The sequence below is a fragment of the Cetorhinus maximus genome, chromosome 27 (assembly GCF_964194155.1).
Source record: "Cetorhinus maximus chromosome 27, sCetMax3.hap1.1, whole genome shotgun sequence".
Taxonomy (NCBI): domain Eukaryota; kingdom Metazoa; phylum Chordata; class Chondrichthyes; order Lamniformes; family Cetorhinidae; genus Cetorhinus; species Cetorhinus maximus.
Genome location: NC_135905.1, coordinates 15,037,547 through 15,109,635, shown reverse-complemented (window position 1 = coordinate 15,109,635; position 72,089 = coordinate 15,037,547). Strand labels below are relative to the sequence as shown.

Here is a 72,089-nt window from a genome sequence, read left to right as displayed (position 1 = left end):
AAATTCAGGCCAGTGGACGTTCAGTGGCAGAACACTAAAGATATGGCAGGACATTGGGAGAACTTTCCTGCTCTTCTTCAAATTGTGCCAAGGGACATGGGATCTTTTGCATCCATCTGAACAGGCAGATGAGCCTCAGTTTAACATCTTCCCTGAAAGATGGTACCTCTGACACTGCCATTCATGGTGTTAATCTTGAGACACAGTGATTATTTTTGTACTCTTCCTCCTCCTCCTTGCTAGGGTTCACTCTGCTTTCCCTCCTACATTGTCCTCTGCCCTTTGACCCTGTTGTGACCCACTTTCTGGCCCAGAATGAGACTATGTGTAAACATCACAATTTCTCTACATAAGAAATGATCTAGTGTGTGCTTTATGACAGGAGCAATAAAACACTCAAGTATGTAACCTGAGTGCTCCCTTAAGTCCACAAGATATAATTGCTGTCCCTTCCTGAAATCCGTTAGATTTTGATTGGGCTAAATTTTATGAGGTGCTGTGTTCCCTGTAACCCCCACACTGCATAAAAAGTCAGTTGTGAGCCCGTCCACAAGAAAGCCAGCTACCCCACAGCCAGTTTATGCTTGGCAGGGTGTTAACTGGACCAGGGCATCTAGGGAGCAAGCCCCACCTTAGAGAGCTGCTTCTGATTGGCCGGCAGCTCTGTAGTCCCAGCAACCTCAGGTCCGAGTGGTGATCACCGCTGGGACTAAGCCAGTCCCTGAAGAAGAGTAGGTTATGGAGGCCGGTTTGAAGATAAGTCTGGTATATTGATGGGTCCTGGCTGGAAGGTCCCAGCGATGGGCGTGAGGTGGGAGGTGGGTAGGTTTGAGAGACTGGCGCAGGGAGAGTTAAAGAGGGGTATGACTTGGGGGAGTGTGGTGGGGTGACTGATGGGCACAAGGGACCCCCAAAGGAGTTGTTTTCGCCCCCTTGCCTGACACCAGCCTGCCCAGTAAAAGCTGCTGGCTTACCTACTTGGTGTGGGCCTCCCTCTGCCGCGGCTAAGATAAGATAGCGGGTGGGGGGGAGGTGGGGGGGTGGGGTGAGACAATTAAATGGCCATTAATTGTCTCCATTGCCCCCATAAAATGAGAGACAAGTCGAGGGTGGGCGGGAGGTCAGACGCTGCATTTTACACAGCTCCCTGCCTTCAAACCTGCTGACAGGGGAGTGTAAAATCCAGCCTTGTCCTTAACCAGGTCCTTAAGTCCAGTGGTCAGGTTGGCTTTTGGATTTAATTTGGTTTTAAATATGATTGCTGGAATCAATTTGATGCTGTGGCCTTTTGGTGAGGAACTTTCTATATAGAGCGGTAATAATTGGGTTTATTCCCTTTGTTAATACTAATTTTTAAAAATGTGACACAGAAACAGGTAATAGCGTAACACCTGTAGTGAGATGGAGACATTCCAAAACCTTTGTAAGTACCGTAAATGAACAAAGTGTAATGTGTACACGCAAATCAATATCACAGCTTCCAAGAACAAAGTTTACACCATGACACTAAAATTGACTCTTGTCTCTGTAGAATCGCACTGTGGGAGGCTCCTTAGTCAAGCAAAACAAACTTTATTGACACGAGCGCTTCCATGGCTGCTTGTATCCAGCCAGCCCCTCTCACAGCCATTTTTGTTCCCTAGGAAACCCCGCCCTAGAATTTATTTCCCTGCGCTAGCCACACGTTGGTTGAACAAATCAAATGATCCTCTATTCAGTTGAACTGGTCTTAAAGTGGCAGTCATCACAGCCTCAAATTGCAGTAATCCTTTGAAGAAATTGCTAACTTGATTTTTAATTGTGGTATGTAGAAATACGCGCCTTTAATTAATTACTTTGTGTGTGTGTGTGTGTGTGTGTGTGTTTCATGTACTTGACCTTTTGTGAGGTTTATATGTTTCCTTTCTTCTGATTGAATCAAAAAAGCTTCTGCTGAGATAACAAAACTCCTATTAAGATTAAAGTACATTTGTTAATATTAGTTTACGGAGCAATACCTGACATAAAAATATTTCTAAAACCAATCACAAATACATGAGACAGCTTCCTTGTTCAACACCAAATGTGCCTCTCATTCCCTCTACAGGCACTTTCGTGAACAATATTCATTGTTTTTTAAAAAATCTATCAAACAGGCAAATGTCAAGCTTCAATGAGGAACTCTTCCACCTCTGCTGATTTGCATGTAATTGCATCAAAATATGCCACCCCCAAGGTATCCATGGAAACCTGTTGCCATGGAGATGCCCAGATTTCTGGTGGGCAGGAGGGAACAGAGATTGGAACTTGAGTTTGGGATTCAAGAGGTGTAGCTCAGCTTAACTTTGAGAGAAGAAACATTTTCAACCAAGGCTGGACACAATGCCTGGTTGGCGTTAACCCTGCTTTGCGTGAGATACACACAAAAACAGAGCTCAGTGTGATATTTCTTAGTGCCACCTGACTCAGCGCAGAAAATTGGCTAGCAGAGAGAGACCAGTGTGTCAAATTGTCTTTAATGTATTCATGCACCGTCTCCTTCGCTAAGCTCATGTGGATGACATAACTGCAGTAGGAGCTTTGTTTTTCAAATATCTCTCTCAAACACAAAGAAGAAGAATTGAACAAAGTGAGTTATTCACGAGGGAATTAACTCATCAACAATCTGAATAATCCTGTTTCTCAATACGGCACAAAAAAAAATCAATTTTGCATAAATTTTGTACATTTTGGGGAATTGTCCCATCCATGTTTGGTGTTTTCACACTTTGACTGCTAGGTTTTAAATTAACATTTCAGTATTGAGTCTCCTTGCCTGTTCTTACAGCTGAGCCATATTTTGCATTGCAAATTAATCATGAGCTCTAAGCTTCACCAACCAAGGGGCAGGTTGTCAATTAGTCTTTTCTTATAGCATAATTCAGGTACATTTGGGTTTGAGCTGAATTTTGCCACCCTACACGAGAAGTGCTTAGTCATAAATCCACCCATATCTTTTCTGTTATATTTGAATGTTCCATGATTAATGAAATATGAATGTATTGATAGCGCCTGCAGTATCAATACTCTGCTGTTTGTATCCTAACTCGTATCAAGTCCCATCTCTTCATCGCCCCTACATGGGCTCCCGGTCCAGCAACTCCTCAGTTTTAAAATTTTCATCCTTGTTTTCAAATCCTTGGCCTCACCCCTCTCCATCTCTGTCATCTCCTCCAGTCCTACAACCCCCTGAGATATCTGCACCCCTCCAATTCTGGTCTCTTGAGAATCCCCAATTTCCTTCACTCACCTTTGATGGCCGTGCCTCCAGCTGCTCTGTGCTCTGGGATTCCCTCCCTAAACCTCTCCACCTCCAGAACTCTCTCCTTCTTTAAGATACTTGTTAAAATTTATCTTTTTGACCAAGCTTTTGATCACCTGCCCTAATATCTCATAATATCACTCAAATTCTGTTTGATAATGCTCCTGTCAAGCGCCTAGGATGTCTTACTTTGTTAAAGATGCTGTAAAAATGCAAGTTGTTGTTACTAGACAATTTTTAAAAAAATGGGTTTAGTATGTTTTGCTTTGGCCCAGATAAAATGCAAACAAACATATGAATTAGGAGCAGGAGGAGGCCATTCAGCCCCTCGAGCTGGCTCCACCCTTCAATAAGATCATGGCTGATCTGATTGTGGCCTCAACTACATGTTCACACCTACCTGCAATAACCTTTGACTCCCTTGTTAGTCAAGAATTTATCTACCTCTGCCTTGGATATATTCAATGACCCAGCCTCCACTGCTCTCTGGTGTAGAGAATTCCAAAGACTACCGACCCTCTGAGAGAAGGAATTCCTCCTCATCTCCATCTTAAACGCGAGACTCCTTATTTCTAAATTGCGTCTCTATAGTTATAGGGCAGAATTTTTAGATCGGTGGGTTCGGGTTCGGGTTCGGGTTCAGTTGGGGAACAGACCACCGATTGCGATCGGCCCCCAACTGTGATTTCACACTGGCTGGCCAATTAACGGCCGGCCAGCGTGAAGCGCGCGCTGAAATGCTCAGCGCTGCCGGAGTGGGGGTGGGAGGAGGGTGGGCGCTGACGTAAATGCGGGGGTGAGCGAGCGCTGAATGAAAGCTCCCCGAAGGCAGAGAGCTGCCTCGGGGAACTGAAGACCTGAAAACAATTAAATAAAGTTTTTAAAATCAGGAGAAAACTGTCCAAGCATCACAATCCGTCACCTGAACATATATATGATAAAAATTCTGTCTTTAGATTTTTATTCTTTTTAGTTTAATAACGGAAACTTCATCCTGCCCTTGGATGAGGTTTCACGAAAAATGCAAAGTCCGCCTGGCCGATTTGCCCGTCCGCCTACCGTAAGGGTTGGAGGGACCACGAAAAATCGGGGACAATTGCAACTTTAATTATACTAACTGGCCTTTTAATTGTCGGCAGGCGTGCTTCCGACTTCTGCGCGTGCCGGCTGACCGAAATATCGCGCAAGCGCTGGGTGATGCCGGGACACTCACCCGATGTCATCTCGTGTGATTTTGCGTTTGATTGGGTTCAGCACACGCCCGCACACCAACCTAAAAATTCTGCCCCTAGACTCTCCCACATGGGGAAACATTCTTTCAGCATCCACCCTATCAAGTCCCCTCAGGATCTTATATGTTTCAATAAGGTCACCTCTCGTTCTTCTAAACCCCAGTGGATACAGGCCCAACCTCTCCAACCTTTCCTAATAAGATAACCCCTTCTTCCCAGGAATCAGTCAAGTGAACCTTCTCTGAGCTGCTTCTAAGTTAAAATATTAAACTTCCTGTGAATTAAAAATGTTTAAATTATTCCGTTCTCATGTTCAGTATTGTGTTGAAAAGTTTCACTGAATAACAACGGTTCAGCATTTTCATAGGATCAGCGTATAGCCCAGAACGAGGGCATTCGGCCCATTGAGCCTACACTGGCTCTTTCAAAGAACAATCCAGTTAGTCCCACTGTCCCAATCTTTCCCTCATATCCCTGCAAGTATTTCTCTTTCAGATATTTATCCAATTCCCTTTTGAAGATAAATATTGTATCTGTACTCACCGCCCTATCAGGCAATCCAAATCCTAACTACTCATTACATAAAACAGTTTTCCCCATATCACCTCAGGTTCTTTTGGAAATTGCCTTAAATCTGTGCCCTCTGGTCAAGCAATATTTCAGACGTTGGAAACCGTTCCTCATTATTCCCTCTTCGAAACCCTTCACGATTTTAAGCGTCCTATTTGTCCCCAGTTGTCAGTCAGTCTAATTCTTGTGATTACTCTGAATGCATTTTTAGATATCTTGAATTACTGCAGCGGTAAATTAAACCTTGATACATTGCTGATGAATTTATTCTTCTGAGTGCTCTGTGTCTCCAGAGGTCATTGTTCAGAAGAAGCCCTTCTGTTTGATATATTTGCACACATCAGAGATCAGTCTTCATTATTTGAGCTTTCAATTCACTAAATAACAGCAAGCCTTCATTTGAGACAATGGAAGTCGATTTTTTAAAAGTCTGTTCTGATGAAGAGTCATACGGACTCGAAACGTTAACTCTGTCTTCCTCTCCACAGATGCTGTCAGACCTGCTGAAGTTTTCCAGCTATTTTTGTTTCTGTTCCATTTTTTAAAAGGTTGACACCACTAACCTGCCATCCCACCTCACACCCACCACCTCCAAATGGGATTTAATGGGGTTTTTTTTTGGGAAAAGAGATGAGGTGAAACAAACAGAGGCACAGGTTGTGAAACATGTTGGATTTTAAGCTCTGGAATTCAGATTTAAGTGCAGGCAGTCGGTGAATTGATGGTCTCTTTTTATTTTTAATGAAACCCAGCTTCAATGCCCGTTTTTGTTTTTCAACCAATTATAAGACCAAAGTCTGAAACTTGACATTGTTGTGTCACCGACATGGCCAGGTCAATCCTTGATACATAAAGATTGGTTAAACTTGAAAGGTTCTTGAACTCCCTAACATGCAGTTCCAAAAGTAATTACTGAATATTCATCAGGAGATGGAGTCCTGATTGATTTCCCTGTCCTAACCAAGGGTGGTAAAGCCAAGTAGAGAGCCTCTGATAGATGTACAAACTCAGGAGTGACTAATTAAGGCAGTTAATGGGGAGGCAATGGCATTGTGGTATTGTTGCTGGACTAGTAACTGAGAGACCCAGGGTAATGTTCCTGGGACTGGGGTTCGAATCCCACCACGGCAGATGGTGGAATTTGAATTCAATAAAATCTGGAATTAAAAGTCTAATGAGATGACCATGAACTGATTGTTGTAAAAACCCATCTGGTTCGCGAATGCCCTTTAGGGAAGGAAATCTGGCCTACATGTGACTCCAGACTCACAACAAATTGGTTGACTTTTAAATGCCCTTTGAAATGGCCTCACAAGCCACTCAGTTCTATCAAACTGCTACAGTCTCAAAAAAGGAATGGAACCGGACGGACCACCTGGCATTGACCTAGGCACTAGAAACAACAATGGCAGCCTCAGCCCTGTCGACCCTGCAAAGCCCTCCTTACTAACATCTAGTGTCAAAATTGGAACAACTATCTCACAGACTAGTCAAGCAACAGCCTGACATAGTCATCCTCACGGAATCATATCTTATAGGTAATGTCCCAGACTCCACCACCATCATTCCTGGGTATGTCTTGTCCCACTGGCAGGACAGACGCAGCAGAGGTGGTGATACAGTGGTATTCATCAGAAGGGAGTTGCTCTTGGAGTCTTCAACATCGAGTCTGGACCCCATGAAGTCCCATGGCATCAGGTCAAACATGGGCAAGGAAGCCTCCTGCTCATTACCACATACCGCCCTCCCTCAGCTGATGAATCAGTGCTTCTCCATGTTGAACATCACTTGGAGGAAGCACTGAGGGTGGCAAGGATGCAGAATGTACTCTGGGTGGGGGCCTTCAATGTCCATCACCAAGAGTAGCTCGGTAGCACCTCTACTGACTGAGCTGGCCGAGTCCTAAAGGACATAGCTGCTAGACTGCGGCAGGTGGTGAGGGAACCAACAAGAGAGAAAAACATACTTGACCTCATCCTCATCAACCTGCCTGCCACAGATGCATCTGTCCATGACATTATCGATAGGAGTGACCATTGCACAGTCATTGTAGAGACGAAGTCCCACCTTCATATCGAGGGTACCCTCCATCGTGCTAAATGGGATAGAGTTTGAATAGATCTAGCAACTCAAGACTGAACATCCATGAGGCATTGTGGGCCATTAGCAGCAGCAGAATTGCACTTGAGCATAATCTGTAACCTCATGGGCTGGCATATCCCCCAATCTACCATTACCATCAAGCTAGGGGATCAACCCTGGTTCAATGAAGAGTGCAGGAGGGCATGCCAGGAGCAGCACCAGGTATATCTAAAAATGAGGTGTCAACCTGGTCAAACTATCACACAGGACTATTTGTGTGCCAAACAGCATAAGCAGCAAGTGATAACAGAGCTAAGCGATCCCACAATCAATGGATCAGATCTAAGCTCTGCAGTCCTGCAACATCCAGCCATGAATGATGGTGGACAATTAAACAACTCACTGGAGGAGGAGGCTCCACAAATATCCCCATTCTCACATCCTCAATGGTGGAGAAGCCCAGTACATCAGTGCAAAAGATAAGGCTGAAGCATTTGTTACAATCTCCAGCCAAATGTGCCGAGTGGATGATCCATCTCGGCCTCCTCCGGATGCCAGTCTTCAGCCAATTCAATTCACTCCACGTGATATCAAGAAATGGCTGAAGCCATTGGATACTGCAAAGGCTAAGGGCCCTGACAATATTCCGGCAATAGTACTGAAGAATTGAGCTCCAGAACTTGCTGTGTCCCTAGCCAAGCTGTTCCAGTACAGCTACAACACTGGCATCAACCTGGTGATGTGGAAAATTGCCCAGGTATGTCCTGTACACAAAAAGCAGGACAAATCCAACCTGGCCAATTACCGCCCCATCAGTCTACTCTCGATCATCAGTAAAGTAATGGAAGGGGTCATCAATAGTGGTATCAAGCAGCATTTGCTTAGCAATAACCTGCTCACTGATGCTCAGTTTGGGTTCTGCCAGGGCCACCCAGCTACTGACCTCATTACAGCCTTGGTTCAAACATGGGCAAAAGAGCTGCACTCCCAACGTGAGGTGAGAGTAACTGCCCTTGACATCAAGGCCACATTTGACCGAGTGTGGCATCAAGGGGCCCTAGCAAAATTGGAGTCAATGGGAATTAAAGGGAAACCTCTCTGCTGGTTGGAGTCATACCAGCACAAAGGAAGATGGTTGTGGTTGTTGGAGATCAATCATCTCAGCTCCAGGACACCACTGCAGTAGTTCCTCAGGGTAGTGTCCTCAGCCCAACCATCTTCAGCTGCTTCATCAATGACCTTCCTTCCATCATAAGGTCAGAAGTGGGGATGTTCGCTGATGATTGCATAATGTTCAGCACCATTCACACTTCCTCAAATACAGAAGCAGTCCATGTTCAAATACAACAAAACCTGGAAAATATCCAGGCTTGGGCTGACAAGGTTGCGCCACACAAGTGTCAGGCAATGACCATCTCCAACAAGAGAGAATCTAAGCATCGCTGCTTGATGTTCAATGGCATTACCATCACTGAATCCCCCACTATCAACATCCTGGGGGTTACCATTGACCAGAAACTGAACAGGACTAGTCACATAAATACTGTGGCTACAAGAGCAGGTCAGAGGCTTGGAATATCTGTGATGAGTAACTCACCTCCTGACTCCCCAAAGGCTGTCCACCATCTACAAGTCAGGAGTGTAATGGAATACTCCCCACTTGCCTGGATGAGTGCAGCTCCCACAACATTCCAGAAGCTTGACAACACCCAAGACAAAGTAGTCTGCTTGATTGGCACCACATCCACAAACATTCATTCCCTCCACCACCGACGCACAGTAGCAGCAGTGTGTACCACCTACAAGATGCCCTGCAGGAATTCACCAAGGCTTCTTAGACAGCACCTTCCAAGTCCACGACCACTACCATCTAGAAGGACAAGGGCAGCAGATAGATGGGAACACCACCACCTGGAAGTTCCCCTCCAAGTCATTCGTCATCCTGACTTGGAAATATATCCTTCACTTTGCTGGGTCAAAATCCTGGAACTCCCTCCCTAACAGCACTGTGGGTGTACCTACACCACATGGACTGCAGCACTTCAAGAAGGCAGCTCACCACCACCTTCTCAAAGGCAACTAGGGATGGGCAATAAATACTGGCCCAGCCAGCGAAGTCCACATCCCCTGAACGAATAAAAAAAAGTTAATATCAGAACTATATAGATTGAGGATTAAACCTAGGACTGCTCCAGTTTATATAGTTCAATTAATAATTACCTTAATCAGCTGAGTTACTGGGAGAACATTATGCACATCATTTTTTCCCTTTTATAATGCAATCAAGAATCAAGACAGTTTATAAGATTATTTGAAATGTTAGAATGGTTTCTTACCTCCCAATATATCAAGTGCCTGATGTATATAGTCGCTTGCAGAATAGAAATATGAAGTAATGTCAAAATTTGGTAAGTCACAAGCTGCTATACCATAATAATCCACACTGGTACCATAGAAATCTTGGCATCCACTGGACGCAACCTGTTTGTGTGCAGCATTTAACACATGAGTGATACCCAACTTCCACAGGCGGAATCTGTCAGGGGCTATTGTCCTAATGAGGCAAGATACATCAGAAAATATTTTATGAATGTACAAACATGTTTACAATGCAATTTGAGTACTGTTTCTTGTACAGTGGGTGAAGTGCTTCTCAAGGTGAAGGGAGCCTGGTTATGAAAATAGCTCACTTTCCCAATTTGGACGCAATAGTGTCAGTGTTAAATTCTCCCTTATCAGGTACAGCACACCCAGAAGTAAATTAATGTTCCCTTTACTCTCACCAGCCCAAAATACCTCTCATTGCACCCAGTGAGGATTTTTGCGGGTGCAGAGGAGCTTTACCAGAATGGATGCAGAGAGGAGGGATTTTAGCTACAAGGTTAGATTGGAGAAGGTGGAGCAAAAGAGATTGAGGAGAGATTTGATAGGCATGCACAAGATTATGACAAATTTGGATAAGGTAGTCAAGCAAAGACTGTCCCCATCAGCTGATGATGCAAGGACTAGGGGACACAGGTTTAAGATTTTGGGCAAAAGATAGAGGGGGAGGGGTGTGAGGAAGAACTTTTACTTAGTGTGTGCAGTGGCCTGGAATTTGCTGCCCACGAGCAGAGGCGATGGATGGAATTTTCCATTTTGCAGAATGATTTCAAAAGAAAATTGGATGGACACTTGAAAGAGATAAACTTGTAGAGCACTACAAGGGTGGGGGAATGAGACTGCTGGCTCTCCATAGAGCAATCCAGTCGTCGACTCTATGGCCTCCTTCTGTGCTGTAAATGACTCCATGATTCTATATCATCATATTTAGCAGCCTCTCTGAAAGGATTGTCAATTTGTACTAAATTCTCCAATAGTTTCATGCCCACAGTGATAGGGAACTGTTTCAGAAATGTCAAATCATCACCACACCCTCTGGCTTGAATCAAGTCAGCCCTTGGAGGTAAAACAACTGTTCTAGCTTATTCTGCCACCTGACACATGAATCAAAGTGTTTAGTGTAATGTTTCCGATCTCTATAACCCATGACACTGCTACTTTGTTGAAACATAAGTTTGCAGGTTGTGGTTCATTGGGTAAGCAGCAAGCCAGGCAATTTACATCTGTTGTTTTATTTATTGTTACTTTAGCATCCTGGTGTTCCCTTACTCACTTTGACATACATTGATTGCACTAGAAATTACTTAAGGGAACCTCTGGGAATTGTTCATCTGCTTATCTCTCAAACTCTGAGTTAAGAACTCCTGGCCAGAATTTTCGGCTCGGTGAGCAAGGGCGGGGCCCACTCGCCAAGGCGTAAAATGATGCGCAGTGACATCGAGCGGGCGTCCCGACATCACCGCACGTGATTTAGATTTTCAGTTCGGCGGGTGCCCAATGAACTGTCAAAGGCCTATTAAGGCCGTTCAAATATCAATTAAAGTAATAAACTGAGCTGACCGTCCAACCTTAAGGTTGGCGATGGGCAGGCGAAGAGCCCAGGTGGCCCTCGCATTTTTCATGGAACCTCATCCACAGGCGGGATGTAATCCTCCTTGTGGCTAATTGTCAAGTTTCACACTGACCTTCATCTTTCCCACAACATGCTAACCTGGTTCGGCTTGGTGAGATAGCCACAGGGGCTTCCCCACTTGGGTCCCGGTCACAATGCAATCATGAACGATTGAGAGTGACAGCATTGACTCAACTTTCTGACTATCCGTTTTCTTTGATAAAAAAGGTCTGGTCTAGGCTCAACTTCTCATAGGACTTCCTGGCTACACTTGGGGCAACTCGCCACATGAGGAATGCTGGAGCAGAACCCAAGCTTCAAAGTTCTGAAGAAGGGTCATATTTGACTCAAAACGTTAACTCTGTTTCTCTCTCCACTGCCAGACTTGCAGAGTTTTCCAGAACTTTCTATTTTTTATTTCAGATTTCCAGCATCTGCAGTGTTTTGCTTTTATTTTATTCATGCCTCAATGTCCAGTGTCATCTGTACTAGGCATTGATCTTAGGTTTATTGCTCTTTGGCTGAAGATCGTTCAAAGTTGTTTTCTGTCTCACTGTTGAATTATTTGGATCATAGCAATCTTCTCATCATTTTATAAAGCAGTGAAGCTTTCTAGCAATGAGTTTCCAGAGATATTTTTTGAACACCGATCCAGGCAATTATGAAAAACACAATTGCAGTCTTTGCCTCGAGCTGCATATGGCCAAACTGCTGCTGGAAAGCCGGTTGACCATATGTTTGTGGAGACCAATCGCATGGATCCCCAAACTGAGAAATCCTTATCCACAAAGTCAAAGGCTGGAGAGGGTAGGGAGAATTAACCCCCCCTCTCGGTTACCTCACCAAGCCTATTGCCCCTCTAACTTTACCTACAGTTTTGCAAATTACTTTTATTCCTCTTCTTCAGGAATCCCTTTACTAATCATCAGCTTTCTACTCGTTGTATGACTGGCATGGATTGCCTTGTTATTTTTTCTACCCTTTTTTTTTTACCTCTACATAAAAGAATAGTGAGAATCCCCCTGATTTTGTGAAATAGTCCATATTTGGCACAGAAACAGAGCTTAAAGCCCTTTGTTTCCATTCTTCTTTCCCCCACAATACAGCTGCTAAACTTTTATAAGAAGCACATACCAGAACTGGGCAGTTTACAAAAAGATTAAGCCAGCCTTTAAGTGAGAGTTTGGAAGGCTCCACCAGCCTCACACTGAACACAATTTAAAATATGATGATTTAGACACTCTGAAGAGATCTTAGCTTCTTTCTCCTGCCCAACACCTGCACCACGCACCCCCCCCCCGCCCACCTGCCCACTCACAGGTTTCACCTAATCAGTGTTTCTCAAAACAGTGACCTTGCCAGCACTATTTCTGCTGTTTGGTACTTACATGTCTCCTATGTATAGGTTAGGCCAGACCTCGTCAATGCGGCTGAGTGGAACTCTGTTGTTAAGTAAGATTTCCTCCAGTTCTGTGACTGTGGGAGTGTTGACATTTGGGCCAGAGTTCTTGGAAAAAGTGAGATTGCCGCTGGCCTGAGTTACGTCTTTTGATGTCATTATAAGCTGGGTTTGTTTTGATATTTCTGTGGTTCAGGAGGACTGTTCAGTGTTGACTGTGTTGGAGTCCTTCCCTGCCAGCCTTGGATCATATCCAAACTTTGTGATCTTTATGAACAGATGCAAATACAGATTCTGCTAAGTCACACAATATTTTAATTCAGTATCTAAATTCAGATCTTACAGGTACCAAAGTAAAATGCTATTCAGGAAACAATGGAAGTTAAAATAAATGAACAATTTCTGACAAGAACTTTGTCATTTCAGTTTATTATTGGTTAAAAAAAAATATTGGGACAAAGTACTCTCAAAAAGATTCTGTCTACCCTCTGGGAATGACATTTAATGTTAAAGTATGTTCCTCGTACAGGCACAAGCTAGGTTACAGCTTCATAAGAATAATCATATTGTTAATTAGTCAACTGGCTTCTCTGAGATCAATCAATAACAGCAAAACTCACACGCCACGTTCATTTATTCAAAGTAGAATGCCTTAAAGTATTTACCACCAAGCAAGCTTAGTTAGGAAACAATGTGTTTAACAATGAGTTAATTTTAACACCCAAATATGGATGGGCTAGGATATAAAAACATTTAAAATCTCAAACCTGACCTCAATTTGTCTCCAGTCAGACACTTTTGGATTTAATGGAGGCGGGACAAGGGGGTGAGCAGCCAAATGGCTCTTAAGAAGCATGTTCGTTATTTAATAATTTAGTATTGCAGAGATCCAGGGTAATGCTCTGGGGACCTGGGTTCGAATCCTGCCATGGCAGATGGTGGAATTTGAATTCAATAAAAACCTGGAATTAAAAGTCTAATGATGACCATGAAACCATTATCGATTGTTGTAAAAAACCCATCTGGTTCACTAATGTCCTTTAGGGAATGAAATCTGCCGTCCTTACTTGGTCTGGCCTACATGTGACTCCAGACCCACAGCAATGTGGTTGACTCTTAAATGCCCTCTAGACAAGGGCAATTAGGGATGGGTGATAAATAAGTCACATGCTGTGTAGTCAAAACCATGCAGCATGTGAGGAATTCCCAGTGTCTGGACTGAAACTCTACCCACAACCTCCCTGGGATCGGAAAATCTGTTCCTGTCAATCTGAGCACCCATGTCTCTTGAGTAACCTTCCTGCATTACAGGATTACATCTTGTTCACATTTATGTACATTTCTAAGATAGAGTGTACATGATTCAATTGTCCTATTGATAAGAATGAAGCTGACTCAACATTCAGTCAGCCAGTTATCCATTATCTTAATTCCACCAAAGTGAGTGAGTTCCTCTTATCTGTCCTGCCCCAAGATATCCACACCATTCTTCTAATGAAGGTTTAACAAGGTTATTAACAGGCTGCTCCAGACATGGTATCTTCCTGAGGTTCCAGGAATGATATAAGGGTGCCAGGTGGATTCTGCCTCTCCAAATGATGATTGAGACGGAGAATTGAATGATCATTTACATTTGTGTGCCTTGTCTTTATTAAACTGGAGTGGGAATTTTATATTTTAATCCTTTACTCCTATGCAATCTAACAGTTTTATAAAGTAATGATCCAGTCCCAACATCTTGTATCACAGTATCACAGTATCTTTTACAGTGCAGAAGGAGGCCATTTGGCCCATTGAGTCTGCACTGGCTCTCTGAAAGAGCATTCCACCTAGTCCCATTCCCCTGCCTTATCCTTGTAACCTTGCACATCTCTCTTTTCAGATAGCAATCCAATTCCCTTTGAATACCTCGATCGAACCTGTCTCCACCACCCTTTTCAGGAAGTTTGTTCCAAACTCCAACCACCCTCTGGGTGAAATTTTTTTTCCTCACATCACATTTACTCCTTTTGCTAATTATTTTGAATCTGTGCCCTCTAGTTCTAGATGTTTTCCTGAGTGAGAAAATTTTCTCACTATTTACCCTGTCCGTACCCCTTGAATACATCTATCAAGTCTCCTCTCAGCCTTATTTTCTCCAAGGAAAGCAGTCCCAACCTCTCCAATCTATCCTCATAGCTACAGCTCTTCATCTCAGGAATCATTCTTGTGAATCTCCTCTGTACTCTCTTCAGTACTTTCACATCCTTCCTCAAGTATGGCACCCAGAACTGGACACAGCACTCCAGATGAGACCTAACTACATGACCTCCTTACCCTTGTACTCAATGCCCCTATTAATAAAGCCTAAGATATTATATGGTTTATTAACTGCTCTCTCAACATGCCCTGCCATCTTCAATGACCTATGTACGTATACACCAAGGTCCCTCTGTTCCTGCACCTCCTTTAGAAGCTCTCCCTTTATTTTATACTGCCTCACCATATCTTTCCTGCCAAAACGAATCACCCCACACTTCGCTGCAGTGAACTTCATCTGCCACTTGTCTGCCCAATCCACCAACATGTCTATGTCCTTTTGAAGTTCAAGACTATCCCCATCACAGTTGCCAATATTTCCTTTCTTCATATCATCTGCAAATTTTGAAATCATTCCCTGCACACCACAGTCTAGGTCATTAATACATGTCAGGACGAGCAAGGGTCCTAACACTGACCCCTGAGGAACTCCACTACAAACCTTCCTCCAATCTGAAAAACAACCATTTATCACTATTTTCTTTCCTGTCACTCAGCCAATTTCTTATCCAAGTGCCTACTTTCCCTTTTATTCCATGACCTAGAATTTTGCTCACAAGTCTGTTGTGTGGCACTGTATCAAATGTCTTTTGAAAATCCATATGCACCACATCAACAGTGTTTCCTTTATCAACCTTCTCTGTTGCCTCCTCAAAAAACTCCAGCAAGTTAGTTAAACATGATTTTTCCTTGATGAACCCATGCTGGCTTTCCTTAATTATCCTGCAGTTGTCTAAGGGATTATTGATTTTATTCCATACTGTAGATTCCAGAAGTTTCCCTAGCACTGAGGTCAAACTGACTGACCTGTAGTTGTCAGCTTTATCCTTGCATCCTTTTTTGAACAAGGGTGTAACATTTGCAGTTCTCCAGTCCTCTGGCACCTCCCCTATGTCTAAGGAAGACTGGAAGATTATCACTAGTGCCTCTCCAATTTCCACTCTCACTTCCCTCAGGGCCCTTGGATGCATCTCATCCGGTCCTGGTACCTTATCCATTTTAAGAAAAGATAGCCTTTCCAACACCTCCTTCCTCCTGATTGTAAGTTCTTCTAGTGTACCAGTTACCTCCTCACTCACCTCAGCCTGGGTAGCAAGACAGATGCAAAGTACTCGTTCAACACCTCCGCTATTTCTCTAGCCTCCACATGCAAGTCCCCTTTTTGTCCCTAATCGGCCCTACCCTTTCTTTCACCACCCTTTTATTATTTACATGCTTATAGAAGACCTTGGGATGCCCTTTTATGTTCACTGCCAGCCTGTTTTCATCCTCTCTCCTTGCTTTTCTTATTAGTTTCTTCACTTCCTCTCTGGTCCTTCTATATTCAGCCTGATTCTCCATTGTATTTTCTACCTGACATCTGTCGTACGGGCACTTCTTCCTTTTCATCTTTACCTCTACCTCTCTTGTCCCTCAGGGCGCTCTGGATTTATTTGTCCTACCTTTCCCCTTCAGGGGAATATACCTTGACATCACCTCCAATATTGTTCAGCCACCGTCTCTTCTGCCAACATTTGATTCCAACTCACTCGACTCAGATGCATTCTCATCCCATCGAAGTTGGCTTTCCCCCATTTAATTATCCCTGCTCTGGATTGTTCTCTGTCCTTTTCCATGATTAACCTAAACCTTATGATACAATGGTCACTGTCGCTATAGGCTCTCCCATTGATATCTGATCCACTTTGGCCAAAAGTGCATGTCCTATCGTTGGACTGGAAACATACTGCTGTAGAAAATTATCTTGAACGCATTCCAGGAACTCTCGTCCCTCTTGTCCTTTTGTACTATTCCTATCCCAGTCTATATTTGGATAATTAAAAGACCCCATTATGATTACTCTATAACTCTTGCACCTCTCTGTAATTTCTTTGCAAATTTATTTCTCCACATCCCTTCCACTAGTTGGTGGTCTATATACTACACCAATCAATATTATTGTACACTTTCCCATTCTTTACCTCTAGCCAGGGAGATTCTGACCTTGACCCCTCTGGGACATCCTCCCTCTCCAGTATGATAATTCCATCTTTAACCAATATTGCCCACCCCCCTCCACAACTTTTCTTCCTTTCCTGTCTCTCCTAAACACCTTATACCAAGGAATATTTAATGCCCAGTCCTGTCCTTCTTTGAGCCAGGTCTCTGTTATAGCAATAATATCATAATTCCATTTGCCAACCTGTGCCTGCAGTTTACCAATCTTATTAACCATACTCCGTGCATTCTCATACATGCACATTAGCCCTGATTTAGGCGTTTTTACTTTCCCACTTATTCTGACCCCATCTAATGACTTAATGTTACCAACTCTAATTCTATCAAACTGTCCAAGTATTCTATCTACTTTGATGCAACTCTCTGATATATCCTTGTTATCAGTTGTTACTTCACTACTTCCCACTGCCCGTTTTTCTCCTCTGCAATCTGAATTTCCCCCCAGGTTCCCATCCCCCTGTCAATCTAGTTTAAACCCTCCCCAACAGCATTAGCAAGCCTCCCTGTGAGGACACTTGTCCCAGACGTGTTAAGGTGTAACCCGTCCTTCTTGTACAGATCCCATCTGCCCTGAACTGATCCCAATGCCTCAAAAGTATAAAGCCTTCCCTCCTACTCCATTTCTCCAACGTATTGAACTGCTCACTCTTCCTATTCTTATGTTCACCAACACGCGGCACTGGAATTAATCCTCAAATTATTGCTCTTGAGGTCCTGCTTTTTAATTTCCATCCTAACTCACTAAAATCTGCTTTCAGGACCTCATCCCTTTTCCTATCTATGTCATTGGTCCCAATATGAGAAACGGCCTCTGGCTGTTCACCCTCCCCCAAAAGAATGTCCTGCAGCCGCTCTGTGACATCCTTGACCCTGGCACCGGGGGGGGGGAACATACCGCAGAAACACGTGTCTGTTCCCCAAACTATGGAATCCCTACCACTATCCTCCTGCCCTCCTGTGCAGCTGTCACGGAATTAGCTCTTGCCACAGTCCCCTGAGGAACCCTCTCGCTCACCCATATCCAAAATGGAAAAGCGGTTAGAGAGGAAGATAGCCTCAGGGGATTCCTGCACTACCTGCCTGTTTCTCTTAAATTCTCTGGGGTTCACCCGTTCCCTCTCTGCCTGTGTACTTTTTAGCTGCGGTGTGACTACTCTCTACATGTGCTATCTACATAATCCTCAGCCTTGTGGATGCACCACAGTGACCCCAGCTGCCGCTCAAGCTCTGCAACTTGGAGCTCAAGTTTCTGCAGTTGGTGACATTCACTGCAGATCATTGAGGGCACTTTGTGCCTGCACGACTTCCCACATCCCACAGGATGCACATTCCACGTGGCTGAGCTGCACTGGCATACCTTATATATAAAGTGTTTACTACAGTATTTACTAATTTATTTTAATTATTATCTTCATTTAGAATAATTCGATTTACTGTGTTTATCTTAGTCGCGCCTGATCTTGCACTCATTTAACTCTCCGACTCTGCTTTCAATCTCGCTCCTTCTTGCGCTCTTTTAACTCCACTCTCAGTCTCACCCCTTCTTGTGCTCCTTTAACTCTCCAGCTCCGCTCCTGTGGAGGCAGATTATCATCTCCCTAGGACCTATGAGGGATGAAGACCTCACTGTGTATCTTTTTTTGTAAAATATATAGAGATATGCTCATTGCTCTCGCTAAAAAATTCAAACTGGACAAAGACCTAAGATGGCTGAATTTACATCTGTCTGTGATCCTGAATGAAAGAAGCTACCTTGCAGTATCGGGGAAACTCACGCATCATTATCCCTGAAGAGCCACTAATGACCCCTTGTGGGCTGCACAGACCAAGTTCAAAGAGAGCTATACAAAGGCCATCTGCATTTCATAACCCAGGCTGGCTCCAGGAGTCTGCTCGACTGCTAAGACAAAGGGCCCCCCAACCTTCCTTTCAATTCTTAATAGTTGCAACATTTAAAAATCTCGGGGACCCAGACAAGGGATGCATATCCTTTGTTAAAGACAGTTGGAGTCATGTCTTGTGTAACCAGTAATATTGCCTTGCTGAACTGCAAAGTCTCAGTCTGCTTTTTTATCATCTGACTAGCAGCCTCACAGACAAAGAGCTCTGGCCCAGGTTGGACACCTAACCCCATTTACACCGCTTCTGCTGGAAATTCTATACCATCGCTCGTAAGACGGATTCATCTCTGCATGGCTTTCTCATTGTGTGAAGTCAACACCAATGGAAAAGTGAATTATACAGCATTGGCTTTCAACCCGCTGACCTTTGTGAAGGAATACCTCATTGGACTGTGATTCTGGACCCTGGAACCCTTGTAAAACAATATTTCTTTTCTCTGTGGTCTCTGCATTGTAAGTCTTTCTTCTCTCTATCCCTCTTTTACTGTATGAATGCAAAAGAGGCAATTTTGTAAACCCCCCTTCCCCCCCCGTGTTTTTAGTGTGTGCACATAAACTAACCCCTTGAGTTCATCCTTTCTTGAGTTTGCTATTGGGTTATTAATAGAAATAACTGAGGGGTTGGGAAATATGCCACAGCTTATAAAGGGGAAATCAAATCAAAAACACCTTTCTGTTAGTGCTGTTTAAATTAACACCCCTCCTGTCTTCAAAGATTATTTATGTATTTTCTAAATGTTCATCAATTTGATCTTGGATTATTTATCCTAAGGGCCTGATTTTAACTCACTGAAAACTCATACAATTAGACAGAGTTAAACTTGGGCTTTGAGTGTCTGCCCACAACTGACTGTCTATGGTTAGCCAGTTTCCTGTCTCCTATTTGGAACAGTAGTGTAACATTGCCTGCCCTCAATTCCCACTGCAACTTGTATATCTAATGTATGGGGAACCTTGCCTTCTAAGAGCACATGAGCTAAGCTCCCAATGCAGTGTAGTACTGAAGGGATGCTGCACTGCCAGATATGCTGTCCTTCAGATGAAACCTTAAATTGAGGCTTTGTCTGCTGTCTGAGGTGAATGGATGTAAATGATCTCATGACATGATTCAAAGAAGAGGAGGGGAACTTTCCTGGTGGTCTGGCCAGTATTTATCTCTCAATTAACATCACTAAATAAAACTGATCTGTTTATTTCATTACTGTCTGTGAGACATTGTCAAAGGCTGCAGCTAGATTGAGGAGGATGAGGAGAGATGGTGCACTCTAGTCACTGTAACGGAGGATGTAATTTGTGACTTGGATGAGGGTTGTGTCAGTGCAGTGACGTGGGTGGAAACTCAATGAGGAAGATTCAAACATGTATTTGTAGGAAATGTGTGCATGGCTTTGGGAGGGCGATGCTCAAGAAACTTGGAGAGAAAAGAGAAACTGATGATGGATCGGTAGTTTGCAAAGACAGAGGGGGGAAAGGATGGGTTTAATTGAGAAGTGGAACAATGTTGATGGCTTTGATAGGGAAGGGTAGAGTACCTGAGGCGAGGGAACTATTTACAATGTCAGCTAGCACAGCGGCCAGGAAGGAAAGTTGCATGGTCAGCAGTATAGTGGAAGTGGAGTCAAAGGAGCAGAATGTGGGTCTGCTGGACAACAGGCAGGAGTGGCGATAGGAGAGAAACTAGAGAAAGAAGTATCAGGCAATGACCATCTCCTACAAGAGAGAATCTAACCATCGCTCCTTTACATTCAATGGCATTACCATCACTGAATCCCCCACTATCAACATCCGGGGTGGGGGGAGTTACCACTGACCAGAAACGAACTGGACTAGCCATATAAATACTGTGGCTACAAGAGCAGGTCAGAGGCTAGGAATCATGCGACGAATAATTCACCTCCTGACTCTCCAAAGCCTGTCCACAAGGCACAAGTCAGGAGTGTGATGGAATACTCCCCACTTGCCTGAATGAATGCAGCGCCTAGAATACTGAAGAAGTTGTACACCATCCAGGACAAAGCAGTCCACTTGATTGGCGCCACATCCACAAACATTCACTCCCTCCACCACCGATGCACAGTAGCAGCAGTGTGTGTACCATCTACAAGATGCACTGCAGGAATTCACCAAGGCTCCTTAGACAGCATCTTCCAAACCCACAACCACTACCACCTAGAAGGACAAGGGCAGCAGATAGATGGGAACACTGCCACCTGGAAGTTTTCCTCCAAGCCACTCACCATCCTGACTTGGAAATATATTGCCGTTCCTTCACTGTCGCTGGGTCAAAATCCTGGAACTCCCTTCCTAACAGCACTGTGGGTGTACCTACATCACAGGGATTGCAGCGGTTCAAGAAGGCAGCTCACCACCACCTTCTCAAATGCAACTAGGGATGGGCAATAAATGCTGGCCCAGCCAGCGAAGCCCACATCCTTAAAAAGGGGAAACAAAAAATCAAAGAGCTATAGGGAAAGGGCAAAGAAATTGAAAGATCCGTGCAATTAATCCAAAGAGCCAGGAAGGCATGATGGCCTTCCTGGGAAGCATAGCCTCTTTGTGATTCAAAGTGTCTCCAAAACAGCATTAGAAATTGGAGTTACTCTGCATTGCTGCCAGTTTTTCTGGAGTTTCCTGTTCCTTATTAAAAAGAAACTCAAACATTGTAGGGGGCAAGAGTCCCTTGCAGAGTCTCACTTAGGCTTGGAGCCGTACTCTAGACATAACAGGAATGAGTGACTAAATACCAATTAATGTGTGAAAACAATAATTTTATTAAACAATTATTAATGATAAAAGGAAAGAAAGGTAACTTTATTCAAAACAAAGGAAGAAAAAATTAAAAAGGAAGGAAGACAACTTTATTATAGCACAAATGGCACCCCAATTAGTCTGTTCAAGATGGTTCTCTAAAATAGTAAAACAGCAGGCGGATAGTTCCCCTTGTTACATACATCACCAAGTCTATGAACAACATTGCACAGGGATAGACTCTCCAGTCTGTCACTCCATCGATGTCCTTTCCTCCATTGTCTTCAGTGGTTGACTAATCCACTCCGGCTACATCCCTGAACACTGGACGCTGTACGCCTATAAGTCCAATTTCTGGCTCCATTCCAGCTTTCCGAGGCCACTATCCAAACTTTCTCAGAACAAGAGTCTGCCAACCATGAGTCCTTATCAAATTCTTTTCACAGGCACTGAGAGGTTTAAAGACTCTGCAGGACTAAGGCAGTTTGCACCTCTTTTTGATGGTGTCTTCCACCTGCCATTAACCAGGTTATATAGTTCATCAATCAAACTCCATCACCTTATTCCACACCATTGTTGACCAGCCCATGTGCAAGGCTATCCGTTGTCCTGGCATGTAGTTCACGGGTCATTGAATGCCGTAAGAACTGACTCCTGTTAGACAATAGAAAACAAATCGCAGGAAGAGAAATAAAACTAGTAGCTTAGACAAAACAACAACTGTGAACATGACCTGCTTTGACCAGAATGATAACAGAGCAAAGGAGTCCTTGGTGGGGGGAGGGGGAGGAAACAAATCCACAGTTATTATTGATTACATAATTCAATAATTACTTGACTTAGTCAATGCACAATCACACTTACTTTGTGGATCTCGATTTAAAACTAATTGAAGAGTCATCCGGACTCGAAACGTTAGCTGTGCTCCTCTCCGCAGATGCTGTCAGACCGGCTGAGATTTTCCAGGTATTTTTATTTTTGCTTTTGTTTTAAAAATTCAAGCTGGGTCCAGATGGAAACAATCTCCTGAAACTCAGATTCTCTCTCCACAGGATGCTGGCTGACCTGCTGAGTACTTCCAGCATTTTATAGCGGGTGGGAAAAGAGCTATTTGTGCAATTAGCCTTGTGCTAATGAAGATTAAAAGCAGGAATATTGAAAATACAGATTAGGTCAGTCGGCTTTACCTGGCCTGGCCTACAGGTGACTCCAGGCCCACAGCAATCTGGTTAACTCTTTAAAACAATGTCCTCTGAACAAGGGCAATTAGGGATGGGCAATAAATGCTGGCTTAGTCAGCGACGCCCAAACCCCATGAACAAATAAAAAAAGCACCTGTAAAGATAAAAGACAGGTTCATATTTTGGGCAGGACCTTTCTTCTGCACTTGAACATCCACTGCTGCAGGTGGCGGTGTACCTGGAGTCCGTGTGTCCGTGCTCGGCCGGGCTGGCTGTACCTCCCTTGCTGCAGGTGGCGCTGTGTCTGGAGTCCGGTGTCCGTGTTGTGCGGGGCTGGGCTGTACTTCCCTTGCTGCAGGTGGCGCTGTGCCTGGAGTCCTGTGTCCGTGTTGTGTGGGGCTGGCTGTACCTCCATTGCCGCAGGGGGCGCTGAGTCTGGAGTCCGGCTCCCCGCTGTATGGGGCTGACTGTGCCTCCATTGTTGCAGGGGGCGCTGTGCCTGGAGTCCGGTGTCCGTGTCGTGCGGGGCTGGCTGTACCTCCACCGCTCCAGGTGGCGCTGTTTCTGGAGCCGAACTTTGTGTTGTGCGGGGCTGCAGGGGGCGCTGTGCCTGGAGTCCGGTGTCCATGTCGTGCGGGGGGGGGGGCTGGCTGTACCTCCACCGCTGCAGGTGGCGCTGTGTCTGGAGCCGAGCTCTGTGTTGTGCGGGGCTGCAGGGGACGCTGTGTTATGCTGCCGTGTGCAGGAGCTGACGATGAAGCGCAGTTGGGCTTCCCCGGGCGTACATCTGACATAGGGGCTGGGCTTCGGCTTTGGCTTTAGCAGAAGAAGCGGAATCTGCTTCCTGACAGGGGAGCGGGTCTGTGGGGTAAGTAACAGCCGCCAAGAGTTTTTGAAGTAAGCAGCAGCGGGGCTGCTGTGATAGGCCCAGCTGTGGCGGGTATGAGCAGGGTTGCTGCCAGACCCAGACCTCCATCGCTGACTGGACTGATGAGCGCCTGAGCAACGCTTGTCTGTTAATTCACAAGCCGTGTTGTGGGAAACAGGTCAGTAAGAATATCTGCCCAATTAATTAAATTTCATATATCTGGCTGAAGGTCAATGAAACCTGACGCAGATAAATACTACACTGACTGGCAAACAAGTTTCAGGATCTGCTCCCATCTGATCTGGCTCCAGTCAGTAGATTGTTTTCTGGATCTGAATTGCTTCGTCCATCCAGCTATCTGATTGCTTGTGTACTTCAATTGTGTATTCTGTGAAGTGGCAGTTTTGTTCGTTATTGCTCCAAATGGAAAAATATAAATGATATGGAAGTTGTTGATGCAGCAAACTTGGATCAGACAGTTATGAATGATGATAGATGTAAATTAGTTTTTGGAAAGCTTGTTTTTTTTCTCCATTTGGATTGGATGGGCAGCGTCATTCACAAATATACTAAATTACATTATTTTATGTTTAAAAGTTTGTGTGTGGGGCTGTTAATGGGTTTAATTTGAGAGGGCAATTTCTCAAAATTAAAGATCAGTAATAGATCTGTAAGCATAGTGCGGAGAAGTGTAACATTGGCAAATTAGAGTGTGTAAGCTAACATTTTCCAGTGAAAGATGACACATTGTAGTGAAACTTTGTGACAAACATTTCATTGACTGAGTCTTCGTGACAGTTTAAAATTCATGTCCTAACAGATGACATAACTTGAAATTGGTAAACTCCCACATGGTCAAATCGAGGTACTATATTCTCTGTTCTTCCTGAGACTAAGGTTTACACTCAGCTGGAAGGATTCTGATATAGTTTACATCAAAATGTACAGGACAACTGCAGCCCATCTTGCTAATCCTGTAATTAGGAAATACTGATAGGTATCATGCCCATTTCAGATACTCATCCAGTTCTCTTGAATTATGCAGCCCGTCCTGTTGAAGCTTGCAGTGTTACGCTGTGAGGCTGATTGTAGCCAATCTCTGCCCCACTCTGGGCAGACCCACTTGTTCAAATAATGTAAGTGACCTGAAATCAGAAAGTGAGCTGCAGTCAGGGGTACATCTGTGGAAGGTGAAGCCACACTGCACTGACATTTACTCAATTTCTGCAAAGATTGAATATGTAAGCCATAATGCTCCATGGTTTGCATCTAAGTGGCCTACAGGGACAAAAAGCTTGAATGCTTTATAGAATGATTAGCTTTATGGTTGAAGGAACATTATTTCATTTCGCATTTAGAATTGCATTTTGTGTTACTAATCTCTCATTGAAAAAAAGGATTCAACAGCAGAGTTTAGCTTATGATTTTCCCAAGAGAACTGGTTTCATGATTCCTATCCATCTGCACACTGGCCATGATTCTTGGGCATTGGTGGGCTAACATCCTGATGAATATTTAGCAATGGTGTGGTTTTTTTTCCATTGCTTAAGTGATAATGACCTCATTGTGAGCTTCCTTATTCTGACTCATGGTTTTAAATCTTGTGATTTGTAAATGACATGCTGACTTCAGTCTCTTAATCATCACTCTCAGTGTGCTGTACTGGAATAGATTTGCCCTGTTGTCAGAACTAAAAGCAGCTCTTTACCCACACTAACCAGTGTTTACAAAAATGTTGTGAAGAACTTTTACGGCTTTGAAAAATAATATTTAGCATTTCCAGTTGTGTAGCAACCAACCAATCCTGTGTTGCTGGCAGCAGCCACTGATCTTAGTCACCATCAACAGTTGCTTCTGGAGGCATGCAGTGAAAGCCCTTTGCTTGTTGACTAGCTGTAGCTCTGGAGTAGTATAGGCAGTACCATATTAATAGTGAGTCAGCATGGACGCCTTCAGATGTGGCTGATCAGTTAAGAAATTAGTCCATTCCCACCCCGCCCCACACTAACCAGAGCTTTCTCCCTGTTGTCTTGCCTGAAATTGCGTCCAGAGATGTGCGTGTGATGTCACATGGAGTATGCAGAAAATAAATGGAGACTGCACAACATGTACTCCATATAATCAATTTAAACTCTGCAACCAAAGTAATCAGCTGGTGTAAATGAATGAACCATAAGACCATAAGACATAGGAGCAGAAATTAGACCATTCGGCCCATCGAGTCTGCTGCGCCATTCAACCATGGCTGATAAGTTTCTCAACCCCATTCTCCCGCCTTCTCCCCGTAACATGTGAAGTTTTCCTCATAATAATTCTAGTGCTATTACTGGGCATTACTAAAAGCAACAGCATCCTTCTAGGCTTCTAAAATAGTGAGCGCTGGTAAATGGAATGGCTACAACAGATGCATATTTTGCTTTATGCAAAACATGTATTAGAGCAAGAGAAGTCTTTTATATAACACTTATAGATATAAAAACAAATTGTTGTTTGGTAGTACAGAACTTGAGTATTGCTGAAAAAAGAGACGTGTCTAAGCTTAGACAAGTCTCTTTTTGCAGCAAAATAGAAACACCAGTACCTATAATTGCATTTTGTGCTTTTTTTTCTCATGTCATCGTTTGTCTGTAAATAGCCAATTGGAGGCAGATCCATATAGCAACTAATCAACTTGGATACTAATAACAGGGAACAGTAAAATAAGGAAAATGGGGGAATTAATGATTATGGGACCGATTCTGGATGCATGGTAATGTAAGAACTTAAAGAACAATGGTAGATCGTACCTATTCCACTGTTCAATATGATCATGGCTGATCCTCTGCCTCAACTCCATTTCCCTGCCTGCTCCCCATATCTCTTGATTCTCTGAAAGACCAAAATCTGCCTATAACAGCCTTAAATATATTCAACGATGGAGCATCCACAACCATCTGGGGTGGGGAATTCCAAAGGTTCACCACACTTGGAGTGCAGAAATTTCTCCTCATCCAATCCCTTATCCTGAGACTGTACCCTTGCATTCTAGATTCCCCAGCCAAGGAAGCAACCTCTCAGCATCTGCCTGATCAAGCTCCTTCAGAACCTTGGATGTTTCAATGAGATCACCTCTCATTCGACTAAACTCCAGAGATATAGACCTAATTTACTCGGTGTCTCATCACAGGACAACCCTCTCATTCCAGTGAACCTTCACTGTACCGTCTGCAGCTTTCTCAGACCTTGACTTTTTGCAGCACCTATATCAAATTTGTTACAAGTTACTATTTAATTTAACTGTGCCTTACGTTTTACTTTGTTGTGGTCTTGAGTTTTACTGACGTCCCAATTGATAGTGATTGTTTGATTGAAAGTAGCTGGATCAAATCGCTTTTGCTGTCCCCTCCCTCATACCCGCTCCACCTTAATTTCTTCCTATTTTCTTAGTGTTAAAAATGGGATGTATCTCGAATATAAATAGGATATTAGACATTTTTTACTTAATTCATGAGGGCTGATGCCCAGCCTTGGGGGAATTTGCTTGCAGCAATTAGAATGTAACCTTTAATGGGGACAAAATTATCATTTACTCCAGTGCACTTTTGTCCTTGTCTCCTCCTTAGATAAAACATTACCTTCCTTCTATTCCTTTAAGCCAGTTCTCATACTTTAATATTTTGATTTGAATAGTCACTCTTAGAAAATTACACTGTTTAGCCATAAAATAATTTTTATAATAAGTGGAAATGCAAGCATGCCTTGTAAGCTATCCTACAGAATTATCGGAGGCTAAGGTATAAATATTGAGGTTGTGTGTCGTATTATTTCCAAAGATCTGCCACAATTATGTGACAGTTCAGCTGTTCCAGTAGCTATTGGGCAGACAGTGTCCTATTCAGCTCCCTGAGTTAGCATCTTTGAGACATTTTCTGGGAAGTTCAGACATTACCTGTAACATCCTGTGGATATTTTGGGAGCTTGATGCAAGCAGGAGAAATACATGTTTGTTTGCTAGGTGAACTTAAAACAATTAGAAAGTATGAGTCGCATTGGTTTGACCCAATTCACCAGTTACTTAGAGCTATCAGAGACAAGGTCTAAACTTAGCAAGGCCCTCTCCCCTCACATAAAATAAGAGTCAAGTTTTTCATTAATGTTTTAGTGCAGTAGATGTGATTGATTTTCTATATTCCAAGATGCAGGAGCTGGACCCTGTGTATCTGGTTGCCCTTTGCTACTGTTTACTTATCTAATTACTATAAATAACATTAATATGTTAATCTGTTTGGTAGTTTAATAGCCTTGGCTGCAAGTTAATTTGGTCACTTTTTCGAAGACCAGAGATTCACGTAAACCAAAATACAGTGCGTTTTAAAAAAATTCCCAAATGTACTCTGACCCAGATATTGAGCATGTAAAGCTTACTTTCTGGGTATGTAGTGAGTGAGGGCTCACACACAGATATGGCCTCTGCTCCTGATCATGAGGAAGCAACAAAGGTAAAAGGCCAATAAACTCTTGTACGAATGACTACTTACAGTACTCCTTACTCAGTCTGTTAATAAGACTTTGTCATGCACATTGTTTACATCTTTAGAATGTCCCCCCTGCCCTGTCAGCTGAACAAGCTTTCCCAGCTGGTCTTCAAGGCAAGAGTCTGATAGATTTCACTGACTCTAATAGCTTCACGGGATAAATGATATTCTAGAATGTTTATTAAGGCCAAAGGTGCTGAGAAATTCCGCTTGTGCAATTTGTTTTGTGGAATAGAAAAAATGTTATTTCTTGCTTTTGTTTAGTTGAATTTATGGAGGTAGAAGTTAGCTTTTAGGAGAGATTAGAATATTACGTGTTCCAGGGACTTGGGAGCAGATTGCTAATTGTTGTTGAGATTTGTTGGCATATGCTTTAACAATGCCTTGAATGTCCTGGGCAGTGCAATGATTGTACTGTATTCCACTTTCAGCTGTAGTTGAGAGTGGGATTGCAGCATACAGCACTGTAGGCTGCAGTGTAACATGAATAAGTGACGTGGTGTCCAATTACTCTTTTATTACGTTCCTGTGAAGCACCTTGGGCGTCAAAGGTGCTATAAAATACAGGTGGTTGTTCTGTGGAATTTTAAAATGTTTTTTGAAAATCTAAATACGCTGGTTCCTCTTTACCTATCCTGCTCGGTACAACCCGAAAAACCCTCTAACAGATGTGTCAAACATGATTTTCCTTTCATAAATCAATGTTGAGTCTGCCTAAACGTGTGATTTTGTAAGTGCCCTGTTACCCTAATAATAGATTCTAGCATTTTCCCTACTACTGATGTCAGACAAACTGCCTATAGTTAGTTCCCTATTTGCGCTCTCCCCACTTTCTTATGCCTGCCACCTTCAAATCCACGGGGTCCGTTATAAAATCTAGGGAATTCATGAAGAATGTATCCACCTTCTCTGAAGCCACCTCTTTTAAAACTCTAGGATGTAGGCCATCAGGTCCAGTGGATTTGTTGGGTTTTAGTTCCATTAATTTCTCCAGCACTATTCTTGCACTAGTACTAATTTCTTTAAATTCCTCATTCTCACACAACCCTTGGCCCCACTTTTCCTAGAATGTTTAAATGTTTGAGGGATTTGATGTTGTAACCAGCAGGATAAAGGGGAATTAATGGCTGTACAATAAGTATTTGGATTTTCACTGTGAAGACAGATACAAAGTATTAGTTTAATGTCTCAGCCATTATTCCCATTATAAATTATTTTGTTTCTCCCTATAAGGGACATGTTTACTTCTGCTGATCTGTTACTTTTTACTTACCATAGAAGCTATTACAATCTTTTTTGTGTCTCTTGCTAGTTTACTTTCACCTATTTCATTCCTGTCTATCGATTTCTTGGTCATGCTTTGTTAAATTCCCAAATTCCCTGAATCCTCAAGCTTACTACTCTTTAACTTCCCTTGGCTATAGTTTGACAGCTTTTTTCAATGAGGGTTTTTATTCTTTAATGGAATGTAGGTTCATTGAATTATTTCTTTAAATATTTGCCATTGCTTATCTATCATTGTATCTTTTAATCTAGCTTCCCAATCTACCATAACTAACTCCTGCCCCATACCTACATAGTTTACCTTCGTTTCGGACTTGGTTAAATCCATCTCTGTCTTGATATACATTTCTATCATGTTATGATCACTCTTCTTCAGAGGTTTCTTTATTTCTAGGTTATAAATGTAATTAATCCCCTCCAGTAATGCACAATACTAGATCTAAAATACCCTTTTCTCTAGTTGGTTCCCTGATGTACTCATCTAGAAAATTATTTTGAATTCATTTCATAATTGTAATTCACGCTATTGCTGAAAATTTGGTTTGCCCAGTTGATACGAAGATTAAAGTCCTCCATGTTTACTGTATTACACTTGATGTATGTATCTCTAATTTTCTGATTTATAAGTTGCCTGACACTAAAGTTACTTTTGGGATCCTATAGACTACTTCCACGAGTGCTTTCAGCCCCTCGTTTTTTAACTTCACCCAAATTGATTCTACATCTTGATTTACCACGGTAAGATGCCTTCTCTACTGTTTTTAACCCATCCTTTATTATCAGGGCTACCCTCCCCACTCCTATCTCTTCTAAAAATCAAGCATCTTGGAATATTTAGCTCCGAGCCATAGTCGTTCTGCAGTGATATCTCCAGAATGACTTTTAGAACAAACATATTTATTTTTATTGTGCTCTTAATTTATCTATTTTGTTGAGTGCATCTTGCATTCATGTATAGTTGTTTTAGCTTTAACTTTTTTCTAATTTCCTTCGATGTCACCTTAGACACTAATGCTCTATTACCTTTGTTACGCTTCCTGACCCACTCTGCTTATTTTTACCAAAGTTGTTAGTGTGTTCTGTAGCCTTGACATTTCTCTCACCAACTTTGAATTTCTCCTTTCCTGATTTCCTTGCCCCTACCCCTTCATTAGTTTATCTAGTTATTTGATTCACCAGGACATTGTTCCCATCCTGGTTTAAGTGGAGCCCATCCCAGCAGAACAGTCCTACCCCAAGACTGCGCTCAGTGCACCAGGAATTGAAACCTCTGCCTCCCACACAACTCTTTCAGCCACATTAATCTTTAACCCTAGGTCACTTTGCACGTGGTTTGGGCAACAATCCAGAGATGATTACCTGTGAGGTTATTTATTTTAATTTCAACCCTAGCTGCTCAAATTCTCAGCAAAACCCCAAGCCAAGTCCTACCCATGTCATTGGTTTCTACATAGGACATGAGAACTGCCTCCATCCCCTCCCACTCCAAATTTTTCTCCAACCGTGAGGTAACGTTCTTGATGCTGGCACCGGGCAGGCAACACCACCTTCGAAACTCCTAGTTGTGGCTGCAGAGCACCGTATCTATTCCCCTGACTGTGATGTGCCTCACCATATCAAATTCCTTTTCACTGCTTCCACTTATATGGCCTCTAGTTCTCCGTGGCCAGTTTTCTCATGCACCATGCAGACTTTGCCCTAATCCACGAAGGCGGCAAGAACCTTGTACCTGTTGAATAAGGGCAAATGCCAAGGCTATCCAACAGTTTCCTGAGGTTCCCTTAGTTACACCTAATGTCCCCGATCACTAACCTGACCTCCACCAGCATGTAACCCAAGGGGTGTGGCTGGCTGGCTCCTGACTCAATGTAACCAGGTAACTGTCCCCTTCTTTGCTGCCCTGCACACTGCACCTTGGAGTTTAGCTTGACAGATCTGAGCTGAAGTTCCTTGGGATACAGATCCTTACTGCGGATGTAGTTCTCTGGGATCATGCTGCTGTTTACAAACTCACTCATGCTGCATTTGTGGCACATCGCCTGCACTGCCATCCCTATCTAACCTTGTTTTATTTATTTAGTTAATTAAATTTCATGTATTTGATCAACTAGGCTTAAATTTTTAGATTTTTAAATAACTACTCAATGTAGTTTAAGTCATCGGTGGATTTACTATAAATATTTACCTGTAACTTACCGCCATGTTGTCACTTTGTGAATTTTCTTCCATGCCACTCATACATCTTTTTACCGCTTGGCCTCATCCTTTTCTCTAAATAGTCATAGATATTGAAATAAACTTTTCCCTCTTCCACTGCGCTTCCTTTTTATCGATATTGTGACTAAGCTGTGCACACTTTCACCAAGTCATCGAGGATCCACAAATAGAGAGGGAAATACCTTGCCTCTATTAATGCCAGAGCAAATAAAATGTGTTGCCACATAGTTCAGGCTTTTAGTATGTGGAGTGAAACAATGCTAGTGCAAATTTGCAGTATTCATACTCCTGATGTTTGTTCCGAGGTGGTTAGCTAATTTATCTCAAGCAAATTCTAACTCCTGCAGGAATGTGCTTGTTTCTCAAAATCTTGATGAATGTGGACATTGCACTTTTGGAATAGCAAAATTTTACTAACTGAACTTGAGGACACCTTCCAGAAATTTAAAAGCTGGATGCATTTATCTAGTTGAAGATTTTTTTATGGCTTTGGAACTACACTAACATCAAGCAGATGTTTGGAGTTAATTAAGTTGCAGTGAGCTCCTTCTTGGATTGATTGCATCCATTTTTCCCTAAGATAATTGTGACGAGAGACTGATATTCTTATCTGTTTTCAAGGTCCATCCATAATTGTTACAGAATTAGTGGAGCAGAAGGTGTGAGCTCAGTCACGGGGTTGGAGGAAGTTGCGGATGGTTCTGCTGGAAAAGCCGATATAGCCTTGGGTGTTCTGTGTATGAGACGAGAGATGTGAAGCTGAGTCCATCTGGTTTTTGCTGAAGAATGAGTCCTGCATTCTGAATATTTCCCAGTGCTTGCAGTAAATGTTTGGTTAAAGTGACTTGTGTTCATTGACCTTAATCAACATTGTACAGTTGTATTTTATCACTCTATTCAATGAAAATTGTTACAATCCAGTAGGTCGATCTGGGCCCTCTGCTGAAAGAACAAACACTGCTCTGACCTAGAGTTTAAATCTTGCCTGAACTGACATCCAGAGGTTGAGTTTTTGAGACCATTGGCCAAATATTGCTGCAGATTACTTGAGCTGTCATGAAATGCTTCACATTTTGAGAGTGAAAGAGAGGAGAAAAGTCCTGTACAGTATACTTTTTGTTTGCTAATTGTAGTGGTGGAGCAGTATGTATCCTGAACTCTGTCGGAACCTACTGGTCGTAGTATGAGACAGTGTAGGTGAGAAGAGATTGGAAATGGCAAAACATCAAGGTAACGTTTTTAAAAGGCATGTCCTTTAAAACAATGAAACACAGCTGTTTTATCCATAGATGGGCGTCCTAGTTTTGTTATTTGGCATATTAATAATATGCCATTACTCTCTGAATCACAAAAAAAAATCATACAGATACAATAAATAATTGGGAAGGAAAATGGAATGTCAGCCTTTATTGCAAGGGGGATGGGGTAAAAATAAGAAAGCCTTGCTACAACTGTACAGGACATTGGTGAAATCACACCTAGAGTACTTTTTGGTCTCCTTACTTATGGAGGGATATACATGCATAGGAAGCAGTTCAGAGAAGGTTCACTAGGCTAATTCCTGGGATTAAGAGGTTGTCTTATGAGGAAAGGTTGAGTAGGTTGGGCCTATACTTACTGGAGTTTAGAAGAATGAGAGATGATCTTATTGAAATATATAAGATTCTGAGAGGGCTTGACAGGGTAGACGCTGAGAGGATGTTTCTGGGAATCTAGAACTAGGGGTCATCTAATTGAGATTGAGATAAGGAGGAATTTCTTCTCGCAGAGGGCCATTAGTCTTTGGAACGCTCTTCCCCAGAGAGTAGTGGAGTTCGGGGTCATCGAATATATTAGTTGGACAGATTTTTCATCTACAGGGAGTGGAGGGTTATGGTTTGCAGGAAAGTGGAGTTAAGACCACAATCAGATCAGTCATGACCTTATTGTATGGTGGAGCAGGCTCAAAGGGCTGGCAAACCTACAGTTGCTCCTATTTCTGATGATCTGTTATTATCACTCAATTGCAGCCATTAAATATTTGTAGGGGTTAAAGTTCTTACTGTGCACAAAGTGTGAGAGACTTATATATGGTTTGGAAAGTTACGATAACTCTGTAATTAGAAAATATTTACTGATAAAGCCTGAAATATTCACCAGTTATGGGTCATTGTACAAATTTAACCCAACTTTGTATTGTGAAATCCTGAATACAAGGTCCGGGTTCGAAGTAGGCAGACTTTGGATAACAGTGCCAACATGGTAGATGTTGAGCTACAGGTTCAGAAATCACAAAGAATGGAGCTAATTAGGAGTGTTTTTATTGTAACTTTTAAAAATTATAGTCAATAGCAAGGGCTGCTGCCAGATTGCTGGTTCAGCTTTTTAAAAGTGATTTATAGTGATAAGAATCCTGCACATCTTGTGCCAACAGTATGTTATCAGTGAAACCTGACAAGTTCAGGTAAGTGACTTTTACCTCATGTATGCCTTTGTTGTACTGGCCCTACCAAGTTCTTCCTAATTACTGGGGGAATTCTGAGGGTTTCTCATAATGATAACAGTGCTTGTAGGTCATGGGTATTGATTTTGGCCACATCAAGCAAGTTCTAGCATTGCTGTTCCCTGCCAAATTCAGTCACTACTCCAGGATCATCCTGGAGAGTAAGGATAGCCCCTGACCTCTTTTCTCCATACATCTACCAAACATATGCTTGTCCCACCACCTTTGCATGCAAAGAGCTTGTGGACTTTTTTTTTGGTCACCAAGATTGAGACCATCTGTTCATTGCCTCTGCTGCAACTCTGCCACCCTTGTTCACTAAGGATGGTATATATCTCCTCGCTAACCTTAAGCCTTTGACTTTCTCTAGTTTCCTTCGTCCTCTTTCCTGGTGAGGGACCTCAGTTATGTAGATAGATTGGAGAAGCAGGAGTTGTTCTCCAGTCTAAGAGAAGGTTGAGAGGAGATTTGATAGAGGTATTCAAACCATGAAGGATCTGGTCAGAGTAGATAGGTAGAAATTGTTCCCATTGGTGGAAGGATTGAGAACCAGAGTAAGCTGCACAAAGGTGGCAGTGGAGACTGAGTGCTTAAATCCGGGAATTTGATAAGTTTTAAGGGTTGATCTCTTTTAAAATCTGGTCAAAATACTAGATTTGCATTTCGCATTCAGTAAATTGTAGGTTTTTTTTGGTGTTAAACAAGGTCATTGCTAGAGACAGCTGTGGTCCGTTAATTAGGTACCTAGTTTGCACTGGTTTCCTAGCCAGCAGTGGCTAACTCAGCTCACTGGAATTGGAACTAATATAAATACAGGAGGTTTCGCAGATGCACAAAGTAAGTTGCATGAAGGTGGCAGTGGAGACCAGGTGCTTAGCTGGGAAGTTGGTAAGTGAGGGAATTTAGCGCAGTGAGAAAGGAGGTGCTGATCTAGCCTTCACAAAAAGGAGTAGCCCAAGAGGGGCAGCCAGAGACAGCGAGAGCTGCGGCCCGGAGGCATTAATTAGTTGTATAGGTAGGCGAATGATGAGTTTTAAGTTTTGGGAGGTGTCAGCTGTGGCTCAGTTCATAGCACCCTCGCCTTTGAATCAGAGGGTTGTGGGTTCATGTCCCACTCCCGGAAACCAAGAAACTGTGATTGTACTCGAAAGAAGTTGCAATCTGTGACTGTTGATGAGTTTTAAGTTTTTCCCCCTCTAAAAAAGGGCAGTACTTTAAACTGGTACTGGGGAAATATAAGTATTATACTAAATTTATAGCATTACTCTGCATAATAACTCTGCATAATCATTCTCCTAAAATTGAAACCTAATTAGTTCAATAAAAACAAATTAAAGATGGAGGGGAGGTAATGTGTTGCAGCTGTAGCATATCAGAGGTGATGGACACCTGTCTGATCCATGGCAAGCACTTCTGCAGTAAGTCAGGCAGCCATTCAAGTGGGGGGAGCAAAAAGGAATGTACCTGTAGTCAGAGACAGTATAGTTAGGGGGAAAGATGCTTTTTTCTGTAACCAGGAGTGTGAGTCCTGAAGGCGGCATTGCCTGCCTGGTGCCAGGGTTAAGGACATCTCCTCAGGAGAACCTAGAGTGGGAGGGGAAGGATCCAGTTGTCATGGCCCATGTAAAACGATAAAGATAGGGCTAAGAAAGGTTCTGCTGAGAGAGTATGACCAGCTAGGGACAAAATTAAAAAGCAGAACCACAAAGATGATAATCTCGGGATTATTATATGAGCCACAAGCAAATTGGCCTAGGGGAAATAAGATCAGAGAGTTGAAGGCATGACTCAGATTGTTGTTGGAGAAATGGGTTTCGATTCATGGAGCACCATTACTGGGGAAAATGGAAGCTTTTACCTGACCCACGTTGGGGCAAGTGTATAAATCACAAATTAATCTCTGTGACCAGATTTGTGCCCCTGCTACAGCTCTGAAAAATCCTGAATCAAAGCTTTAAATGACATCCTCTGTAACCTTTGATGCAGTTGACCACACCATTCCCTTCCAATACCTACCCTCCATTGTGCAGCTGTGTAGGAGTGGCCTTGCTTCATTCCAAACTTGCCTATCCAATCATTGCCAGAGCATCTCTAGTGATGAGTCTCTTCTTGCCCCTGCACTGTTACCTCCAGAGTCCCTTAAGGATCTGTGTTTTGAGCCCACTTATTTCTCATCTCTACGTTAACCCTCCTAAAAGACCACCTCTTGGTCCAAGAATTTAGTCACCACCTCCTTTGGCTTGATATCCAGTTTTGCCTGATTACGCTTTATGAAGTGCCTTGGGATGTGTTTCTTCTACATTAAAGAACTTGTGTTTAGACAATACTTTTGGTTTCTCAGCATCAGTTTAGAAGTGCATTTTTTTTTGCGTTTGTCAATGTTTTTGGCTTTATCCACTCCTGTTATTTCAGCTGTTTGGTATACGTTATTCAGCACCAAACTGTACAAGGTATTTCGAATCCTGTATCCATATGCGCACACAAATCTCTGTTCTATGTATGATGTTTTGCTCTGGAGTGATGCAATCTGGAACTCCTGGTGTTTAGCCAGGTCTTATCATACCTAATTCAGTTCCCTGTCTTTTCAGAGCTATTGATGGCATGCTGAAACCACCCATGGCACTGTCAAGAATAGCAGATGTTCTGGTTTTCTGTTCATTATTCCTCTTACGACAAATATCACCAAACGCAAACAGACTGACAGGTCATTCATCTCCGTGCCTTTGCCTAATAACAGTCACTACATTATAAAAATAAATCGCTGTGGGAAGCAGTTTGACTAGAAAAGATGCAGTACTCTGCTTTGGTAAGTATTGCCATCAGCAGCAAGTCGGCAGGAATCATTTTGGTTAGAATTCTGAAGTTGCCACTTGTTATACTTAAATTTCTGTAATGGTCTGTAATGCCTCCGTTGTCTTTTATTAATCTTTGTGTTTCTCATCTTTATTTTCATTAGAAAATGCCCATTTCCTTATCAATTCTGCACTCCTTGTTCACATTTTACAATTGCAGCATGTATTAAATTAGGAATGTCAGGATATTACTGTAGTTTTTAGGGTTATCACAGATTCCAATTTTCATCTGATTAATGCAACGTAGAAATCTTGTTCCTTCACGATTCCTTCAAAAGTGTCAGTTAAACCAATTGTCTTCCACTTTGAGTTGTGGCATAGAGGGGAAAGTAAACTGACTGAAGGAGGAGTAACAGAGATAGAAGTGAAGGGAGTAGAAGAGAAAAACAAAAGCTGTGGAGGAGTAACTTGTGCCACAATTGACTGAAACATTCAGTCAAGAGTAGACTGTATAGAAATTAGTTCGATAATGCAATGAGATAGAACTGAAGAAGTGTCAGTTGCCTGTTGAGTGGATCCTAATGAGGTCAAAACATTCAGGAGGAAATATCAAAGTTTTTATTAAACGGTAGACGAGTACTTTCTAAAACCAAGGTAGCAAATGTTATATAATTTCACTGAGGACAATTAGCGCTACGAGGAGAACAGCATTACAGCACCTATGTAATGTAGGATGTCAGGATGTAGGAGTCACATGTGCTGTGGATAAAGGGGAACTGGTGGATGTACTGTACTTAGATTTCCAGGAGGCATTTGATAAAGTGCTATATCAAAGGTTATTGCAGAAAAGAAAAGCTCATGTTGTGGGGGGTAACACATTGGCATGGATAGAAGATTGGCTAGCTAACAGGAAGCAGAGAGTTGGCATAACTGGGTCTTTTTCTGCTTGGCAGGATGTGACGAGTGGTGTGCCACAGGGATCAGTGCTGAGGCCTCAACTTTTTACAATTCAGATAAATGACTTGGATGAAGGGACTGAGGGAACGGTGGCTAAATTTGCTGATGACACAAATATAGGTAGGAAAGTAAATTGTGAAGAGGATGTGAGGGGGCTACAAAGTGACATAGATAGGTTAAGTGATTGGGCAAAGATCTGGCAAATTGAGTATAATGTGAGCAAATGTGAAATTGTTCATTTTGGCAGGAAGAATAAAAAAGAAGCCTATTATATAAGTGGTCAGAGATTGCAGAGCTCTGTGATACAGAGGGATCTGGGTGTCCTCGTGCATGAATCGCAAAAAGTTAGTATGCAGGTACAGCAAGTAATTAGGAAAGCTAATAGAATGTTATCATTTATTGTGAGGGGAATCAATTACAAAAGTAGGGAGGTTATGCTTCAGTTGCACAGGGCATTGGTGAGACTACATCTGGAGTATTGTGTACAGTACTGGTCTCCTTATTTAAAGAAAGATGTAAATGCATTAGAAGCAGTTCAGAGAAGGTTTACTAGACTAATACCAGGAATGGGCAGGTTGTCTTATGAGAAAAGGCTGGACAGGTTAGGCTTGTATCCACTGGAATTTCAAAGAGTAAAGCGACTTAATTGAAACCTTTAAGATCTTGAGGGGCCTTGACAGGGTGGATGTGGAGAAGATGTTTCCTCTTGTGGGAGAATCTAGAACTAGGGCTCACAGTTTAAAAATAAGGGGTCGCTTATTTAAGACAAATGAGGAGAAATTTTTTCTCTCACAGGGCTGAGAGTCTTTTGACCTCTCTTCCTCAAAAGGCAGAGGAAGCAGAGTCTTTGAATATTTGTAAGGCAGAGCTAGATAGATTCTTGATTAACAGGGGGGTTGAAAGGTTATCGGGCTGGCAGGAATGTGGGATTGAAGTTACGTTCAGATCAGCCATGATCTTATTGAATGGCAGAGCATGCTCGAGGGGCTGAGTGGCCTACTCCTCCTAATTTGTATGTTCGTATGTCGATGCAACTTAGTTGTAAAAATAAAAGTTTTTTTTTGCATTGAAAATTCTGTGGAGTGCCTTAACAGCTTTACAATTTAATCCATGCTCAGCCCTTAGTTATTGAATGCCAGTAAGTAGTTTGGGCATTCAAGCAATGAAATTAAAGACTTGCCTCATCTGCTACAAATAAGTAGAAGGCCCTGACTGAGTTGTTGAACCAGGAAGCTGCTTTCATATTGCCCTTGTGTTGCAGACTAATGATTTGATTGTCTTGTGCAACCAGCAGGAATCTAAACTGGGCAGGTTTAAGACTGGACTGAAAGGCTCTTTTTATTTTTAAACTGGAACTTCCCCATTGTTGCAGCTCTGCCATTTCTTAGCAAATGAACTCAACAACCACCTAATTCTCTGCAGTTATATCAACATGCAGTACCTTCAAATCAGCAACAAATGTGTGTGCTGCTGGTTTGAAAATGGTGTGAACAGTCAGTTTGCCCTTACACTACATGCCTTGTAGCTGGTTTACACAGAATGCCTCTACTCTATTTGAGCAGATGCAGGGGAGAGCAGTGTACTTGCATTGCTTTCCTGAGACTCGGCTAACGTTACAAAAGAAAGCATTGTATATCAAGCATGAGAATGGATCATAATCACAATAAATTCACTGCTGTGGCAGATTTTACACTTCTGGGTGAGTTATTTTCTTGCCCAAAGATATCAGCCATGGATTACATGTTGCCACAACTATTGTGGAAAGAGCTACCCTAAATTTTTGGGTTTTGTTTGAAGATTCAGTTGATGTTAGTTCAGAAAAACTTTGAAGACAGATCTCTACAGAACAGTTAGACTGTGCTCATGACTAAGTTCACAGACTGTGTTTAATGATTATGATAGCTATTAGAAATGTGTCTTTAAGTAGATGCAGGGTGCTAGCTGAATCAGATAAAGATTCCAGATGGCATGTTGAAGGCATAAATCAGATCCCAGGAACAACACATCACAAAAACAGAAAAGCTAACTCAGTATATTGCAGCAAAAGTTGAATCTGTTCTGATATGACAGTTGAATTATTTGGTAGATACAAACTTAAATTGATGAGGATAATTGGTGTTTTTTAACTTGCGATGTGTAAGCCAAAAAATACTAACCTCCCTTGTTCTATATTTTGTGCATCCCACTAAGATTGTAATACTGTAACTTATACCATGTCACATTGAACACTACTATTGTATTGTTGTTATTGTCAAATCTGTTCTGTTTGTGTTGGCTAAATTAATGGTTGCTTTATCCTTAATAACAGCAATAATTTGTATTTACAGCTATATAGCCCCTATAATATTGAAAAATGTTTTAAGGTGCTTCAGATGCCTAGTCTGAAGTAAATGGATGCTGGGTTAATGCAGGCATGGTTGCCAAACGCTTGAGAGGTGTAGCTTTTAAGAAATGTTTTGAAGGAGAGAGTAGAGGATGAGTTTAGTCAGGTAGTTCCAAAATACAGATTCTAGATGGCTAAAGGCATGACTGCAAATGTTGGGGCAAAAGGCAGGGGGTGGAGGGTTGCACATGCATTCAGAGTAGAACAGGGCTAGAAGAAGTTGGAGATTGAGAGAGGCAAAGCCATAAAAGGATTTAAGCATGAAGATCAGAATTTTAAATTGGTTCCTGGTTCTCCAACATCTCCAATCAGCAAGGATGGGGGTGATGGCTGAGTGAGACTTGGTGCTAGCTGAGTGAGACTTGGTGCTAGATGGGATGGGGTATGGGCAGCAAAATTTTGGATGAGCTGATGTTTATGGAGGGTGGAGGTTGGGAGTCTGGTCAAGAGAGCATTGGAACAATTGAGTTTGAATGTGATAAATGCATGGCTGAGTGTTTAGGCTGCAGGTGGGTTGAGGTAAGGGTAGAGGTTGGTGGGTGGTGGAAGTGGGCAGTCTTTTTGCTGAGCAGGAAAAGGGGTCAGAACCTCAGCTTGTGCTTGAACAGGACTATGAAGTTGCAAACATTTTGCTTCACTGGAAGTGTTAATTGGAAGGGGGCAAGGGTACTGTGGGCGGTGAAAAATACAAAAGTAGCCAAATATGGCCTTTTCTATAATAGGTACAGTGGGAGCAGAGATGCCACAGAAGATGACAAGGTTAGGGGGTGATGGTGAATATGGGTAGGAGAGTTTATATAGGAGAGATTTAGGGAAGAAAAGGAGGTAGTGAGTTCAGTGGGTAGATTGCAAAAAGATCTGAGATGGAGATTAAAATTGCCAAGAAATAGAAGTCACTCAGTGTCGAGGCTGAGGGGGAGGGTGATAAATTGAGGACAAGTTTTGGGAGAGTTTCATAATTATATTGTCTGACCATTAAATGGTGTATCTTTTTTCACTCTTGAAAAGTGGAGAGTAAATTAGTCTCTTTGAGTTGGATATGTAGGATGGGAACAAAGGTAAATAATTAGTTTTTCCAGCAGCATTACTGTAAATGTTGTATGGCTGTGTTCGTAGCTTGACTTGTATTGGTGATCTCAGCATCTTCTGTTTTTCAGGAAGAACATTAGTTACAGTTTGATGTTACTGATTTGGCTCTGCTTTCTTCCCTGGTGTAGATTATCTCCTTAATGTTCTGGAACACATTTAATGGTCTGAGGAGAACTACTCATTCTCTTTTACATCCCCAATGGTCACAGGATAACACTGAGTTCTTAATGAAATTCTTGATCAAGATATTTATTTGACATTGGTAACAATATTTCAGATGCTTGTGTTTGCTAGGTTTTATTGTACGTTTTATATTTGAGGAGCAGCTTGCTCATTGTGCAGGGTTGGGTTGAAGGCATGAGTCACAAAGGGCAGAGAAAGCAAGAGGTTGACATCAGAGTTTTTTTTTCTTGTGCAATGTATTGAGGGGCAGGGTTTCATCATTTACCTTCAACATGATTACCCACTTGGTCAATTGGGATATTTTTGTGCGAATAAACCACTTGCAGCTCAATTGTGTTTCTTGCAAAATGATTAAGTCTAAAGGTGACTTCCAAAAAAATATCAAATTTTCAGTGAAGTACAGTCACATCTCGTTAAATTCATCTTTTTTGTGTAATGGGAGTGGTTGTACCAATTCTAATGAAACCATGGTCTTGGATTCAAAACATTTCAGAAAGGTAATGAATCTATTTACCTATGGACTCAGCTTTATGAGGGATATCTGCATCAATAACTTTGAAGCCTGCATTAAAATTTGAGCAAGAAAAGACAGAATTCTTTCATTCTGAGACTGCAGTGCAGGCCATTATTATTAGCCTGTGTTTCATGAACTAAAGATTGGTATCTGGAGTTATTTCCATTTATATTAAAGGGCATTCTCACTTCAAATGGTGTAGAAGGCCTCCTGGGGCAGACAATATCTTGCGTTGAATTGCCCAAGTAAAGTGAGGAATCTTTATTCTTAGAAACATTCCCTAATACATAGTAAAAATTATTTTCACACTATCAGATATTCTGCCAAATAATGAAATATGTATTTCCACCCAGTTATTCGACATTTTGTGTTTTTTATTTTGCAGCTGAAACATGACGGGGAGCCAGTTTAATATCAGACGTTGGACCAGCAAGCACGTCGCCAAGTGGCTAAAGGAAGAAGGCTTCAGTGAATATGTTGATCTTCTATGTAATAAGCACAGACTGGATGGTATTGCCTTGTTAACTTTGACTGAATATGATTTACGTTGCCCACCTTTAGAACTGAAAGTGTTGGGTGATATTAAAAGGCTTATGGTGTCCATTCGGAAGCTACAAAAGCAGCATAAGGATATCTTGGTGGAGATGGGCTATGCCAGTGACGAATTCCTTGCTGGTACTTTTGCACATGCTGGTAATTCATCACAAAGCAAAGACTGTCAGTGTAATGGTGTGGATCATTCCAGGGACAGTGGTGGCTCTAGTGGAGACTTGAGAACTGAACAATATCAGAATGGTAAACACTACAAATATCAAACACGAAGGCTTGACCCAGAGTTTTGGAAGACAGCTCTGAGCTCTGTTTATGTATTTGTAGTCTTTGGGTTTACATCGATTGTCATGGTAGTAGTTCATGAACGTGTGCCTGACATGCAAACTTATCCACCCCTACCAGATATATTCCTGGATAGGTAAGTATTCAGTTAATATGATTTTATTTTATACTTTTAAAGTACTTCACTACTAATGAGTAGAGTATATACATATAGACACTGGGATACAGCTACCTCTTCAAACCAGAGGAACTATTTCTGTAGCCCAAATATGTGTTGATCTGCTCCTCTGAAGCTTTTCGGGCAATTTTCTGGAAATACTCAGCAGGTCAGGCAGCATCTGTGGAGCGAGAAACAGATTTAACTTTCCAGATCTGTGACCATTCTTCATGTTTCTCTCTCCACACATGCTGCCAGACCTGCTGAGTGTTTCCAGCAGGTTTTTATTTCAGATTTCCAGCATCCATAGTACTTTGCCTTTTCTGTTCAATTATCATTCCCATAATGCTTTTAATATTCGATTTTGTTTTTTTCTGCTATTGTCTTCACTTACTATTTGCTATTAAAGAGGTATAGAAATTGAATTAATGTAATAATCATTCCTCTGTTGTTTTACTCCTCTTTTAAAAATTTATTTGGGCAAAAAGCGTGATTCTAATATGTAAGCTTCAATTTCTTTTAACATTTTGGGTAATCTCCCTCTTATTCCTCTCTAGCTGTGTTAGAGAGGGCTGAGGCAGAATTTGTTCACAGTACACAAGTGCTGCTCTGCACATTGCATGCTGAGAACCCATGTTAGACTCTCCTGGTAATTTCTCTCCATTTTTATGGTGATCCACTTAGCCTCGGCTTGTTACCATTCTATCAAAGCATATTGGAGATTTTCAAGTGTGGTGGAAGTCAAACTGCTTTCATCTACTCTACAGCATCTCACTTTGTAAAATTACAAAGGTGCAAAGTCGTGATGCACCCCAAATGAGAACGGGCAAATTAAAAAATCCCTTTAGGTTTGAGTCTCCTTACTCTATACTGCAGGAGCCATCGTATACTGATTCATGTTTGAAGATCCCAAAGATGTGCTGGAGGACACCATGGAAGTTCCCAGGTAAGGATTGCATAGCAATTGCCTGGGAAGTTCAATTCCCGTGCACCGGGAACCATCCGACCTCCAATTTAAATCGCAAACTTTAAACTTCAAATGCTTCTGACTGTCTTACAATGATACTTACCCAGAAAAATATAGAATTAAAACCACTTCTAACTCCTGGGTAACCATAGTACTGACCCAACTGGAACCCCTGTTATCATAAATAGGGGCTGTGGCATCCTTACCTCCGACTCAGCTGCCCTTGACACAAGGCTGTGGGAACCTGCTGCACTCCACCTTTCTCACCCGGCCCGAGTCAGAAGGACAGTGAGAAGGATGTGGCTGCATTTCAGGGTAAGTAACTAGGAGCAGAGTGGCAACCCGACTGTGATTGCCGTTCCATGGAAGTTACAGCCCATTCTCTTAAGTCATATAACTGTTTTGAATCATCATAAATCAACATTTTCTATGACTAGGATACAACTGGCAGATGACAATGCCAAAGAACACACTGAATTGTGACATGGAGACAGCTTCAAAATTTTCTTTAAATAGTTGCTGATTTCTTGTGAGTTTGGGTATCAAGTTCAATTACCGCCACCACAATTGGTTTACTGTTGGACTATTTCTAAAAGATTAGTATATTGATCAGAGTTCAGGTAGAAGTAGGGGTGATCACATGGCATTTTGCAAAGAAGATCAGGAGGATTCTTTTAGTATCCTGGCCAATATTTATCCCGCAATGAGCATCATAAAACTGGAATAGCTGGTCACTTTTATCTCATTCCTGTTTGCTGGGCATAAATTGGCTGTTGTGTTTGCAAACATTCTAACAGTATTTTTTAAGAGGAATTAATTGGCTGCAAGCCAAAACAGTAACACCTTATTCATGCAGAGCACCTATCCTTTTCTTTGTCACTTCTGCCACTTCTCTTCATCCTCTGCTTTACTGTCTGATAGGAGAACACATCCCGGACCATCTAAATTCCTGTGTAGCTTTAATATGTGTGTATGCATATCAGTATATTTAGAGCTGCATCTCCTTTTTAAAATTAATTTAAAAAAAATTAATTTAAAAAAAAATTCCTACTCTGTCGCTGGGAGCAATCTGCCATTCAGTAGTGTTATAAAGCACCTTTTCAAAGAAGAACAAGTGGATTTAAGTAAATTTCATAAGTTTTAAGCTTGACACAATTGATTTCAGTAGAGTGCAAACAGACCTCTGAGACTAAGAGCAAGAAATATTACAACTTCAGATTTCCACTGTAATTATAAGTTAAACTGCTTCTACCAATGTAAGCAGAAAGGGAACGATGACCAGGCCTACATGCATTAATGACAGACTAGATGAAAAGGGCTTCAAGATATCTCTATAACTTCCGATCAATGGTCTATAGCCCAATTGATTGCGAAGATGCCTTCTCTTTAAATTTCAGTTGACACTGCAGTTAGAAACAAAAATTTCAGCCAGCACAAAGACTTCAGTAAGGCATAGCGTGACATTCTGAAACCAATTTCAAATTCTCACGTCATGTGTAGTGTAATTTGCTGATTTGGCACAGACTCGAGTCTGTGAAAACAGCTGCATCAGAGTCAGAACCAGTTGTTTACCCTAGATCCAGGTGATGAACAGAAATAAAATAAGCAATTATCAACTCTGTTTAAATTCTGTGGGGAATATATTTTTTTTAGTGAATCATGAATAGTGAGTGACTGGTCAGAATAGTCAGTTTTTGCCATTTTCTATTCATCCTCTCCCTAATCACCCCTCACCCGCCAATACAATATACAGAAAGTTGTGTTGATTTGGATAGCACCTTTTCTTGGCCATGTACAGTGTGTACTTTTAGTGAACAGTAATTTGAAATTCTTTTGATACATTCGTGTACTTAAATGAAGCACTTCTCGATTTGTTTAATGGTAAGCTACTTCAGCCGTGTATAGAGATTTGACAAGCTGCAGAAAGACTTAGACTCAGGAAAATTTAATGTATCTGGATTTCATGATTACTCTCTGCTCAGTAATGTAGACCATGTAAAAGTGATTTGATGGCAACTGAGAATTTGCTGTCTATTCAGCCTCTCCGCAGTTCTTCATAATAGACTCAGTGTTACTCTTCTGACTGTTGAGCAAGAACATCACCTTTTTGAAGCTTTGTGTTGAGCTTACCCAGGGTTATGGAACATTTGCACTTGGAAATAGAAAAATGAGTAAATGAAATAATGCAGCTTTGAAATATCCTGGATGAACGAGTTGATGAATGTTTTACTTGTTCAAAGAAATTCCTTTTGTCTGCTATTTCGACTGAGACATTAATCTGTTTTTAAGCCATTAAAATAGCAAACAAATGTATTTCATAATATCTAATTAAGCATTGGTACATTAATAGTCAGACATTGTAATTTCAAGACCTGTGTGTCTCCTGCTGACCTTGGGCATAACTGCCCAGGTTCGTGATAAGGTATATATATCCCTCTACACAGTTGCTACCAACCATTGCATTATTTTTCAAATTCAAGGATGCAAACTGTGTCCCTACAGCCCAAAGCTGATATTGGGGTACTATTTGGTTAGAAGCTGGAACTTGACTACACTTCAGAGGTAACTTGTTCCTCGTGAGCCAGTAATTGAAAGCTATTGGCAATGTAAATGAAATCAAATGGCCTCTATTTATCAAAATCCAAATAATGGTAACAGACATGGCAAGGCGCAATATGCACTTCAGTGGTCCAGTTAAAATACTACTTTAGTGTTGATGTAAAATCTACAGTACAGGTAGGAATGAAGTCACTGACCTGGCACACCAGATTTTGCAGGTGGATTTAGGACCAATTCAAGCAGTGTCAAATTGCATGGACTTTATGTAACATGTTGTGCTTTGAATTATCACTGACTGTTCCTTGGATCTTCTATTAACTAGCATCCTGAATAATGTTCCATACATACATGTACAGAGCCTCAGAGCGCGATTCAATGTTGCCAACGTCACTGTATAAAGCAAGTGCTGGGTTAAAGTATATACATTAAGTATAATAGAGCCCAAAGAATAGTAATAATTAAATGATTCATTATAGTGCTGAATGCTCACCATTCTGTTCAGTGCTAGAAATACAATATGTTTATTGCTTGTTAACTAAAGTTTGTAACTTGGGGTTTGTCACAAAATTTTCTCCTGTGATTTTTGTCCATTGGATTTTTCAATCCTGTCAGTGGAGAGCATTTTCCATAATCTTGGATGATCATTTGAAAAGGATCTAAAGAGTGAAGGTGACCATCCTGTTTTTCTGCGATTGACAATTACATGTGGGGTGAAATCTCAGGTGGCCCTGATGCAAATGAACAAATCCAGCGGCTTAAGATGTACTGCAGCGGTGTCTCCTATTTTAAACAGTGCCCCTTTTTACAGATTAAGCTTCATCTGTGTAATTTTTCTCTCTTTCTTCCCGACCCCACCAACCCTAGCCTAGTCACTTTGTGCTACACACTTTAGCTAGTGATCTGAAGTGCCACTCCATCACTGGTATGTTAAACCTGTGATGACTGGCTTTCCACATATCTTCCTGTGTGGGATCGTTATTTACTGCCTTTAAACTGTAGTGCTGATTGGAGATGGGAGTGTATTGGACTGGAAAAATCCATCTGAATAAATGAAGTGGTGAGGAAATATTGTGTGCCGTATCAAACTTTGTGACAAGAAATCTGTTCTTATGGGGAAATGTTGAAGAGGTTGGGTCTACGTCCATTGACGTTTAGAAGAATGAGATGATCTTATTGAAACATAAGATTCTGAGGGGTCTTAACTGGGTCGATGCTGGGAAGATGCTTCCTCGGGGGGGAATCTGGAACTAGTTTGCACTGTTTAAAAAATAAGGGGTCTTCCATTTAAGATGGAAATGAGGAGGAATTTCTTCCCTCAGAGAGTTGCTAGTCTTTGGAACTTTCTTCTACAGCAGTGGAAGCTGGGTTATTGAGTATATTCAAGGCTGAATTAGACAGATTTTTGATCAACCAGGGAGTCAAGGGTTAATGGTGGCAGGCAGGAAAGTGGAGTTACAGCCACAATCAGATCAGCCAAGATCTTATTGAAATAGCAGAGCAGGTTCGATGGACTGAATGGCCTACTCCTGCTCCTATTTATTATGCACTTGATGGTGGTGGTGAGGGTAGAGGAGCCAGGGAAGCGGGGTTTAAGATGACCATTTGCAGTGAAAAGAGAAATTAGGAGTTATCTCTGCATTCCAGGACGATCCTGGTATAATGAGCAATTTTGGCAGATGAGAGCAGGTCTTCAGTAATGTCTTATGTGGTCCAGCCAGGGTACAAAGATTGTCATCTTCCATTTAGCTGCCTCTGCTGCTTTCTCTCCTTTCCCTATCCTACCCAATCAAACTTCCCTACGGTTCCCCTCTACCCTAGCCCTGAACTTACATTTTTCTCTAATTTATCTCCCATTTCCCCTCATGCCCTTTCCAAACTCATCTTGTTCATGAAATCACCTCCTGCTCCCTCAACCCTATTCTTACTAAACTGCTGATAACTCAGCTTCTCTTCCTTGTCTGCACATTAGCCAATATTGTACACGGTTCCCTCTCCATGGGTACTGAGCCCCTCCTCTTCACACTGCCATCACCACCCCTCTTGAAGAAACCAACTCTTGATCCCACTGTACTTTCAAACTACTGCCCCATCTCTAACTTCCCTTAACATGTTCGAGGACGTTGGAAAGTAGTCATCTCCCAAATCCATGTCCATCTTTCCTGAAGTTCCATGTTTGAATCACTTTGCCCTGTCACAGTACTGAAACAGCCCTTATCAAAGTCACAAATGACATCCTATGTAACTGTGGTAAACAATGCCTTCTCACCCTATCTGCAGCCTTTCACACCATTGACCTTGCTATCCTTGTCCAATACGATTCCAGCGTCATCCAGCTGGATGTGATTTTCCTTGTCTGGTTTCATTCATACCTATCCAATTGTAGTCAGAGAATCTCCTGCAATGGCTGCTGTTCCCACTCTCATACTCTTAACGCTGGAGTTTTTGAGGATGTATCCTTGACTCCCTTCTATTTTTCATCTACGTTCTATCCCTTTGCAACATCATCCGTCAACACAATTTTGGTTCCCCGTATACACTGACCACACACAGCTCTACCTCACTACAAACTCTCTTGACCCCTCCACTGTCTCTGATTTGTCACACTGTTTGTCTAACATCTGGTAATGGATGAGCAGAACTTTCCTGCAGTCCTATATTGGGAAGCCATTGTCATTGGTCTTGACTTCAAACTACATTCCCTAGTCACTGACTCTTTCCCTCTCCCTGAAACCTGTCTAAAGTGAACCAGACCATTTGCAGCCTCGTCATATTTAGTATGGAAGTGAGCTTCCAATCATACATCTGCTTCAGCACCAAGACCACGTACTTCTAGCTCCATAACATCACCTGACTTCATCCCTGCCGAAGCTCATCTACAGCTGAAATTGTCGCCGATGTCTTTGTTACTTTTAGAATTGACTATTCTGACTGACCTCCCATCTTCCAACCTTCATAAACTTGAGCTCATCCAAAACTCTGCCAGTATCCTGACTGAAGTCAAGTCATGTTCACCCATCACCGCTTTGTTCACTGACCTACATTAACTTTCTGCCTGGCAGAACCTCAGTTTAAAAATTCTCAGCCCTGTTTTCAAATGGTTTCATAGCCTCACTTCTCCTTATCTCTGTATCCTCCTATAGCTGTAGTTCTCTGCACTCTTCCAATCCTGGTCTTTTGCCCATCCTTGAATTTAATTAGTGGTGTGCCTTCAACTGCCTGAGCTTCAAGCTCTGGAATTCCCTTTCCAAACCTCTCTGCCTCTCTCTCCTCCAGTAAGACAGTCCTTAAAACCTGCCTGTTTGTCCAAGCTTTTGATCACTGTCCTAATGTCACCATATGTTGCTTGATGTCAAATTTTTGTCTAATAATTGCTCGTATGAAGCACCTTGGAACATTTTACTACATTATAGATGTTATATAAATGCAAATTGTTGTTGTAAAACGCCTTTGCACTTCTGCTATTCCAAATTTGAGGCTATGAAGTGGAACACAATGCGAAGAATTCCAATTGACCATTGCATCCTGTGGCATTAGAGCTCCAACAAACTGTGATTTTAATCCAGTGAACTTGTATACCACCAATGAGGGTTGGGATGTAATAGCAACTTTTCAGGCAAAGAATGGCTATGAGTTCTACTACATCAACAACTTGCACTTGCACCCCACCTTTAACATAGATAAATGTCCCAAGTTGCTTCTTATATAAACAGAAATTGATACTGCGCCCAAGAAGCTATGAATGAAAGATATTACAAGTTTGATCAAAGAAGTAGGCTTTTAAATGAGTCTTAAAGGGAGAGTAAGGTGCAGAGGTTTAGGCTGAGAAATCTAGAACTGAGGGCTATTTCACCGCATTAACTTTGGTGGTAGGGAAACTTCTAGAAACAATAATTTGGGACAAAATTAATGGTCACATGGGCAAATATAGGTTAATTAAGGAAAACCAGCATGGATTTCTTGAGGGAAAATCATGTTTAGCTAACTTGTTGGAGTTTTGAGGTAACAGAGGAGGTTGATGAGGGCAATGCTTTTGATGTGGTGTACATGCACTTCCAAAATGCATTTGATACAGAGCTGCACAACAGAATTGTGAACAAATTTATAGCTCATGGAATAGAAGGGATGGTAGCAACATAGATGCAAAATTGGCTGAGCAACAGGAAACAAAGAGTAGTGGTTAATGGATGATTTTTGTGCTGGAGGAAGGTTTGTAGTGGAGTTCCCTAGGGGTCAGTATTGAGATCCTTGCTTTTCGTGATATACATTAATGATGTAGACCTTGGTGCACATGGCATAATTTCAAAGTTTGCAGATGATGCAAAACTTGGAAGCATTGTGACCTGTGAGGAAGATAGTGTAGAACTTCAAAAGGATATAGACAAGGGTAGAATGGGCGGACAGGTGGCAAATGAATTCAATGCAGAGAAATGGGAAATTATTCATTTTGGTAGGAAGAACATGGGGAGACAATATAAATTAATGGGTACAATCCTAAAGTGGGTGCAGGAGCAGAGAGACCTGGGTATATAGGTACATAAGTCATTGAAGGTGGCAGGACAGGTTGAGAGCGGTTAATAAAGCACACATTATCCTGAGCTTTGTTAATAGAGGCATAAAGTACAAGAGCAAGGAGGTTATGTTGAACTTGTATAAGTCACTAGCTTGGCCTCAGCTGGAGTATTGCGTCCAGTTCTGGGTGCTGCACTTTAGGAAGAAAGTAAAGGGATTAGAGAGGGTGCAGAAAAGATTCACAAGAATGGCTCCAGGGATGAGAAACCTCAGCTATGAAGATAGATTGGAGAAGTTAGGAGTGTTTTTCTTGGAGAAAAGAAGACTGAGAGGAGATTTGAAAGACGTTCAAAATCCTGAGGGGTCTGGACAGAGTAGATAGGGAGAACCTGTTCCCACTCATGAAAAGATCGAGAATGAGAGGGCACAGATTTAACGTAATTAGTAAAAGAACCAAAAGTGATATGAGGAAAAGTTTTTCACGCAGCAAGTGGTTAAGGTCTGGAGTGCACTGCATGAGAATTTGGTGGAGGCAGGTTCAATTGAAGCATTCAAAAGGGAATTAGACTGTTATCTGAAAAGGAAGAATGTGCAGGGTTACTGGGAGAAGGCTGTGGAAAAGCAGTAGGTGAGTTACTCATTTGGAGAGCTGGTGCAAACGTGATGGACCAAATGGCCTCCTTCTGTACTGGAATGATTCTGTGATTCAAAGCACGGTATAGATACAAATTGTAGGGATTAGACAGATGAAGACATGACCACCAATGGTGGGTCGAAGGGATTTCCTTATGCAAAGGATGCACAATGGGCTAGAGTTGGAGAAATGGACTAGAGCAAGTATAAGATGCAATTTTACCAACCGTCAGGGCAGTAGATTTTCCTTCTTTTCCAAAGCTCTTTTAATTCTGAATTGGTGAGATCTGAATTTAACTTATTCTTTTTCCATTTCTGATCAAGTTTGCAGTGTACATCAATTCAGCGACTGTTGAGCCTATTATTTAGCAGTGAGCATCCACCCTGCCCTAGGACAAAATGAAATTCAACATTTTATGTAGGCTTAGTTTGAATTTGAAACTAGTTTGCATGACAGAGAATATATTGTTTGCTTGAATTCCATTTCAAATTAACATCATTAGCATTGGTCATGGTGGATTCTTTCACTAAATTGTCTGTGTCTATGAATTTGCTTTAATGGTCTTCAAGACTGGATTATTTGGGACATTCAGCTTGCAAAGGAAAGGTTCAGTCATAGGGTTGGATTATAAGAGATGTGAACAGTGATTTAAAATTTGGGATGCCAAAAGTATTGATGCAAAATATTGTAGAAAGGAAAATGAAGAGCTTCATGAGCATGCTGTCCCAAGAAACAATAAAGTTGGGATGAGGAATGGCAGAAAGGAAATGTCAAACACTGACGTACACTCTAATCTGAAGGAAGAATCCTGTCTTCAGCATTTGCAAATATTGCCTCATTTTCATAAATGGGTTTGTTTCCTAACATGAGAGGATGAGAGGCAGACTGTTCATTTTTCACTTTGTGAATTCCAGTCTGGTGCCTAGAACTCAAACTTTCTCCCTGATTTGTTTTTAATATCAGTAGAATGACATAACATTTTAGGTACAAAAGGGAGCCAAATTATCACTCAACATTATTAATGTTTGACCAGAACATTCTTAATTGGCTGAGAGATATATTTTCCTTCTGTCAGTGATTTTTAATGCAAGTGCTAATAATGAATATTATTCTGGGGATATGAATCTGGGGAAACATTATAAGTGAACCAGCCAAGAATACAATGAAGCAGTCGGTATCTTTGCCCACTAGTTTCCATAGCTTGGACCTCCCTTGACTGGGTAAAAAATTACCAGATTTCATTAGAGCATGAAGGTTAGTTTTCACTTGTGTCTCAGAACTTACCATTGACCTAGTCTGGTCACTATCAGTGCTGTATGACCACTTGCCATCTCTATAACCTTCTCTAACCATACAGTCCTCCGAGAACTCTGTGACCCTTCGAACGTGCCCTTTTTCGCACTCACCACTCCCTTTGACCCAACCTTGGTGGCTGTGCGCTCAACCGTCTAGGCTGTAAGCTCATAAATTCTCTGCCTCTCCAACTTCCCCCATTTTTTGTAAGACCCTTCTTAAAGCCCACTTCTTTGACCAATCTTTCAGTTGTCCCAACTAATTTCTTCATTTTTGGCTTGATGTTGATTTTTGTCTGATCAAACTTCTTTGCAATGACATGGGATGTTTTTCCTACCATGATGGTGCTATATAAATAAACGTTGTTGATATATTCAACTGTAAAATTATTTAGTGACCTTTAATGGTAATGCTTTCATTGTTCTCTACATAAACAAAGAGCAGAGGATTATGTCTTGCATATTAATAGAATGGTGTGTTTCTCTCCTCTCAATGGATCCTCCATTTACTGAGCGTCTTCAATTGGTGTGGCACAATGGTTTTGTTTTGTGGGAACATTTTGTTCCTTAAGTTGCTAATACTTTTTGCTGCTGATGGTGGAATTTGTTTTTACTTTACGAGGAGCTCCATTTTAAAATGTGGGTAAATTGAAGAAATGTTTCATTTTTATCTTTTGCCCTGATGCAACATCCTAGGTGGGTCACAGACACCAATGTAAATGGCTCACTATCCTACTGATCACTGTATATTAATCACAGGTAGGAGGGAGGGTGGATTCACTGTATTAAGGAATGCTACCTTACAAATTTCAAATTTATTTACAAAATTTGATCACCACTCCTAGCAGAGATAAGCAGAAAAAATTACATTTTTAAATAAGGTAAATTCCAAATGAGTTTAGGTAGCACTTCGTCCCAGGTACAGCATTTGAGTTGAAAGGAACAACAGTGTGCATTTAAAAAGCACCTTTATTGCAGTAAGGCACTTCACAGGAGTGTAATCAGAATCATATTGACACAGAGTCAAAAGAAGGAACTATGCAGACTCATGACCGGCAGCATGGCCAAAGAGGTCGGTTTTAAGGAACATCTGAAAGGAGGTGAAAGAGGCAGAGAGGTTTAAGGAGGTTTAACATGGCATTACACAAGAGGCCAGAGTTGGAAAGCTGCATGAGTTTACAGAGATGGCGAGTACAAATACCATGGAGGAAGTTGAACATGTGGATGAGAGTTTTAAAATGGAGGTATTGCTCTACCTGGAACCAATGTAAGTCAGTAAACAAAGCCAGATTGTTTTGAACTGTATTACAGGTGGAAATCCTGGTATCCTACAGTGAACATCTCAAGTGTAACTCTTTTATGATCTGTTATTGTACTCTGCTTACAACTAATCTGGGTAGAGTCTCTTATTTAGAAATGTACCTCTTGTGAGCTTCAAGTTTTGCAGCTCTCTGTCGCAGCCTTTTGTTCCTATTTTTCAAAGTTAATTTTGTTGTTTGCCATGCTACCAAGCTTCTGAGCTCATGTGACTTCCTTTCTTTTTTAGCTAATCTTGAGTTAGAAGCTTTGTTTTTTTAAGCAGTGGTTCCGTTCTATATTGCCTGTTTGCCTAAGACATCTGGTTTGCATGTGACGTAAGGGGCAGTTTTTTGAGAAACTGCAGCAAACAGAAATCATGAATTGAAGGGATTTTTTTTGTGTGTTGTACATATCCACCTAGTTAATGTAACTGTCAGTCGCTTATAACAACAATGTCTTGAGGCATTTCATCTGTCTTTATAACAAGAGTGGACCCAGTATAGTCCTACAGTATGACTATTGCTCAATTCATTCATTTCATTGCAACAGTGGCCTGAATTCAAATGTATGTATTCAATCCGATCCTAGCCATGACTTGGAGAAGGCTCTCTGTTGGAGAAGCCTGTGAATCGAATTCCTGATTTTCCCCTTCTGCTTCCTCTGGTTTCTACTCCAAATTGCATTTCTATTGCATTGAAGCACCTATTTATTTGAAAGGATGGGGTTATGTTCTAAACTTCACTTGGCTTGGATTTCTGTACTGATTACTGGTGGAAAGGTGGAGGAATGTTGTGTATAGCTAGCCCTTTATATTGAATGGGCTTTAAACCTCTGGAACATGTGTGTTTGTTGTGCCTCATTGTACAACCAAGTCCATAAATTGCAAAGAAAAAATATCAAAATAAAACAGAATTCTACTTGTCCAAATTAAATATGTTCCCAAATATATCATTTTATATTGTGCTGTTTTTGTTAACAGTGTACCTAGAATACCTTGGGCTTTCGCAATGGCTGAAGTCTGTGGCGTTGTGCTCTGCACTCTTTGGCTGTTACTGCTGCTACTTCATAAGCACAGGTAGGTTTTAGGGATCCTTATGTTGGGTTTTTGATAATGATAAGCAAGTTGTTCAACTTAATTGTTGAAATGTTGATTTTTACTGTAGACAAATTGGAGCTGGGCAAAGAAAGAAAATGAGAAAAGAGGTGTCAAAGAGCTCAGAGCTCCCATTCTAAAAGCCATACCAATGCAAGTGTTGAATTGAAATGTATGAACCAGGTAAATGAAGGTTTCATTGCTTTGTGAGACTGAGGATATTAAAGAAGCAGCAATAATCTTCTGGGAAACAATCCATTTTATTTGTTAAAGAAGCAACAAAGCTATATTTCTGCAAACAGAGTCCTGCACCCCTTTCCTGGAGAATCCTGCTATAGTTTAGTCTGCTGATCCTTCATGATTTGTACCTGCTCTGCAAAAGTGGAGAAGGAGCCTGTATTTAGGATGTATTGCATTAGAATTGGTAGGTACTTTTAAAAATGCACTTGTTGTAACTTGGTGCCGACCTTTCCAAGTTGCTATTCTCAGCCAGATGCAGCATTCTGCACAGAAGCTCTGTTTCAGTATTTGGTCAGATTAACTTCCTTGCAAAATAACTGACGATATTTCAAATCTATATTTTTTCAAAATGTTCCTGCTGCCAAACCTACTTCAAAGTGAAGTATAAAATCACAACTGAGGATTAGCATTTTAAAAGGTATTAAAATATTTAAAATGGTCTATTCTAAACAAGTGACGTAGCTGATAATGAATATTTTTGGAAGTAAATAATTAATGCAGTATTTACCTCTAATTGTTTTTAAAAAATCTTTTGCCTGAAACAGAACACCTTTGGTCCTTTGATATGACACTGAGCTTACTGAGCTGCCCAGATCACAAAGGCCCCGGTTTGATTCCAGGTCTATTATCCAAACAGGGCTAAAGTGAGGCACAGCAATTAGTGAATGGAATAAACAGCGAGGCTACCCATTCCTGATGTCTATTCATGTTTCACCTGGAGTGCATTAATGTGTGAACACAAGCTGGGATCAGGCTTATTCTGTTCTTTCTCGCCCTCCCCGTCTAACATCCTTATCCATGGTCTGGAAGAGGGGGCTGCACGTAGTATTAACCACTGGGGCCCATGCTCTAGGGGGGGCCCGGGCTCATTGGCTGAGTAGCCTGTCAGTCTGGTTAGTGTCCAAAGCAGCCAATCAGCTGGAGTGCAACTTGTGCAAGATAAGGTAAAGTGCCTAGTGCCTCTTCGAACCTTTGAGTTTACCTCCCCCTTGAACCAATAGCTTTATCTCGTAATTAACTCTCTTAACTTTGGGTGAAGTTGTCCAAATAACTTGCCCCCCTTAACCAAAACTTCCGGATTTTAAAATTATGTCCATCAGTATTGGCACATTTCATCTTAATGAACATCTGGCTGGAGTAGGTTTTTTTTATTCATTCATGGGATGTGGGCTTCGCTGGATGGGCCAGCATTTATTCCCCACCCTTACTTGCCCTTTGTCAGTCAATTTTCTAACCTTCATAACTTCAATTAACTACGATTGAAGCTTCCTCTTTCCTGGGGAAAACAAGCTTCACACCATGCTGTTGGTGTTTTCTGTAGGTCCATTATTGGGTCTCTAGGGTTAACTGGGGTGATAAAGGATCCCGGAAACAAGAGAAGCACCAGGGTCCGTGATTTCTCACCCCCTACTCCTCAACCCCCACTTATGGCACCTCCCCATGCCCACGCAGAAGATGCAACACCTGCCCCTTCACTTCCTCTCTCCTCACCGTCCAAGGGCCCAAACACTCCTTTCAAGTGAAGCAGCATTTCACTTGCATTTCCCCTAACTTAGTCTACTGTATTCGTTGCTCCCAATGCGGTCTCCTCTACATTGGAGAGACCAAACGCAAACACCTGCGGTCTGTCCGCAAGAAAGACCCAAACCTCCCTGTCGCTTGCCATTTTAACACTCCACCCTGTTCTCTTGCCAACATGTCTGTCCTTGGCTTGCTGCATTGTTCCAGTGAAGCCCAACGCAAACTGGAGGAACAGCACCTCATCTTCCGACTAGGCACTTTACAGCCCTCCGGGCTGAATATTGAATTCAACAACTTTAGATCTTAAACTCCCCCTCCCCCCATCCCCACCCCGTTTCTTCCCCCCCCCCCCCCCCCCCCCCCCCCCCCCCCCCCCCCCGCTTTTTTTTCAATAATTTATATAGATTCTTCTTTCCCCACCTATTTCCATTATTTTTAAATCTAAAACTAAAACCTTTAGTCTTTCCACCCCACCCCCACTAGAGCTGTACTTTGAATATCCTGTCTTCCATTCTTAATTAGCACTTTTCTCAGACAAATACCACCACCTTCAACACCTCTTTGACCCTTTTGTCTGTGACATCTTTTGATTATCTGCTCATCTCCACAATCACCACACCACACCCTCAATGTGTCTCCCCCCCCCCCCCCCCCACCACCCACCTTAAACCAATTTATATTTCTCCCTTCTTCTAACTATGCTCCAGTTCTGCCGAAGGGCCATGAAGGCTCGAAACGTTAACTGATTTCTTCTCCGCCGATGCTGCCAGACCTGCTGAGTTTTTCCAGGTAATTCTGTTTTTGTTTTGGATTTCCAGCATCCGCAGTAGCTTTTAGCTTTTTGTTTTTATCCGTGATTTCTCTTCCTGGCCCTGCCCTCATCACTGCTAACCCTCACTATCTGGCTCGTGCATGAAGACTTGGCTGATGTACCAGGGCCCTGTGTCAGCTTGCATATTCCAGAATTACTCACTTATTTAGGAGTGTATGGGGAGCAACTGGGGGAAGAAAAGAGCACCTCTAAGGTAAGAAGTTAAAATCCCAAACAAAGTGTGCAAAATGTTTTACAGAGCCTTTGAATTTAATCTCACAAAATCCTTCCAGGAGTATACCATAGTAAGATTTATGCACCATATTTAAGTATATATTATACGGTGGACTGTAACAATGCTGAACCTGTCACCATGTGTTATTCCTAGGTGACTGGTGCTTGGCTACCCCAATTTATTAGCTGTCCAATAGAAAACACCACTAATATCATAATGGGAGAGATGTTTCACTGAAATTTCTCACTAATTTTTATTTTAGGCTGTAAAATTAATAAATGATCTGTTTCTGTTCCTAACCTTATCTCCCATGTAGAAACTTATTTCAAGTGTTACATTGGAAGTCATGGTCAGCAATGTAGTATATGAAGTATTCAACAAATGGGAAACAGAGAGGCCAGGCTGTGTATTTTACCAGTGAAATTTCACCTGTGTGATCTGAGTTTGAATCCAGCTCAGGAAGGGATGAAGGACTCACCTCTCTGCCAATTGCATAGTTGTAAAGTTTGTCCAGTGTTACTGATAATGAATTTAGCATCAAGCTCATTCTGAGGCCATGAGGCTGACTAGTGAGGGGGACTGAAGTAGGAATGCTTTTCAGTTGGTTTTGAGAAGGTTATTGGATTAGCAGAGGGGATGTTTGCTTTGAATCTGTTCAATAATAGCATTAAAAGTGAAATAATTGACCCATCTCACTTCTTCTCAAAAGAAATTGACAAACAAAAGCAAAAATCTGATTGTTTCAAAATGTTTCTTAAACTTTATAGACTTTCTAGTTCAGAGAAAAAAGTTATAAATTGGATGGATTGTAAATGCAGTAGATGTTTTGAAATGAGTTGGCCTACTCATTCCAAACTGTACACAGGAACAGTATTTTTTATTCTTTCATGGGATGTGGGCGTTGCTAGCAAGGTCAGCATTGTTACCTGAATTGCCCTTGAATTTAGTAGATAGGGCAGTTAAGAGTTAACTGCATTGCTGTGGGTCTGGAGTCACATGTCGGCCAGACCAGGTAAGGATGGCAGATTTCCTTCTCTGAAGAGCATTACTGAACCAGATGGGTCTTTACAACAATCAATGATAGTTCTCAAGGTCACCATTTCAGATTTATTACTTAATTGAATTTAAATTCCTCCAGCTGCCATGGTGGGATTTGAACCCATGACCCAGAGCATTAGCCTGGGCCTCTGGATTACTAGTCCAGTGACATTATCACTACGCCACCTTCTCCCCCTATTTTGTTGATGCTCTGACATACTATAAACGAGTTCACATCTGCAGTCAGAGTGAGCTCTTTATCTTGCCTGTGCTGCAGTGCCAAATGGATGGTAAATTTGAATACAAATTTTCACCTGGGTGGCACACATGTACCTTCTCATAGAACAGGCAGGCTCTTGGGAGTAGGTTGCATGCTAACCTATTCTCAGGTGAATAGGACAGAAGTACCACTACAGGAGGGAGTATAAAGAAGTTTTAAAGGGAACCTATCTAAAAAGTATTAGCAGTTGTCATATAATCACAACTTTATAAAAAATGTGTTTACAAATATCCCAAAATGTACTCTTCAAAAGGTTTTTCTCTAAAGGGCCCCTTCTAGTTATGGTGCTTATGTACAATGTGCAGGAAATCAATAGTACTCAGTGTTTTGTTAACTTATCAAGGGAATGTGTGATTTTATCTTCTAAGAGGAATGGGAAATATAAATGTGTTTTGAATGCAATGGTAAAAAGTTATTTCATTGAAGTTAGCATTGTGGACTGAACTGCACTGCTTATTAACTGTATTTTTGGCTGTTTTTTTTCACTACACTGTAGGTCTATCCTTTTTCGTCGCATGTGTAGCCTGATGGGAACAGTGTTCCTATTGCGCTGTGTTACTATGTTTGTTACCTCACTCTCTGTGCCTGGCCATCATCTGCAGTGTTCTGGAAAAGTAAGTTTGTGTAAACCGTGCTGACCAAAAAGTCAGTTGTAAAATAAGATGGCTCATGGTAGTAATGTTTTTTTAAAAAAGCATTGCAAGATTTCTGGTTGATTAATCAAATATGGCCTTTAAATTGCACAAGTTTTATTTTCATATAAGGTTATAAATTAAAAGTGAGCACGTCAAATTTCTACACTGTTTGCAAAGTTGAATGTGAAGGACGAGGTTTGTGCATTTGAAAATGGCCTATGTACAAAGGAATCTATTATATCAGTAAAAGGGACACTGTGACAATTCACTTGATGAATATTTAACGCATTGCGTAGGGTCACTCTAGACCAGACACCTACCATGCATATCATAATGATACAATCATCATCTAAACTCATACAATTTTGAAGAAGTTGTAAGTTAACCACTGGATATCTCGAGAAAAGCTGTGGAGCTAACCAGTGGTCTTTGTTAAACAATGTATGTTTTATTTTTCAGCTGTATGGCGACATATGGGCCAAGTTTCAAAGGGCACTTGCAATTTGGAGTGGTTTTGGAATGACGCTAACAGGCGTGCATACTTGTGGAGACTACATGTTCAGTGGCCACACAGTTGTCATTACCATGCTTAACTTCTTTGTCACAGAATGTAGGTATAAAAATGCTCTAAACCATCATTAGTTTGCCATAATGGGCCAAGGACCTTTATTAAGAAAAGACAAGGATTTGTTATCAGCAGTGATGTTAGTTCAATGACTCAAGCTATTGTGTACTCTTAACCTACTGGTGACTAAGATCTTGGGAACAAGTTATGTAAAGTGTTTCATTTTTTAAGTGAGAGAAAAAAATCCACAAATGAATTTACTGTGTGAGTAAGTGTCAAATGTTACTTCTGAAGTCTCAGAGAAGGCCAGGTACAATCGTTTAATTATGTACATTCTTCCTAATGATATAAAACATCTACCCACAGCTCATCAGACTGTAGTCATGTGCCTCAAACTACTAACTTTTGAACTGTATGAAACTTAAAGTTTTATTCCACAAATTGCAAACTAACCCTTTTTTTTTGTTTTATGCAATGTCTTTCAAAAAGTGTATTGCCCGAGTAAACATGGTTGTGTATTTATATGCTTATCAAATTAAATTCATTTCCCACAGTTAAAACTTTACACACGCTAGTTCTGTTTTCTAAATTTCCTGTTAAGTATCTGAGAGAGGATTAGAAGGATAGGCTGATAGGGTGAGATGAAGTAGAGTGGGTGGAGGCTCATGGAGCATAAACCAGTTGTGCTGAAATGACTTGTTTCTGTGTTATAAATTCTATGTCATTTTATGTAATTGTCTCGTAATTAAGTTTATTTTCTTCAAACTTAAAATTATTTTATTGAACCTGTGCAATTTCATGAAGTCACCATTAATCTTTAAACTGTCAAACATCAATTTACTTGTAGAAAAGCATGAAGGGGTAGAAATTTAGCTTGGGCGGGACCACAAAGTGGACAGTATCCCATTAGGAACCTGTTCTACTTGGCGCCCAATAATGAAATCAATGGCATAGAATGTAGGTTGGGAGGGGTGGTGGTGCTGGGGCGGCATGTAATGAGCACATTTTGAAACTCAAGTGTGACACTGTACTGAAATTGTATTTTGTGTGATGCCAAACCCAAGCAGTGTTGAGCTTGGGTGTTATGACACAGCTGTTGTTAAAAGCTGAGTTATTTAAAATCCCAGAGGGAAACTTTAAACAACTCTCATAACCTATATTTTCAAGTGGCATGTTTGAGATGCAGTTCTAAATTCAGGAATAAGACCACCAGTTCTCGAGAGGTTTTTATATCAAACTACATGAGACATTTATTGATTTACACAAGTTAAACATATACACATGACTATGCATTACTACTATCATAACTTTTTAACAAATTCCCAAACTAATCTCCACTAAGGCAACAACAACCCATAGACTTTAAGCAGATACCAGGCAAAGCATTTTCACCTTACAAATTCAAAATGAGGCTCCTTTCACTATGGTTTCTTCGCAGACAGTTATAAGTTTACAGGCGTTGATGTTACATGCCTCTGCTCTGCACACACACAACTGCCCTCTGTTATACCCAGCACATCTCATTGAATGTAAATTCTCATTGTATCACCAGCACCACCTCTGAACTCCACCTCTTCTAACAATAAAACCTCTTTCATAGTACCAATTTTATTAGTAATATAAACATTGCTTGGCCTCTGCTAGCTAGGTGCCAGATTTCACTCCCCTTCTTGAATGCTCTATTCAACAAAATGCAAATGCACTCTACCTTACTGTTCACATCTCAAAACTACTATACATCAAAGCACCCAGACTAGCTGGCTTCAATCCAATTAAGACATAGCCACAGGCTAAACCTCTATTTTAAAAAAATCTCCAATAATTGTATATACATTAATAGCTTCATGACATTGGGAACATAGTCTCATGTCTCTACCCCCTGGTGTCAGATCAGGATCTGATTCTAGATTTTGTAGAGTGTAAAGTGCAGTGATTTGAAGTTGTAGTATAAATGTATATGCCCTGTAACTAGTATTTATTCCTATTTCATGTCAGAAGTGACTAACATCCTCAGGAAACCTAATGAATACTGTGGTGATTTTAAAAATCATTTTTATTTTGACTGTGTAAATCTGTCAGTGTAAAATTTAACTCTTTTGTCCCCTGATCTTTTTCACCATATTAGCGTGTCTGTGCAGCAATAGATAAGCAAGGTTTTTAATCATTGTGCTATAGGAGCTCTGAAACAAGAATGCCCTCTAGTGGTAAAGAAAAATTTAAAAACAAAAAACTACTGCGGATGCTGGAAATCCAAAACAAAAACAGAATTACCTGGAAAAACTCAGCAGGTCTCACTCCCCCATCCCCACCCCCTTTCTGTTTCTTTCCCTTCCCTTTTGTTTTTTCCAATAATTTATATAGATTTCTTTTCCCACCTATTTCCATTATTTTTAAATCTATAACTGTAATACCCTGTCAGTCTTTCCACCCCACCCCCACTAGAGCTGTACCTTGAGTGTCCTGCCATCTATTCTTAATTAGCACATTTTCTTAGATAATATCACCACCTTCAACATCTCTTTGTTCCTTTTGTCTGTGACATCTTGTGATTATCTGCTCCTATCACTGCTTGCTTGTCCCTACAACCACCCCGCCCCCCCCCAACTTCTCTCTCCGCCCCTCCACCCCACCTTAAACCAGCTTATATTTCACCCCTCTCCTAACTTTACTCAGTTCTGCTGAAGGGTCATGAGGACTCGAAACGTCAACTCTTTTCTTCTCCGCCGATGCTGCCAGACCTGCTGAGTTTTTCCAGGTAATTCTGTTTAAATTTAAAAACTGCTGATGCTAGTTGTCGGCTGTTTTTCGATTCATGGATGATGCCTACTCAGGGTAATGAGCTTCTGCCATGGGTCTTCATGAAGCTAGTAATCTGAAACCAAACAGAAAATGCTGGAGGCACTCAACAGGTCAGGCAGCTACTATAGAGAGTAGCGAAGTTCATGTAGCAGATGCAGACCCTTTGTCAAAATGTTCTGAAAGGTCCACATCTAAAATGTTGATTCATTTGTTCTTTCTACAGAAAATCCTGGACCTGTGGAAAGAACAAATATATTTTGGTTAGAGTGGCGGTTAGGTTGATTCAATACCGCTTTCGAAAGGGAATTGGACAGATATTCGAAAGGGAAAAATTTGCAGGGCAAAGGAGTGGGACAGATTGGATAGCTCTTTCAAAGAGCCGGTCCAGATACAATGGGCTGAATCTTTGTGCTGTCTGATTCTGTGTCTAGGCAAAGTTTGGGAGGCCTCGTGGCACAGTGGTAGCGTCCCTACCTTAGGGCCACTTCAGGACTTGATGGCCACGGAGGGTGCATTTATAATTTTATAATACAGGTTGATTATCAGCATGTAAATCCTTCCAATACACCTGATGTTTGGCGGTAAGAGTGGAGAGTTTCCTGGTCAGCCATACTGCAGAAGGCAATGGCAAGCTGCTGCAGTACTTTGCCAAGCATAATCGTGGATCAATCCAGTGGAATTCCATGGTCACCAATGCCCTCTTAGGGCATGGTACCTGAAAGAGGAGGAGGAGGTAAAGTTTAATCTGGAGAATTTTCTAAATTAAGCAGATTATAATGTATGACAGGCTCTAAAGTGATTGCTCAAGATCAATATTGTACTTGATATATTTGCTTTCATCTTATGGTTACTGGCGTTGGTAACTGGGCTGAAATGGAAAATTAAACATAACTCCTAATGTTTCCTCTTCTTAAACTCTCAATTAGATACACCAAGAAGCTGGAACTTCTTGCACACCTTATCTTGGGTGTTGAATCTGTTTGGGATCTTCTTTATCCTTGCTGCACATGAACATTATTCAATTGATGTCTTCATCGCATTTTATATCACCACAAGACTCTTTTTGTATTACCACACACTAGCCAATACTCGAGCATATCAGCAAAGCCGAAGAGCACGGATTTGGTTCCCAATGTTTTCATTCTTTGAATGCAATGTCAACGGCCCTGTACCAAATGAATATAGTTGGCCACTTTCTAGACCAAGGTTATTGAAAGCATTAATTGGATAAATAGCCATCCATACTAATGAGTTGTTTGTTGGACAAAGAAATTATTAATTGAACAATAGTTTGTTTTATACCCAAGATTAGTACAAAGGCTTGTGTCAAGCCAGGTGCAAACGTGAAGGGGAAGGAGACTTTGATATGCAATTGGTGGTTTGGTTGGTTCTTGATTAGTCCACCAAGTTGGAAATGTGCTCTTTTTTTCCCCAGATGAGTCAAACTGTCTTAATTTGGGAAACCTTACTCCAGTTGGTGGCCTTATACAGTGTGCATGTTTTGAACAGATGGGCATTTCTCCCAGGAGTGTACCTGTACCTGATGGGCCTTTAGGCAGCCAGTCTCGGTAGTGGTGATGATAAAGCAGTAGGATTCCCACACAAATTAACGCTGCTAAATTTAAAATATGTTTTGTTATCCTCAAGAGAAAAATTAACACTTTTTTTTAAAAGCCAATGAGACACTGGGATTGTTCAGAACATCTGAGAGCTTTGAAAGCGTTTTTCTAAGTGGCAGGTTTTTAAGAATGCTTGCTTAAAAAAAACCTGTTTTTGCAGTGTTTTCCATGAGGTTTTATTTCAGGGAAGCGTGGTTTCATGCTTGTTTAAGGAAACACTGCAAAAACTAATGGGAAATCTGAAAATAAAACCTTAAAAAGCCGATGGAAAGCATCTTTGTTATACCGCATCATCGATATTCCCCTGAATACCACATGGTTATTTAACCAAAAATTACCCAAAGTATCTGTTCTTGAAGCAATAAAAATATATTTTCCAATACTGCACCTTTGGGGATATATCTAATACTAGTCTTAGCCGTTTTTGTTTTGAGATGTTCAGTGGTTAACTATGACTTCACTTCATCTCATTACACACCTCAAATGTTTCATGCAGTATTAACAGTGTAATGTGATTTTTGGAAATTAGCCCTCATAATGCATTCATAGGCAAAAAAACTCAAAGAACCACTTGTAATCTGTTTACAATTATGTAGAGTTTATTAGAATACACTATTTGCAATTAATATCTATTCGAATTATCTAAAACATAATTAGGCACAATTTCGAAAACAATGTGGTAGTTCTTATCAACTTTTAGATGGCATTTAGCATTGATCCTGTTGGATAGTTTACTATACAGAATTCATTGCAAGTAGGTAGAATCCTTCCTGTAATGTAGGTGGTGTTGTGATGGCACTTATACTTTAGTGACCTATCATAAGCACTTTTTACATGTTGACTTGCAGGCTTTAGTTTATTTTGCCTGGGTTTGTTAGTTTTCGTGAAGCAGAACTTTGTGGTAATAAGGCACCAGGCATATATTACTGTTCTAAAAATGAACGTATTTTAACAGCTGTGTCAAAAAAAAGTACCAACAGTTTTAGTTTTCTTCAATTAGCCATTATTAACATATTATAAATCAATTTGACTAGATGATATAACAAGCAGAGTTCCACTATATTTCAATGCAAATATTTACTCATAGTTTATTTGTCAAACAATTTGACAAGTGTGTGAAGGTTTCTTGCTATTGAGTTTACAAGTCAAAACATAAGTAAAGGCTGAGGCTTGATGTATTTGTTGGGTTCTTTTATCACTTTTAGAATTTTTTTTGAAGCACGTGTATGTCTCTTGATGCTGATAATTATATTGTTAGAAAATAGATGGCATCAGCAATACAAATGGCCAATTAAACAATCTTTATTTTAGGATCTGCTCATCATTGGCACTGCAGATCCTTGAAGTGTTTTATTCAACTCACTTAGATCAGCAATTGAAATATCACAATTAGTTTGAAGTATTCTAATTTATATCTTCATGCAGTGGGTAATGACTAAATTCAATGTTAATTGACATTGGGGCAATACCTACCAATTTTAGTTTGCTGCTCAAAGTGTGTTGCAAATCAAATATTCATTCTCCAAATTGTCACTGAAATTGTACCACTGCCTGGTTTAATGTTGGAGTCTCGCATGGTAATGTGTTGTCATTGCACTAAACAACCTTAACACATTCAGATTTGGCTGTTTTTGTCTGTAGCATAAGTCAATTGTCTAGTTATTAAACCGAAAAGCAAAGCATTTCACTGCATGTGTGATTGATTGTACGAATCTTCTGTATAAAGAAGCCACCTGTAGCACTGGATCTGAATGAGGTGACTGTACCATGCTCACAACCAGTTGTGTCAATAATTGTTTACATTCCATTCCTGTTGATAGATGCCTAATGATGCAAAATTCAAATTATGCTCAGCTTTAATGGTCATTCCCTGAATTGTATGCATTAGAAGCCTTTGTAGCAGACTTTACAGAATCTTAGCTTTAGAATGATGAAATGACCTTTACCAATGAGAGTGATTTTGCATGCACTGGAAACTTAAAACTTTAAAATTCTTGATGGCAGCAGACTTTATAAGGCAAATTCTTAATAACTGGTTGTGTTATCACATGGCTAGACTAACAAAAATTATCTGTAATCATCCATGAACCCTGCTAAATATTTTTGATATTGAATGTTATTTCCCTGGTCTTCCTGGGTCAGTTGCTCCTGTTTCCTATTTAAATTCAGAAATGAATGTCTCTGTGGCATTGTGTTAAAACCGTTTGCTTTCCATTTGTTGCAAAACGGTGAGTTTTTCTGTAGTTCTTGAATGACATTGCAACATTGCATGTTTAATACCATCTCTTTTCTGCAGTTTAATTTCGCCCTCAAAGCAGAGTTGCAGACAGTAACCAGTGCCACTTTTGAGAAGTTTGTAGGTGTCTTGGCCTGTGTTGTTCCTGCTTGTTCTGCCATTAGATTACTTATCTGATTAACAAATTTTAACAAAACTTTAACTTATTGTCGTTTCCGTGTCATATCAGGCTGGCTGATGCAACATCTGTCCCTTTGTGAAATGGCAATAAATTAGGTTAGATTGTGAACAACTAAAGCGATCTGTTCCAGCTTGTACAGTGCATGAGTGAAACCCTGCCGACTTGCAGATGTACCCAATGTTGCTGGGTGGTAATTGATGAAAGTTAACTGTTTTATTAACTCTTATGCTATAAATATAAGTATTAAAAATGTGCATTTGCCTGATAACGCAACAGTTGCATTGCAAGAGACCAGGAAATGTGGTCCAGTTCACTGCCCAATAACTCCTATTATTGGGGGACCCAAGAGAAGCTTATTTCCCACTCCATGCTTATTTATCCTTCTTTAGAATTATTTATTAGTGGCTGATTTTTGTGCAGAACCACTGAGTTTACCCCCCCCCCGTTTCCTCATGTAATGCAACTAAAGTTAATGTCACAGGAACCAAACAGACATAGAAAACAGGGGCTTTTACACATATTATCTGCTTCCTGTTGTTTTACAATAAAAAAAATTGCCATGAAGGATAGTGGTATGTTCTAATGGTATCACCTGTTACCTGGGAATTGTGTGACCATTTAAATTTATTGTCGTACTGTGCACATCCTTGGAGGTTGTGATGAGCTTTGAAATGTGTGTGCTATTCATTAGTTTGCTGGAACTCTGATATTGTTACAGTATCAGTTTTATCCCTCCAAATATTTTTCCCTTCTCTCTTGCATGATGTGCCATTCTCCATATCAAGATGGTGAGCTGATAACCTGTTTCCAATGATCATCTTGAGTTGGATGTTTAAGGTGCTTATGCATGGGGTAATTCTGATTAGTTTCTCATGGCTATCCTCCCATTGGGTTGGGGGTGTGGGGAGCTGGGGGGAGTGCTTGAATCCATAGCAATACATAACATCAGCCATTTCTAATGAGAGGGCAGCTTAATAAAACTTTACCTTAAGGAATGTAATGGGGGACCATATTGCCATGTGAGTTTTCTTTCTCTAGTATCAGTGCAACTAGAAAAGGCAAGAGTAAATTAGTTTCCTTGTCTCAGATTTTATTGGAAAATAGTTATAATGGTATATTAACATCCTGCCAGCTGACACATTGATGCTCTTGAAGAGCAAAGCCTAGTAATAGTATTTGCCAAGGAAAACTAGAGTTGTTAATGACTATAAAACTCAAAATGGGAAAGCTTGAAAATTATATTAATTATTCCAAAATGATGAACATTGTATTACCATTTTTAATACTTGGGTTTGGGTGACTTCTTGTGCTTTGTACCACTTTCAATACCTCTTCTCAACTCTCACACCCCCCACTCCCTCCATGCCCTAAATGTGGCATCGTCACATTTCACATTTTTGTCATTTTTCACATCTGAATGTCTCTCTGATATTGTACCAATTGTTTGAAAAAATAATTAATTTAACCATTGTGGAGGCGAACTTGGAAAGATGGGATAAATAAACCTGAGAGGTTTTGAGGCAAAGAAAACAAGCCAGTGCGTGAGAATAAAAGCCACTCATATTTTTGTAAAGCAGAAGCTGCACACACCAGCTGTTCTGAGTGAATCTGATCCTTGTGCTTTGAGGACATGGCCAGTTATTTGAGGCAGAGTGGAAAGGTGTCCTCCTTGTATGGTTCTAAAATAGCCTTATGCTGTATAAGATTGTAGGTTTTTTAAAATAAACATTCAATGTCAAAAATCCCAAAATTTAGATGGAATAGCTGGCCTTGGATCTTTGTGTATGACTGTGCAATACACAAGTGTTTGATGCAAACCAACAACAAAATTAGAGAAGAAACAAACCATCAGTACGTTATTTTCACAAGCGCCCAATTATTTCTTTTTATAAAAATATAGGTATATATCTAAAATGAAACACTAAATTAAAAGAACTGTTAATGGGCTGTGTTCTTTTGGGTTTAAATGCTGTTCAGTATTAATGTTATTTAATGAGTTCAGAGCAGAGGTATTTAATGTTTACATTTGTATTGTTTGTCCTATTAAAATTAATAAAGTAAACTAAGTAAAACAGTAATGTTTTGCAGATTTCTGTGCTTTAGCTCAGTGTAATTCCATCTTTATAATGGTGCCTTTTGTTGATGGCATCCAGTATGAATTCCAAAATGTTTTTGTGTACAACTCCTGAATAAATTTGTTCGATACTGATTATAAATGTTTTTGTGTTGTCTCTCTTCCACTTCTGTCCCCTGTCTTAACTAGACTGAGAGCTGGCAGAATACTACTGATAATTAAGTTCAAGTATGTGATGACAGTTAAGAGTGGAACTTGCTCTTGGCGCTTCAGCATCTGGTTGCAATTCTACATGATGAATACGTCATCCGCCCATTCAGCTTATGGGCAGAAAATCTAGCTGGATATGTTGTTTGGCTCAATTTTTCCTTTTACCATGATGATAAATGAGATTTTATGCCTTGATGGTGTTGCTCTACTTGAATTCTTTGTTATTTCTCTTATATATTTGCCAAATCCTAAATTTAGATTCACTTGTTTTTCTTTTTAATTTGTTATTGTAATTTATACGTTTTTAAAAGAAAATTTTCTTTGTGAGAAGAGTATCTACAAAAGATGCAATACGTATTAGTCATTACGAGTCAGCTTGGCTCATTTTAGAACACTTTTACCTTTTGAGTTAGAAAGTTGTAGTTTCAATTCGACTCCATTATCTCGTACAACACTTCAGTGTAGCGCCGAAGTAGATCCAGAGATGCTGCTTTTTGGGTGAGGCATTAAACCAATGCCCCGTTGCTATGGTGTATGGAAAAGATCCTTTTGGTACTATTCAGAAAAGAGTGGATTGTTCTTGCAGCTGAACCCACTGAACTTCCTTCAACTCCAGATGAACTGCTATTTATCTCGCTTTGGCCGATATTGTGTGCAAATTGGCTACCATGTTTGGTTACATAAGTGCCCACATTTAAAACAGTTTGGAGTGTAGATATTTTACGAGACGATACCAAATATTATCTCCATAATCTGTCAAATCTGTACAAACATGAAAAAAACATTTGTATTGGGTAACAAAAATGTTAAAAATGATCAGCAGTTGATGGCATGAGGAAATAACATTGAATGATTGTGAAAATCTTGGAACACAAATATTACTTCTGTGTGTGCGGAGTATGACACATCAAATAAGCATTTCTTGCTGCAGCAGCGTTGAATGTTTATATATTATCTGAATCCGCATCCTCTGGATTCAATGGATGGACCAACAAACAAATGCAAGTCCTTATCTTTGGACAAAACTGCAAAATCAACTTCAATGGACTGGTCATTGTGTTTACATGGCTGAAATATATCTCTTCCGCTAGGTCCTGTTCTCTTAACTCAAATGGCCAACATTCAGGGGAGGATAAAGAAAGCACTTCAAAGACACTCTGAGGCTCTCTCTGAAGCACAGCAACATTGATCTTAATTTCAGGAGATTGCTAGCAATTGTTCAGAATGACAACAGTTGTCCATCAAACTGTATCATGTTTCAAGTCTCAGTGCGTCAATGATGAGGCAGAGTGATGGCAGAGAAGGAAAGAACAGGAAGTAAATCCTGCACTCTGGATCCCACTACCCCATGGGACCTCCCATGGGCTCAAAGATCTGCAGGTCAAAAATTGGCTTGCTCAGTTACATAAAGATCCATGTCAGAAACCTATGACCCTGAGTAGATGTCATCCTTGATTTGAGGGACAGCTGACAATGATCATCTGAATAGTCATGTGGCACTTGGGGGTTCTTTAGAAAGGAGCTTTGTCATCTCCCAAATCATTCATGACTGCAGGAGCATGAGTGAGAAGGTGAGTACTGAGGTCAGAGACTGCTGTCCATTTCCTTGATTATGATTGCTGAGAACTATGTTTTTTCTGATTTGAGTCTTGAGTCAATAACTGAACATCCCACTGCACTTATTCACTGTGTTCAACTATACACCTTGATTCACATGCTTCACTCAAACAAACGCTTTCATCCTTGGTCAATTTCCTATTCAGTCTTTCACTTAGTAACTCATCCTCATCCATTCACCAATTTACTCTCATACACTTTACAGCCTCACTCTGGGCAGAATTTTCCCAAATTTGCAGTAAGTGCGGTAGCGGGTGGGCAAAATGCTGTCCAACCTGCCGACGGCAATGGTAGGTTTTCACACGGTATCATCCCAAACCCGCCACATTATTTGTGCATTCCTGGGAAAGATACCTTTTCCATAGCGGGCGAGCTCTCATTCACCCTCCCGCCGCCACCCTGCCATTCCATCACGTCAGCCGCCATGTTTAAAAGGCGGCTGCTTCCAATCAAGCTCCGAAGAAACCTTTGAAGGGGAATCTGAAGGCACCCCCTCGAAGCTCCGTCACAGCGCTCACCCACGCCCTCCACCAGTGCAGAGAGACACACCTCAGTGGGCCTAGCTTAAGAATAGACATGGGATCACAATCTGGTGAACACATCTCACTGTGATCCACAGCAGGCGGCGACAGGGACTTACCAGGCCCCCGGCATTCGGAGGATTGCTGGAGGTCAGAAATTTGCTAAGCCTGAGTAAGACGACGAGCCTCTGGACCTG

General features: G+C 41.1%; 2 protein-coding genes and 1 long non-coding RNA gene across 5 annotated transcripts in view; 1 reads left to right on the top strand and 2 right to left on the bottom strand.

The window, feature by feature from the left end:
• LOC144668602 (dual specificity protein phosphatase 13A-like) overlaps positions 1-12,784 on the bottom strand; it is a 14,970-nt gene extending 2,186 nt beyond the window's left edge. The window contains exons 1-2 of the mRNA XM_078530780.1: positions 12,547-12,784; positions 9,501-9,718 (exon numbers count right to left, since the gene is read on the bottom strand). Of these exons, the coding sequence (XP_078386906.1) occupies positions 9,501-9,718; positions 12,547-12,716 (388 nt within the window). The 5' untranslated portion in view covers positions 12,717-12,784. The remainder of the gene's footprint in view (positions 1-9,500; positions 9,719-12,546) is intronic.
• A 10,282-nt stretch (positions 12,785-23,066) lies between these two features.
• LOC144668598 (uncharacterized) lies at positions 23,067-23,466 on the bottom strand. The gene is made up of 2 exons (XR_013573522.1): positions 23,340-23,466; positions 23,067-23,221 (listed from the first exon to the last, which is right to left on the bottom strand). It is a non-coding gene; the product is annotated as an uncharacterized LOC144668598 (long non-coding RNA).
• samd8b (sterile alpha motif domain containing 8b) lies at positions 23,406-69,686 on the top strand. 3 transcript variants are annotated; one of them, XM_078530774.1, is made up of 7 exons: positions 23,536-23,546; positions 36,637-36,854; positions 42,352-42,936; positions 55,197-55,292; positions 59,932-60,049; positions 60,530-60,680; positions 64,361-69,686. In XM_078530774.1, the coding sequence occupies exons 3-7, from the start codon at positions 42,359-42,361 to the stop codon at positions 64,663-64,665; spliced, it is 1,248 nt and encodes a 415-aa protein (XP_078386900.1). In that variant the 5' UTR covers positions 23,536-23,546; positions 36,637-36,854; positions 42,352-42,358; the 3' UTR covers positions 64,666-69,686. The 3 variants fall into 3 exon arrangements, with proteins under 3 accessions (XP_078386899.1, XP_078386900.1, XP_078386901.1); XM_078530773.1 differs by lacking the exon at positions 36,637-36,854 and having other exon boundaries at positions 23,406-23,551; XM_078530775.1 differs by lacking the exons at positions 23,536-23,546; positions 36,637-36,854 and adding an exon at positions 39,774-39,879.
• The last annotated feature ends 2,403 nt before the right edge of the window (positions 69,687-72,089 follow it).

Bases quoted from the DNA above. Each gene is read 5' to 3' on its own strand.
- samd8b (XM_078530773.1), top strand. From the start codon at position 42,359: ATGACGGGGAGCCAGTTTAATATCAGACGTTGGACCAGCAAGCACGTC. The intron at 42,937-55,196 runs GTAAGTATTCAG...TTTTGTTAACAG, and splicing joins CCAGATATATTCCTGGATAG to TGTACCTAGAATACCTTGGG. The intron at 55,293-59,931 runs GTAGGTTTTAGG...ACTACACTGTAG, and splicing joins CTGCTACTTCATAAGCACAG to GTCTATCCTTTTTCGTCGCA.